The following is a 72,089-nucleotide window of genomic DNA, read 5'->3' on the forward strand; positions in this document are numbered from 1 at the left end:
TGTATTTTTCCATAAATTTATTTATTTTATCTTTGGCTGCGTTGGGTCTTTGTTGCTGCGCACTGGCTTTTCTCTACCTGCAGCGAGCGAGGGCTACTCTTTGTTGGGGTGCACGGGCTTCTCATTGCGGTGGCTTCTCTTGTTGTGGAGCACGGGCTCTAGGCGCGCGGGGTTCAGTAGCTGTGGCTCGCGGGCTCTAGAGCACAGGTTCAGTAGTTGTGGCACACGGGCTTAGCTGCTCCGTGGCATGTGGGATCTTCCCGGACCAGGGCTCGAACCTGTGTCCCCTGCATTGGCAGGCGGATTCTTAGCTATTGTGCCACCAGGGAAGCCCCGAGAGTAGCTTTCTTTGTAATGGCCAAAAACTAGAAACCATTCAAATATCTGTCACTGGATGACTGGTTAAACAAACTGTGGTACATGCATACTGTGGATTATGAGTCAGCAAAGAAAAGGAATAAACTATTGATACATGCTAGAACTTGGATTACTCTCAAGGAAATTATGCTGAGTGAAAAAAAAAACTCAAAAAGAGGGGCTTCGGAGTGGCCCCACATGCCTCGGAGTGGCTGGGCCCATGAGCCATGGCCGCTGAGCCTGCGCGTCCGGAGCCTGTGCTCCGCAACGGGAGAGGCCACAACAGTGAGAGGCCCGCGTACCTCAAAAAAGAAAGAAGAAGAAACTCAAAAAGATACATTTTTTTGAGTTTTTTGAAAAAAAACTCAAAAAGATACAAAAAGATACATGTTTCCATTTGTGAACATTCATGAAATGACATAATTGTAGAAATGGGAAACAGATTAGTGGTTTCCAGGAGTTAGAGATGGTGGGGAAAGGGGGTGGTGTGGCTATAAAGAAGTAGCACATAAGGAACTTTGTGGGGATGGTAGTTAAGTGTCTTGGTTGTGGTGGCAGTTACATGAAGCCACATGTGATAAAACTGCATGCAGCTACACACATACACACATATGAGTACGTACGAAACTGGTGAATGGTCGAATGAGCTTAGTGGCTTGCACCAATGTTAATTTTCCGGTTGTGATATCATTAGTGATACAAGACGCTAACATTGGGGGAGACTGGGTAAAGAATTCATAGAAACTCTCTGCACTTGAAGTTGAGACACAGATGTAGAGAACAAACATATGGACACCAAGGGGGGAAAGCTGCGGGTGCGTGTGTGTGTGTGTGATGAATTGGGCGATTGGGATTAACATGTATACGCTGATGTGTATAAAACTGATGACTAATAAGAACCTGCTGTATAAAAATATAAAATAAAATTTAAAAATTAAAAAATAAAGAAACTGCAAGTTTCTTTGCAACTTCCTGTGAATTTGTAATTATTTCAAAATAAAGTTGTTTTAAAAAACAAAATACCTAAATTTATCCTTATCCAAAATGTACTCTTCCTGAATTCTCTAATTTCACATCCACAGGTGTGAAAGCATCAGCCCAGACTCACCCTTCACTCTCAGTATCAAATAATAATAGTAACAGGCCACATTTATTGAATGCTTCTCTACCAGGTACTACAGTCAGCCCTCCACATCCGAGGGCTTCACATCCACAGATTCGACCAACCACAACAGAAAATACTCGGAGAAAAAAAAAAAAATTCCAGAAAGTTCTAAAAAGCAAAATTTGAATTTGCACCTCTCCAGCAACTATTTACATGGCATTTACATTGTATTAGGTATTATAAGTAATCTAGAGATGATTTAAAGTATACAGGAGGATGTGCTTAGGTTACATGCAAATACTACACCATTTTATATAAGCAACTTGAGCATCCTCAGATTTGGTATCCTTGGGGGTCCAATTCCCCCCGCAGATACTGAGGGACAACTATACACTTATGACATTCCATGGCTGGTCTAATGTATTCCTCACATCAACGCTATTATAATTCCCATTTTAAAGGTAAGGAGGGCTTCCCTGGTGGCGCAGTGGTTGAGGGTCCACCTGCCGATGCAAGGGGCACGGGTTCATGCCCCGGTCCGGGAGGATCCCACATGCCGCGGAGTGGCTGGGCCCGTGAGCCATGGCCGCTGAGCCTGCGCGTCCGGAGCCTGTGCTCTGCAACGGGAGAGGCCACGACAGTGAGAGGCCCGCATACCACAAAAAAAAAAAAAAAAAAAAAGGTAAGGAAACTGAGGATTAGAGGGGTAAATGACCTTGGCCAACGTCATACAGCAAGTTACCACAGCAGGTTTCTCATGCAGGCAGCCCAGCTCCAGAGCCCATACCCTCTAGAATCACCAGATTCAAAATCCACCCACTTATCTTAGGCCAGTGCCTTAGTTCATTATTCTCTACCTGGACCAGGGATTAGTGCAGGAACCTGCTAACTAGACTCCTACCCCAGATCTAAGCTTGAATGGTAAACCACCCCAAACAGAAGACAATCTCCCAATTTCCCCACGCAAAGATTTCTTTTTAAGTTTTTTGGCCAACCTGAATATATAAATGTTTTGTGCTATAGGTGAAATAACCAAACATCTATTTACAAGGATTCAATACAGGATGTGCGTATACAATGGCATATTATATATTATAAAATATATTAATTTAGAAATACCGCTATCCTCATTCTCCCATCTTCTGAAACAATTTCATTCAAATGCTTCTCACATACCTCTAACATCAGTATCTTTACAATTTTCATCTAACACAGGTTTCCAGAGTATATTTTCATTTCTAAGTTATTTGAAAAATAGTCCTATTGAATCCATATATAATACTGTTCCTGAAAAGCTAAAAAAATACATTTATACAGCATCAAGAAAAGTTAGGTTTTTAAAATTTGTTCTGTAGGTCAGTAGTTTTCAATGCCGGCTGCAAGTTAAAAATCATACTGTATTATAAACTTCAAAGTTGCTAAGAGGCTACATCTTAATTGTTCTCAACACAAAAAAGAAATAATTATGTGATGCAATAAAGGTGTTAGCTAACACTACTATTGCATAGTTATCATACTGCAATATATAAATGTATCATACCAACACACTGTACATCTCAAACTTATACAACGTTATATGTCAATTATATCTCAATTTTTTTAAAGTGTGATGGGGGAAAATCATCTGGGGAGCTTTCCAAAACTACCAATGCCCAGAAATAGTGATTTTACTGGCCTATAGAGTGGGCACTGAGCGTGGCTTTTTTTTTTGTGGTACGCGGGCCTCACACTGTGTGGCCTCTCCCGTTGCGGAGCACAGGCTCCGGACGCGCAGGCTCGGCGGCCATGGCTCACGGGCCCAGCTGCTCCGCGGCACGTGGGATCTTCCCGGACCGGGACACGAATCTGTGTCCCCTGCATCGGCAGGCGGACTCTCAACCACTGCGCCACCAGGGAAGCCCTGAGCGTGGCATTTTTAAATGTTCCTCCCTAAGGGCAGCCTTTGCAGAGAATCACTGCTTAAGTGTGTAATTAGCCATCTCCACAATGTAACTTAGTAGTTCTCAGTCTTGATTACGTATAAGAATCACCTGGAAAGCTTTGTAAAACTACTGATGCCCAGGCTTCAGCCACTGCTATCCCCAAGGATTCTAATTTATCTGGAGTGAGGCCTGAGGGTATTCCTATGTTTTAAAAAACATCTCAGATGAATCTCACTTGCAGCCAGAATTGAGAACCTTCAATATTACCACTTAGGAGTACTTCTTTACCACTGAGGTTTAAAAGACTGTTTTAACCACTGTCGAATACTTAGTACGGCTTAGGTCACATAGACCAATTGCTCTGTAACTATGGTAACAGATAATCACCAGAACTTGTTTAAACACATTTCATCTGTTAATAAACTTTAATCTTGATGACCATTCTCCTGAAAGTAACCACCTGAACCCCAATCCACCCCTCCAACAGAACATCCAAAACTGTGCTGAAGTTTTGCTGGCTTCTGTTCCTTTTGTATCAGGTGACCTCTAGAAGCATCCAAAGATAGCACTGATTGAGAACATTTTAACCTAATTTGGCTTCCCCAAATAGAAATTGGTTGTCCTAAATAAAGGAACTGAGAGTTCCCCGAAGGTGGGAGATTTTGTCAGGACTCAATTTTCCAGAAAGATAGCTTGGGAAGAGAATGCCACTTTATATTTGCACATATCATTAATAACAACCATTTCTTGAATGTTTACTATACCTAGGCACCGTGTTAAATGTTTACCTGACCTCATTTAATCCTAAAAATATTTAAAATTAAATAATTATTATTCCCACTTTTTAAAAATAACTTTATTTATTTATTTATTTTTAACTTTGGCTGCGTTGGGTCTTCGTTGCTGCGTGCAGGCTTTCTCTAGTTGCAGAGAGTGGGGGCTCCTCTTGTTGCAGAGCACAGGCTCTAGGCGCACGCGGGCTTTAGTTGTGGCATGTGGGCTCAGTAGCTGTGAGCTTGTGGGCTGCAGAGCACAGGCTCCATAGCTGTGGCGCCTGGGCTTAGCTGTTCCACAGCATGTGGGATCTTCCCGGACCAGGGCTTGAACCCGTCTCCCCTGCATTGGCAGGCGGATTCTTAACCACTGTGCCACCAGGGAAGTCCCATTATTCCCACTTTAAAGAGGAAGAAACCAAGACATGACGTCTATTTGCCTAAGGTTACCACCCTGCTGGCTACGGACACAGAATGTGGACCAAGGTCTTCTGCATCCAGTGCTATACCGCCCCCTTCTGGCCCAGCCATCCTCAAGATGCTTTCACCAGAGGCACCAGGACTTCCATTCCAGTGCCCCAAAGGACAGCATGGCATTGTGGACAGAGGGAAGGACCACTAGAGAGAGGATCAGCAGACATCCTCCCTCCTCCCTGCATTTACAGTCAGTCCAAACCCCTCTGCCCCCAACATTCCGTGGTTCCCAGGCCCTGTGACATCACAGATAGTTCCCTCTCTGCTCTGCCAGCCGCAGATGAGTGAGGCTCAAAAGTTAGACCTGAGAGCAGGAGGGATATTGTTTCATACTTAAAGGGACAATGTCTCCATCACTCCTGGGCACCTTTTCACGTTGCTCCAGGAAGCAGACACCATCCCTCTTACCATGACCCCACTGTTTCTCTCTCTGGGTCCCAGTCTCCCCACCTGTGCTGAATGACCCCTAAGGGCTCCTCCAGCTCCAGAAGTCTTCCTGTTTGACCTCATTGATCTTTCCTGCTCTGGTCGAAGTTCTGTGGGGTCACTGAAGACCTGAAGTTCACAGCCCACTGGGGGTAACCCAAGGGCCCTTTTCTTTGGCTCCTGCTTCCACCTAGAGGAGGGCGCTGGTAGTGCAAGAAACACCACACCCACCCTGCCCTAACCAAAATCAACTCCACATTTGCATCAGCATCAGCATTTACATTTATTGAGCCTTTACAACGTGCCAGACAGCTGTGCTAAGCACTTTCCATCATTAGTTATGTGAGGATTATTTAATCCTCACAACCACATTCTAGGGTAGATATTATTATCATTCCCATTTTACAGATAAGAAAACAGAAGTTCAGGAAAGTTAAATTCTTTTAAATTTCATAGCTAACAAATTGTAAATCCTTAGGAATTATACCCCAAAGAACGTGCTTGTAATTGCTACAGTGTTAATATCCTTTCCGTTTCTGAAGGGGCTCAAAAGTTCAAAACTCTTGGCTACCAACGCTTAGAGGAGAAAGTGGTTCTACTCCCCTCTGTTTCTCGGGAAATTGCTGGGGAGTAAAGATATGAAAAGCATCAGCGCTAGATTCAGATAAACTTATATTTGAAAATATCTGCTGAGCTGCTACTACAGAATGATCTCCAAGATGCTATGTACCTATAAGCTGCTTTAGCAGAAGAGACCTCCACTCAACGTGTGGAAAAAAACTGAATTTATTTCTCATTAAACAAGAGAGAACTATGCTCTGATGACAAAGTCTCTGAACAAAGCTAATGGCTAATATTTAAGGGGTTTGTGGAGGCACTGGGTTCATGGACAGGTGGTATTTCAGAGGCAGGAGTGCTTAGGAGTGGTAGACCATAGGCCATGAAGTACTGTCTGTGGATGTTACTTTCAGGAGAATGGTCATCAAGATAAAAGTTCATTAACAGATTAAACGGGTTTAAACAGGTTCTGGTGATTATCTGTTACCATGGTTACAAAGCAATCAGTCTTCGCTTAGGAGTGTGGGAACTCCTTTTTTATTCTTTGTCTCCCCCTTTCGGCCCTCCCTCAACCAAAGCCTCAGGAGAGACCCTCAGGGACTGTCCAGATCTTCACCACTGTTGGCCACTTCCCTTGAAGACACAGTTACAGTTTTCCACTTACAGAGATCTGATGTTCAGCTGGAGCATCAGCCAGCCTGATGTCTTCTTGTTTCTGTCTTTCAATCATCTGTGGAGCCAGAAGTTGAAACAGTTGCCGCATAAAAGTATTCCACTCTCTGGACAACAGCCAATGAATGACTGTGAGACAAACAATAATAATTAAAAGAATTTTTAAGAGAGTGTGGAAGGCAGTCTAGAATCATAACTATTTCCCAGGTATGACAGAAGAAGATAAATTTCAAATGATACCCTGTGTCTACCTCAAATAGCCAGGTTGCCTTTTCTTTGGGCTTAGATATAGATCAACCTCACCTGTGGTATTAATCAAGGTACAGCATGAAGGGAAAGCAATGGTGCATAATCCCCCGATTAGCCAAAATAAAATCCAAAGGTATTCTATTATCCATTATTCCCTGAGCTAAGAATTTTCAATTGGTCAGTTGTGCCCTAGGATGTGGGCTGTGCTGCGTACTGTCAGTCAAGGTGAAGGAAAATGAGCCCCTTGTGTTGTCCACCGCCTTTGGAGGGCTCACTGTTCTCAGAAGTCTGGGATATTGACAACCCCATGAAGGATTTTTTTCCCTTCCAACACTGTGTAAGAAACATTGTCCACTGAGTGTGCCCGGGAGTTGCACACTTGGAAAGGCACACAGTCATCACAAAGAACAGTAGGTCTTAGGCCCAGTTGGCACTGAAGAGTCTGATTTCCCAGTAAGAAATAAACCATGTCAACAATCAAGCAGTATTACTGTCCACCTTTATTTATCAATTTTCCTTGGGAGTTTAGAGGAAGAACAGGAGAGTGCTGATATATATATATATATATATATATATATACACACACACACACACACACACACACACACACACACAAGTGTCCTCATCCACAGGCTCCGTGTTCTTTAAGAACAGAGGAACTTTTGGGGGCTTCCCTGGTGGTGCAGTGGTTGAGAGTCCGCCTGCCGATGCAGGGGACACGGGTTCGTGCCCTGGTCTGGGAGTATCCCACATGCCGCGGAGCCGCTGGGCCCGTGAGCCATGGCCGCTGAGCCTGCGCGTCCGGAGCCTGTGCTCCGCAACGGGAGAGGCCACAACAGTGAGAGGCCCGCGTACGGCAAAAAAAAAAAAAAAAAAAAAGAACAGAGGAACTTTTGGTCCAAGAGGTCTTAAAGTTATTTTGATTTCTAATTAATTTTTAGGACTATTTGAAAATAATCGGGAGATCAAAGTCGACATTTCTCATTCCAATTTATTGTACCTAAGTTCACTATTTCAGGTCTGAGTCCTCTGCAAGAAAAGAAGAAAAGATTCCCTTAAGCTGTTCGTCTACCCCAGAACGTCCTGAAGTTTATTCAGTCTCCTACTGATTCATCTTGATTTAGTTTTCAATTCTGAATCTTTGCCCAATCTACCCTTAAGAAAAAGGTTTTACCTTTTGAAATAACTTTTGAAATAATTTTATGTGGTGCATTTTCTGTGTTTCTTAACTTCTCAAGCCCTTAATTTTTTGGAATTATGCATAGATGGGTCATTTAAATCTTCTGGTCTTTCCCATCCTGCTGCTTTTAAACATTTTGCTCCATTGTTGAAGGTTAACAATTAAGTTAACTAATTGATACAAATGTGGTAGTCTAGGGCAATAAGTAACAATAACAGAATCCTGAACTAGACAGCAACTTTCTGTTGTTCCAAAATTTGAGATGATTTAAAATATTTCTCCTCAATTCCGCTCTCACCCAGGTTTTAAATTCAACCTCTCTGGATCCACCTTCTGGTACAGGAGTTTTAGGGGAATATTGTGCAATGTTTTGTTCTCTTTTCTAGAGAAATGCACCATGAAGAAAGTTTATTTAGGTAGTTAGGGAAAGGAACAAGAGAAGTTTAAGTGGGTGGTAGAGATAAAGCTAGGTGGAGAGAGGGAGACATGCAAGGCAAGTAGGTTTCAAGTTTGAGTAGGGGTAAGATTTTTTTTTCTTCTTTCTGGAGCGAGAGCATATCAGTCAAAGAAGCCCTCTACTGACTGACTGGTGTTTTTGTCTTCTCTCTCTTCTACCGCCCCTCTTAAATCTATTATTTTTTTTAAAAATCTATTATTTTTGACACTGAAAGTTTGCCATAATGGCCATTGTAATTTTAAGTCATCTAGCAAAATTTTGCCATTAATTAAGATAAGCACATCAGAGTACATTCAGTGAGAGTATATATACAAAGCAAGAGTTTTTCCAGGGAAGAGGAAGCAACTTTAATGCAGCTGAGACCATGACAAACAGGAAAGAATACACTACAGTTAGTCAAAACTTTGTACTATGCATGACATCTTGAATTCCTTGGCCAAGGAGAACCTAAAAGGCTTCATATGATCAATGCCCTAGAAATCACTAACTCCAAAATATAGGCTGAGAAAAGTGACTTTTCATTGCTTTACCAAGACGGACATGTGCTCATGAAGGTTTGGAGAGACCCAAGGCAAAGTTTTAGCAATTTCCTTTATACAAACTGACCACCAATCTAACAGACGTCCAACCATTAGTTCCCAGGGCTGCCTGGTGGTGGAGGTAGGTCAGACTTATGTTTTCATTTCTTCCTTATGAAGCACTTCCTTCTACACTCAACATACATAAGGCAATCTAGAACAAAACAAAAGCCCATGAAGCAAGAGTTTATATAAGTAGATGAGGATTGAAACTATAGCAAGCAGCAGAAGAATCAGCGTATTAATGGAAAGCATATTTGCTAAACGGTGCATCTCCAAAACAAAAGATCTAATTGCCTTATATTAATTTCTATTTGCTTATAAATCCTAAGAAAATAGATCCATTAAAGAGAGCTCAGAGAAATATGTCACAGATCAAATTATGATGACAAACTCACTTGACAGCAGATCCAAAGGACTATTGGAGATTGAAGCTAAATGGGCCCAGAAAGTGCCCCTCTTGGTCCAAGGATCCCACACAATGGGGACATCGTATGTGTCTAGTCTGCTGGCTGCGTCTAGCCACAGTATATAAATTGTGCTATATTGAATAGCTTATGTGCAGGAAGTTAGAGATTTTGTATTAATTATTAAGTCAAGGGTAAAAGAAACAGTAAGATCTGTTTGAAATCTACTGCCATAATTCAGGCAAGAGCTGATGGTGGCTTGGATGGTATGAGAGTAGAGAAAATGAGAAGCAAATGCCCATGAGTGAGACAACTCACACAGTGAGCTGGGTATTGTGAGAAGAATTTCCTACGAGGGGGTTTGCCACAGAAAGGGAAGGGAGAACAGGAAGCATTCAGAGACCTGGAAAAGTTGATACACAGTGAAAGGAGTTTGGGATGAAAACAAGGCCTTGTAATTCTGGACCACCCAAACTAGGAAGATCCTTGAAGAGATCATCTAACCTAACTTCCTCTTATTACTGATGAGAAGCCTGAGACACAGAGATAAGCACGGACTTACTCAAAGCCATACAGCAAGTTGGTGGCAGAACCAGGACCTACATCTACAAGACTGTGCTTCATCACCACGTTCTCATGGGACCTGGACCAGCTAGAATAGTTTGGAGCCAATGAGCTACATGAAGGGAAGGGAAAGGAAATACAATGACCACTGACTGGGCACTTTGTGTACCCATCACCACAGGGGTCACTTTTCGTATGTTTAAACCTTTACTTTTTGCAAAGTAGGCACTGCTTTTCCCATTTTCCACGTGATAAAAGTGAGGCTCGAGAAGGTTAAGGAACCTACCCCTAGAAACGGGGTAGAATACAGATCTGGTTAAAAGCCAAGCATGTTTACGTGGATTTCCGCATGGGCTGGGATTCTGCTGTAGTGGGATCCTACCTGGAGTGTGAGCACAGGTAAAGGACTGGCACTTTTCATGCACAGTCGTATGTTTATTTAGGAAACAGCCCTGCCCAGGGAACTGGGCTCAAGTTCAAGATCGGTTGATTCAATAAGGCACCCCTGCAAGCAAAGCTGGAAGAACAGAGGCTTCAACTCCTTTCCATGGGTAAGAAAATTTTGTATAAAATAGGGATAGTGACCTTAAGAGAGAGCAACCTAGGCTGAAGGGCTTGGGCCTGCTGGCCGTGGGGAGCTACAAGAGATCTGGGAGAGGGAAATGTTATTATACCTTGGGAGAGGCTGACCCTGTAGGACCCCCATCACAGTAAATTTCCAACGGGGCATCTGGAATTCAGGCCCCAGAACCCAAGGCCCCATTCCTTTCTTTCATACAGCAGCCCACCGAAACCTGGCCTCGAAGATCTTCTGTATATGCTGCAAATGCTGTGAGGAACCCAATGCCACAGATGACTCCAAGATCCCCAGTCAAACCCAGGAGCTTCAGCCATCAAAGCATGGTAGGTACCAGGCAAAAACACCCTGCCTGGCCTCTCGAGGCCTCATTTTGCTCATCCCCCTTCCTGCTGAGATACCCTCAGATTTCTTTCAGCTTTTGATTGAATAATTCCAACCCAAAATGAGGTGAAGATTGGGTGGTTAAGTATCCAAATCAATAAACAATAGGGCCTCCCTGGTGGCGCAGTGGTTGAGAGTCCACCTGCCGATGCAGGGGACACGGGTTCGTGCCCCGGTCCGGGAAGATCCCACATGCCGCGGAGCGGCTAGGCCCGTGAGCCATGGCTGCTGAGCCTGCACGTCCGGAGCCTGTGCTCCGCAACGGGAGAGGCCACAGCAGTGAGAGGCCTGTGTACCACAAAAAAAAAAAAAAAAAAAAAAAAAAATTAATAAATAAACAAATAAACAATAGAGCTTAAAAATCTTGAAACTTAAAGTGTGATTCATGAACCAGGAACATTGGCATCACCTGGGAGCTTGTTAAAGCTGCACTTTCAGACCCTACTCCAGTCCTACCAAGTCAGAACCTACGTTTTAACATGACCCACAGGGAAACCTGAACATACATCATAGTCTGAGAATCACTTGTCTAAAGACTATAAAGGTAGCAGTTAAACTCTGCCTTTGGGGCTGGGGTTAGATCCAATCAGCTCTGCCACAGAATTGGGCAAGTCACTTACCCTTTCACTCTGAGCTTCAGTGTCCCTACCTGTAAAATGGGGATATCCATACTGTATTATTACTTTTCAGGATCACTGGGAGGATTAAATGAGGGAATATATAGAAGCACCAAGCACAGGGCTTGCACTAGGTAGGCATTCAACAAAGGTCAACAAATGGAAACTATGGTATATAGGTACTGGCCAGGATAGGATAGGCTCTGCTGCTAAAACAAATATGCCTTTAAATCTCAATCATTTAAATGAAATGAAAGTGTATTTCTTGCTCATGCAAAGTCTATTACACATCTATTTTCATCTTTAGTCAGAGCATCTGGAACACACAGTTTCCAAGGCCACCATGTATAAGAGGAGAGAGAGAGAGAGAGAGAGAGGGAGAAGGCATCCTGACCTTCAGTTTGTAATTACATCCTTCTTGATGATCCAGGAAAAAAGGTCATAGTGGAGAAGACTGGGGGTCAAAATCAGCAATTTCAGACAGAAAAAAAAAAAAAAGCATTACTGTCAAGATCAGGCAAAGCTAGGACTGACAAACACGCAGTTGGGCGGTGAGTGGTGAGGTCAGGGAGGCTGGTCAGGCAGCTGGCACGATCCTACTAGGAGACAGGACAATTCAATGGCAGGAAAAAAATTCTCATGGCATATTTTGCCAGCAATCCATAGCAGGGGCCTTTAAAATACTTCCCCTGAAAATAATTTCACGATAAAAACCAAGAAACTTAAAAATGTCAGTCCCTTTGTCCAAGATGATAATAATGATAATTACTGAGCCCCAATTACATGCAAGGCACTGTCGAGGCCCAAGGGACCCAGCTGTGATCAGATAAGTCCCCTACTGTTTCAGAGCTTACACACTAGAAAAGTGATCTTATTTAATCTCTGTAATAACTCTAAGAAGTGGACCTGATTATCCAGAATGGATATATCATTTTGCAGGTCTGAAAACACAGACAGAGAGAGGTGAAGCAATTTGTTCAAGGTATGCGGCTAGAAAAGGACAGTCGTTTATTACAGAATACAGCTTAGTCTGTTGACAAGATTGTATGTTATTCTTTTAAGAATCTAGGAGTATGTCAAAACAAAGCCTTCTATACAACAGTGGTCATCACAATGGTATTTACGGTAGTGAAATTTGAAAGCAGTCTAAACACCCAACAATAGAACATTGGTTAAATAAATCCTGAATTATCCATAAAATTCTTAAAATTTAGTGACGTGAGAAAAATGTTTATGATATGTAAAAAGTAAAATGCATGCATAATATACAGGATGTGATGGACTATGTAGAAATGTGCATATAGGCAAACACTGGAGCTGTGATCATATCTGAGGGGAGGGGTGTTTGGGGCTTTTTTTCCTACTTCATATTCTTCAATATTTCCTAGCTTTTCTATAATGGGTATGCATTATATTTATAAACAGGAAAAAAGTAAACTTTATATTTTAAAAAGAATACATATTTTGAATCCAGTGCCTGCTTATGAGGCAGAGAACTCAGAAGACTAGAGGACGCAGACTCGGGTACTCCCCACCCCACGATGATCACCACTGGTCCATGTGCCCTGCTCCAGTTGGCAAAACGCCTTCACCTCTGAGCCTCCCCACATGACCACGTGGAATTACCACTGCCAGGTCTGCAGAAGGATGAGCTTGACGGACAAAATCTCAAGCAAGATAATGAAGCGTCCCACGTGATTTGGGGAAACTCCCTGCTCCATCCAGAAAAGAGAACATCCTATTTCAGCAGCAGTGAGTTTGAGGGTGAGTTCCAAACTGGGGTCCTAACACTGACCAGGAAACTCTGGGGGAGGGGGCCTTGCCCTAATGACCAAACCCCAATTTGATATTGAGCTAAGTGGGGTGACAGGACTGCTCCCTTCAGGAAGCTGCAGTCACATTCTAGGACACACTGGACAGAGTCCAGGGGTCTAAGACCTGGCTGCAGGACCCTCTGAGCTGGGAATTACAGGAGGAGCAGGAGGTCTGGGAAGAAAGAACACATAACCATACTTTCCTTCTAAGCCCTTGTGGCACTGTCTTATATGTGTATTGCACGTGATTGTTTGCTTCATGTCTGCTTCGGCCACCAGACGATAAGTTCCAGGAGGGCAGGGCCTACATCACTTTTGTTCCTCCAAACTCAACCAGGTACATGGCAAATAAACATGCCAGAAAATGCTTGTGGATTGAGCGTAGTCCAGTGGGGGGAGAAATGCCTCTGGTTCCTGGAGTGTAGCCACATCCAGAAAGAAGGAATGCAGCCCCATTGATGGGCACCCACACTGTACCCAGGTGATCTCACATAGCTCACAACCACCCTATTAGGCTGGCTGTTAAGAGGTAAGCGTCATCCAGCCCAGTCACCTCAGAATTCTCGTAACAGCTAAACCCTCCTGGCAAACAAAATTTCAAAGTCCAATTTCTATAAAAAATCTAAGGGGTCCTGCTCTACTCGAATTGGGGGTGAGGGTCTGGGAGCCCCCCTAGCTCCCCTCCCCTCCACAGGGCTCCATGGAGCATAGTTTAAAAATCCCCCTCTCAATGGACTTGAGGACACGGGGAGGGGGAAGGGTAAGCTAGGACTAAGTGAGAGAGTGGCATGGACATACATACACTACCAAACGTAAAATAGATAGCTAGTGGGAAGCAGCCACATAGCACAGGGAGATCAGCTCGGTGCTCTGTGACCACCTAGAGGGATGGGATAGGGAGGGTGGGAGGGAGATGCAAGAGGGAGGAGATATGGGGATATATGTATAGCTGATTCACTTTGTTATACAGCAGAAACTAACACAACACTGTACAGCAATTATACTCCAATAAAGATGTTAAAAAAAAAAAACCCACCTCTCACTGTGTAGAGAAGGCTTTGGCCCACAGTGGGAAGGGACTTTCCAAAGGCCCAGCAGAGAGTAGTGTTAACGTCAGAACCATTATGGGCCCAATTCTTCTATTTTCCAGGCCACTGCACTTTGCAAGACACCCTGCTGTCATTGAATGCTCCAATGGGGTACCAATGCGTCCCAGGCCAGGATCCACGTGGCTCACACAGTATTCCAGAAACTGACAATGACCAGGGATGGAGGCGACCAGAACAGTCCCCCCAGGCCCAGAGCAAAGCCTTCACTCAGTGTGATTTTTCCCTTTCTTCTTTCAGATGTGAATTCATATGTTTCCAAAAGAGGATTTCACAAGAGAAATCTAAGCCGCTACTCCCAGGATCGCTGGCCGTAACAGCCATGCCTCATTGGGAGACCCTGAACATTCTAGACGGCAGCCCCCTCGCAGGTCTCCGAGGCTGCACGGCTGCTGGAGGGTCTCCGGCAGGAAGGGGGCGGTGAACAGGGGCCATGAAGACTGATTCGGAAACTCCCCAGAGGAGGAGAAGACGTCTGAGCCATCCCTGTGCCTCCAACAAGAGTCACTTCGGCTCCCGGAGAAGCCACTGCAGAGGAGCTGCCTCCAATTAAAGTCCTTAGTTGCATCTTAGGCCTGGGTCCCTCCCCTATTCCCCTCTCCCAGCCCTACTGCTGAGATTCCCTTGAATATAGAACAATTAGAATTAGGCATCTCTTATTAAGAAATGAGGTCTGATTCTAAAACACTTTCAGTCACTCCTTACCAACCTAATGAAGTACTTAGGAGAGGCTGGTCAGCAATGGGCAGCTATAAATAGATGCTGGAATAACTGTCTAGAGCTTGAGGGCACAATACTGCTCGCCTACTGTGGGACTCAATTTGGTGCTCAGGGTCATAGTGGACAGTGGGCCAGGTAGTGCACAACTCTGCAACAAGCAGCCCTATAGTGATGCAATGCACAGCCCATGCAGTTGTAGAAAGCTGTCTGTGCTAAAACGCAGAGCATGCAAACGTAACATGCCAGACACCCCAAGTGGCTTCAACTTTAGCCAGGGAGCCAGGCCCAGAAGCATATCACTTCACCTTACAGACAACTTGGGGATTTGGGGAAGCCTTCCTGGAAGAGATGGTGCTTGAGTTTTTTTGAAAGTTGAAAGGGAATTAGCCAAGCAAAGAGGAGAGGGGAATGGCATTCCAGAAGGAGGGAACAGAATAAGCAAAGTTGGAAAACAGAGACACAAGCTGGCAGGAGTATAAAGTAGCAAACTTCGACGCTTGGAAAGACGAAAGTGAAAACCTAAGCCAGGGTGTTGGGAGAGGTGAGGGGGACAGAGCTTTAAGACCCTCGTATCCAGAAGAAGAAAGTTGGACTCTGTCCAGAAGGTAATGGGGAGCCAGGGAAGGTAATGTTTAGGCAACAAAGTGACATAGCCATATTTCTGGTTTTTGCAATATGAACATGGTGAGTTGTTAAGACAACACAGTAGCACTCCCTGTGTCTGCCCCCAGCACTGAAGAGGAGAATAAAGGAAGATGATGTCTTATACCACAATATTATAGACTGAGATTCATACCTACAATGGAAAGCCCATCCTGGCTGCAATTTGAAGGATGTGCAATTTGAAGAAGTGTGAGCAATAACGATAACAGCAGTGTATAAATCTGGTGTATTTCTCTTCTCAATGCTTTATAAATATCAACTCACTTAGCATAATAACTCAACAAGGATAGTACTGTTACTACTCTGGTTTTACAAATTAGGAAACTGAGACACAGAGAACTTAAACACGTCTCTGAAGATTACACTAATAGTAAATGTTAGAGCTGAGACTTGAACCCAGGACACCTGATTCCAGAATTGACACTCTTAACCAGCCAGTTATGCTGCCCTTCACAATGATGGCAGAATGACATTCAGTGATTGCTTTTGGCTCCAAATTGACAGTTCATTGCCTGTTCTTCGAAACTGGAGTCGGGCCCTTTAAATCTTTTTCCCTTGGCAGCCAGTGCAATGTTAGGCTTCGTCAGTAGGGGGTGCTGGAGATACTGGAAGAGGAAGGGCCTTCCTTCTGTTCCGGGGAGCTCACTTAGCAGGGAGCAGCACATGTAGCTCCTTGGGTATCTGGCTCTGGCAGTTCACGTGGCTTCTCCAGCACCCAGATCCTGCTGTATATGGTGGTCGACAGCACTTAGCAGCCAGCAGCTTCTCCCGGTGACTTACCCCCAACAAATGGGGTAGTGCCTCCATCTCTCTGTGGTATCTTTCCCTAGCACCTTAGAGGGCAGATTTCTAGAACATTCTGTCAACATGGCATCTCAGAGACTTCTCTGCATCCAACGGGCCACAGCCATGTCCTTCCCAAGGTCCATATCTCAGCTGGAGATGGGCGCTCTTCCTTGGGGCCTCTATCTCAGCCCTGTGGTGGTGGCTACGCCTTAGACCTGTTATTTCTATATCCTTTACAGGCTCTTACTTCTTATTCACCAATCCATTATTTCAACCCCCTGTTAAAGTTAATAATTCTTTATATTAAACTTCTTATATTCAAATTACTGTGTGCTTTCTGTCTTCTGATTGGCCCCTAACTGATACAGACATCCAAAAAGAGGCTGCCTAGGCAATCAAGACAGACAGTGATACAGGTATGAACTAGGTCAGCATCCCCAAGATGGAGACGAGAGCCCCAAGTTACAAAATATATCTCGGGTAAAGCTGGCCAATTCGAACTCGGAACCACACAGGGAAGAAGATTCTGCAAAATGAAGTTCTTCCCTTCTTTTGCAACGCAGAGAACTGTGAAGGGGGTGGTAGTGAGGCCAAGTTCACCACACACAGGAGATCGTTTCATCTTGCGCTATGTCAAGCTAAATGAGTCTACGGGACATCCAGGTGGCCACATCCAGAAGGAGGTTAGAAATATGTGGCAGGTAAAGTTAAAAGAACAATGGCTGAAAGGAAACCAGGGAACCTCCAGAAAACCCTATGTTCCTTATGTCTTGGAACTGTTTCCTGTAACAGATTCAGCAGGTGCTTTGCACATAAAAGATGCTCCTTAAATGTCACCTCCTGCATTTAGAAGCCACTTCACAGAAAGATGGGGGGAGGCTCACATCCTGTGAACTTGTCAAAGGGCTCTTGGACTCAGGGTGATATCTTTCTTTAGAGGATTTTCAAATAATAACAATAAAAATAATAATGGAAGCCACAGCTGGACCTTACCTCTGACTATGGCAAACTAGCTGGTATCAGACCAATCCTCCTACTGAGAGCAGTTTAAAAGGCTGTAGTTTCTTTTTCTTAAATCTGTCCGAATATGTCAAAGAGCTACCAATGCAGTGAGGACTGGAGGGGCCAAGATCCTCAAGAGAAAGAAAGTGCAGAGAGATGAAATGGACATCAAGGTCTTCTGACCTCCTCAAGGCACTTGCCAACTCCTAAAGAGAGTCTAAAAGGCTGAAAAACTGGGCAGAGCTTTCAGTAGACTCACCGCTTAGAGGCTGAGGGCTCACCCTGGAGGAAGAGGATTGGCTGTTAAAAGTTTTTAAAAGTACGTTTCCAGTTAAAATCTCTGAAGAGCTAGAACCTGCAAATCAGTGCTAACCAGAAATATACTAAGTCTTACTAGGACTAAAACCCAGAGTCAAACTAACCCAACTCTACTTTTCTCAGAAGCAAAAGTAAATCCTTTCTGAAGGAATATCCAGAGTCTTGTACATCTCTTCAATGTTTCATTTTTTAAAAGTGTCTAGCATTCAATAAAAAATTACCAGGAATACCGGAAGATAGGACCAACTGACCGAAAAGGCAAAAGGAACATACTTACAGAAGAGCCAGATACTGGAGTCAGCAGATGTGGACTTTAAAATATTGAAGAAAACAGATGACAAGATGGATAATTTCATCTGAGAACTGTACACTATTTTTTAAAAATCAGTTAAAAATTACAGGACTGAACATTACAATAGCTTAAATTAAGAACTCAATTCAAAGGATTAACAACTGAGTAAACATAACTGAGGGTAAGAGTAATGAAGTGGAAGATAAGTCAGTAAAACATATTCAGACTGAATCATGAAGAACCAAAAGAATAGAAAACACAGAGAGTCTTAGAGATACAGTGACAAGGTCTTAACATCCATATCCTTAGAGTCCCAGAAGGAGATGAGAAAAAAGAGGAGAAGCTATGATGAAAAATACTGTATCACAGATTCAAGATGTGCTACACATCCCAAACAGGGTAAATATAAAAAAAGTTATACCTAGGCACATCAAAATACAATTACTGAAACCCAAAGCAAAGAGGAAATTTTAAGAACAGCAACAAGACTGATAACTGACTTCACAAATAATGAAAACCAATGACATCTTCCAAAGGTTGAAAAGAACCCCAGAAACCTGTAGTACTCTAGAATTCTTGACTTACCAAAAACTTCTTTCAAAAATAAAAACACAATAGAGACCTCTCAGCAAACAAAAACTCAATCTGTCACTAGAAGATCTGTACTGGAAGGAAGATACTAAAGGTACTTCCAAATATAAATACTATTCTAAAGAAAAATTCCAAAGGTAGTTTCGGGAGTAGGTGAATGATTCTAGACAAATGTGTGGAAATGCAGGAAGGGATAAAGAGTAATAACAAAGTAATAAATGAAGAATAATAAAAAGTAAACATGTGGATAAACCTAAATGAACACTGACTATACAAAGCATTAATAATAATGTCTGTTGTGGTTTAAAATATAGCAAGAATTGAAATCCATGAGAACAAGACCACCACAGACAGAAAGGTGAAAGAGTTCTAAGGTCTTTGGATTGTCCAGAAAGTGATAGAAGGATCCTCTTATAACAGAATTGAATAAGTGCAGGATGCATGTTGTAATCTAGGGTAACCACTAAGAGAAAAGAATACATACCTCACAAGCTACTAGAAGAGAAATTCTACAAATCACAAAAACTTAATGCAAAAGAAGGCAAAAATAGTACAGAAAAAAGAACACAGAAGGGGAGGACCAATAGTAAGTAAACAGTAAGATGGAACATTTAAGCCCCAAACTATCTAATATATCAGGAAACACACTGGACATAGCATAGTAAATACTCCAGTTAAAAAACGGACTGAATTTTTTTAATCCCACACGTTCACAAGAGGGGCACCCTAAATATAAGGATGCAGATAAGTTGAAGGTAAAGGGATGAACAGATATACTATGTAATCGCCAATCAAAAGAAAGCTAATGTATCAGACAAAGTAGATCTTAAGGCAAAAATCTACTAAAGAGGGATATTTCATAAAGATAAAAGGGTCAAACCATCAGGCAGTTCTAATAATTCTAAATTCGTATGCATGGAATAACAGAGCAAAACTTGTCAGAAGTGAATTAAAATACACGTTCACACAAAAACTTGTACACAGTTGTTCATAGCAGCATTATTCCTAATAGCCAAAAAGTAGATTTGATGAATAACCCAGCTGGATGAATGGATAGACAAAATCTGCTCTATCCGTGCAATGGAATATTATCCAACCGTTAAAAAGGGATACAGTATTGATACATGCTACAATATGGATGATTCTTGAAAACATTATGTTATGTGAAAAAGCCAGACATAAAAGGCCACAAACTGCATGATTCTATTTATGAAATGTCCAGAATGGGAAAATCCAGAGAGAGAAAGTAGACCAGTGATTGTCAGAGGCTGGGGACAGGGAGTAACAGGGTGACTACAAATGGGTAGGGGGATTCTGTGGGGGGAAGATGTGATGAAAATGTTCTAGAATTAAATAGTGGTGATGTTTGTGCAATCTTGTGAATATATATACTAAAACCCACTGAATTTTATACTTTAAAATGGTGGATTTTATGGTATGTTCATTACATCTCAATTTTTTAAACTGTGTAATTAAAAAAAAAAAAAAAAACTTGGTCAAAAGTAAAAGGAGAAACAGAAAATCTACAATCCTAGCTGGAGAGTTTCCTCCCTTGGTCGCTGATAGAACCAACCAACCAAAATCAGTAAGGATATAGATTTGAATACGGTAAGTAAAAACTCACACAAATAGACACAGGTAGAAAACAGTATGCAGCAGCTGAAGAAAAGTCATCATCAGATGATGGAGCCCTTACTATGGACCACACTATGAACCAGGCCTTGTGCTTTGCATGCGTCACCTCAATTCATCTCCCTATTATCACATGCCCCCTTAACAGACGAGGAAGAACAGAGAGGGTGAGCATCTGGCCCAACGTCACCAACCAGCTTGTGCCTAACTTCCCTGCTAGGGAAGCAGAATCTTCCCTAGATTAAAGAATAAAGACTAGAATCTTTATTCACATAAATACACCCCATGGTGCTGGAGTAACTGAGGTCTGACGCAGAATGAATAAACATTAACTGTTAATGAACTACATCATCCACAAAAGCGTAAGTCGGGCACCTACAGCATTTAAGACATAGTGAGAGATAAAAAAATAATAATAATAGCAACAATTTCTTGAGCGCTTACTCAAGTTTGCAACTCACAGTTGTAAGCACTTTACATTTTGTATACCATTTAATCGTCACAATCACCTGCCAGGTGGGCACACTTATCCCCATTCCACACTTGAGGACTGAGACCCGAGGATGGGAAGGACGCGGCCCCGAGGTGGCAGACCTTGGATTTGAATACGTGTGACTCTAGAATCCAAGCCCTCCGCTCCCACTTCACGACACGGCACCAACTTCACCAGCTCCACGCCCGCCATCAACACAGAGCTTTGAAACGGCGCACACGTTCCTTTGTGGAATCTCATCTTCACAGCAACCCTGTGAAGCAGGCAAGACAGAGATCACAGAATTTTCTAAAAGAGGAAACTGAGGCTCAAATGAGAAGAAATGTACCTCATGGGCACACCTGAATGCCCTACCCACTGGGTGACACCACCAGAAACTCTAAAGAGAGGAAAAGGCAGGAAACAACACATCGAGGGTCCTTTAAGGAGGCTGTCAAATGGAGAAACTGCTGTTTGGTCAAAACACACATTTTTATTCTCTGCTATTATACTTACCAGGGTTTTATGGTTGGATGATAAATATGGGCTACTATTGATCACATTCACAGCCCACACTTCCGCTGTGGCAGGTGAGAAAGACAGTGATCGCCTTCACGAATAATTCTCATTGAGCAAAGCGGGCCGCAGCATTTGTCGGCTGACGAGAAACGCCTAAAAGAGCCATTTCCAAGGGCTAGTCTATGTACATGATTTCTCTTCTCTGGCCCAGAGAAAGTGAACAGTCAGATTCATCTCTTACATGGTAAGTCACCCACATAATTACATTTCATGTTCACCAGATTCATTTATAGAGTGAACTGACATTCAGAGAGGTTAACCTAGCCAAGGTCACACTGCTAAGAAGTAGCAGATCTGAAATGAGAATACAGCTCTCCTGCTGGCTAGGCCAGTGTTCCATCCAAAGGGGTATCAGGTCTGGGACACCTCACCTGTGTGGGTCTATAGAACCTTTCTGCATTGTAGATAAAGGCATAACAGAGAGAAAGGCCAAGGGTTAAAATGGAACAGAAAAAGATGGAAATTCCCAGATCTTTGGCTTTGAAAGGGCCATTAAGAATCATCCAATCTACCCACTATACAGATGTGTAGACTGAGGACCAGCCTAAAGTTACATAGCTAAAAGTGGCAGTTCAGGACCAGAACCCCAGTCTGTGACAACTTCATCATTCAACTGAGTACAGAGAGTAATTTGCAAAAGCTACTATAGAGATGACAAAGCACTCAGTCCACAGAATTTTTTTCCTTAGCAAGTCCAGGTCATGCACAAGAAGTACAAGGTGCAGTCTTTGTCCTTGAGGAGCTTATAGTCTAGCTAGAAGAATAGGTATATGCACAGGAAAACAGAATCAATAACATAAAACATGAGTAAAAGCAGCAACTACATCAAGAATTTAAAGGCCGCAGAGTCAGGAATTCCCTGGAGGTCCAGTGGTTAGGACTCGGTGTTTTCACTGCGGTGGCCTCGGTTCAATCCAAGGTCGGGGAACTACGATCCCGCAAGCCACGTGGCGTGGGAAAAAAAAAAAAAGTGAGATGATTTGGATTCATGGATTAAGAGGTAATTTTTAAAAAATAAAAATAAAAAAATAAAGGAGGCAGAGAGTGGCAGGTCTGGCTATGTTGAAAGGCTTCCTGAAGGAGGGGTAAGGAAAGCTGAGCATTAAAGCAGGCATAGGAGGGGGAGGGGCAAGATAGGGGGAGGGGATAAGAGGTACAAATTACCATGTATAAAATAAATAAGCTACAAAGATATATTGTACAACACAGGGAATACAGTCAATATTTTATAATAACTATAAGTGGAGTATAACATGTAAAAATGGTGAATCACTATGTTGTACACCTGAACCTTGTATATATCTTACGTCAACCATACCTCAATTAAAAAAAATTTTTTTTTTACAAAAGCATGCATAGGAGTCCAGCACATACAAAGGAACAGGTATGTCAGTCCAGGAAAAGAGTTTCAACCTACGAAGGATTTTTATGGGCGATGAAGCCAAAATTGCAGATGAAGGCCAGGTCTTAGGTGCTGGGGAGCCTTTAAATGCCAGGCTAGGGCTTTTGGATTTGGGCCTAGGGAACAACGGGTCTTCAAACTTGTTCAGAAGCAGAGCACCCGGCAGCCTCTGAGCTCTTCATGGAATTCCACAAGTGACAGATTACGCTTCACTCCAGGACAGTGTTAGTGTCAAGGAACACACGGCCATTCTCTGTCTGCAGTATGAAACCATCCCACAAGCAAGCATGCTGTGAACAAAATATGTCCTCCAATCAGACAGGATCAGTCTCTTCCAAATATTCCCATTAGCAGTTACAGGCCGTCTGTTTCCTACTCCTCAAGGCCTGTGTGCTAGCATACAAGCCCAAGCGCCATCTTTTTTCAGAAAATGTAGGAAAGAAACAACTTAAAGATGGAGAACATTCTCAGAATTTACTTCTTCACTTCAGATTGGGAAGAGGCTTCTTATAATCTAAGGGGCCCAAGGCGATGCCACAAAGAGCAGTGTCCTCCCTGAGTCTCCATCTGACAAGAAGGGGGTGGGGACAGAAGCATCACCTGAGACCAAGCTTTGGACACACATTCAGTCCAGGCTGGTCATCTTCTCATTTCCTGGGCTCTCCAGACAATGAAAGGGATGTGCGGGTGGCCCTTTCATCCATGCCCACAGTTCTAAGCAGCACAGAAAGTACCTCAGAGTGGGACCATCGGCTTCTGCAAAGGCCAGGGGCCAGTGTGGGATGTTGACAAGCCATTCTCGTGCAGGGTCCTGGAGTGAGCACAATATTCGCAGTGCTGACGTGACTGACAGCCTCAGAGTGCCCCCAGATGCTGCTCTCCTCGCCTAGGGCTCACCGTCGGCCACCTTGGGCTCCTGAGGCCTCCCTGACCTCTCACCTTCAGCGTTGGAAGAAGATGAGTACCTTCGTCCCTAGGTCACCTGGCCAGGAATGGGCAGCACCCTGTGCCCAGGATGTGGGCTTCTATGAGCTGGCAGGGGCATGGAATCCTTGGAGAGTCTGTGTGTCGTGTGCCCAACGCCTGGGGGAGCTGAGAGGTCACCAGGAGCCGGATGTAGTAGCCACCAAACACTGCCAGCAGCTGCTGGGCCATTTCCTGGAAGAGGTAGGGAAGCAGAGTGAGGGCCACAGAAAAGTGTCTAAAGCATGAGGGGTACGCCAAGTGGTCCTTACACCCCTGGACCAGCAGTAATGCTCACTAGGAAGAACCCGGCAAGGCCCTCACCCAGGACAGCTGCAAGATGCCTGAATCTGGTCTGGAACTCCAGCTCTCAAGCTCTGTGGAGCTCCTGCAGCCTCAGTTTCCACATCTCTGAGGTGGTAACCTAACGGCTAATAGGTGATAATAATGTGCACAAAAAAGCTAGGGAGCCTCAAAGCATTAGAGGAATTACCACTGGTTTATACCAGCCAATTGTGCGTGCACACACACACACACACACACACACACACACACACACACACACACACACATTTTTCCAGTTTCAAGTGTCTGTGATTTTGTAAAGTACATGACATCAAGGTAATGCACTTGAAGAAAATCACCAGTAAATGGAGGCATGGTTGGGGGAATACCCCTCTGCCGGCAGGATTCTTCAAGTCATACACAGCAGTACCTGCTGAATTGCTTCAGACAGTACTCCTATATTAAAAGCGCTTATCAAAACTGGATTTAGCACAAAAAGACAAATACGGTATGATTCCACTTATATGAGGCGCAGAGAGCAATAAATTCATAGAGACAGAAAGTAGAATGGTGGTTTTCAGGGGCTGGATAAGGTAAAAGAATTTGTATTCAATGGGTATGCTGTTTCAATTTGGGAAGATGAAAAAGTTCTGGAGGAGGGTGTAGTGATGGTTGCACAACAATGTGAATGCGCTTACTGCTACTGAATCGTACACTTAAAAATAGTTAAGGCGGTGAATTTTATACTATGTATATTTTACTGCAGTGAAAAAAATTAAGAAGTGAAAAAGAGGAAAAAAATTTTTTTAATTCTATTTAATGCATGCTCTTAACACATCTGGTCTCTAAAGTTCCATCCACCTGTCTGGCAGTTGGGATTCCAGCAAAGATGCTCCAGTTTCTTTTGTGTGGCATGGAAGTCTTTCACAGTACTTGTGTCCAGTCTGAATGTAATGAAGTAAAGTGTGGGTTACACCCAGCCTGTTTACGTCAATACAGTTAGGGGTCAAGAATAGGCTTTTAAATCAAAAGGGCCAAATGGGAATGTCAGCTCAGCCACCCTGGGATGGACCCTGAGCAAAGTCACTTCTCCTCGCTTAGCCCACTTCCTCATCAGTAAGACAGAAAATCACAGCACCTTTCTGGTTGAGCTGGAGTGAGGACTAAAAGCACTAATGGATAGAAAGCCCAATACCGGATTCGCAATAAATGGCATCAATATCACTACCATTATCATTATTCAAAAAGTAGAAATTCCACCTAGCTCTGTAGGAGCCGTGTTTCCTTGGAGTTATCCTTTGTGCTAGAAAAATGTTGAAAACGTCAAACAGCCTGCCACTTACTAACTCAGATTGGTCTTCCCGCCCATTTATTCTAAAATTGATAACATAAGAAACAAAGAACTGTGACAAGAAATTGGCCTCCTGAGAATCATAGGACTGGTTTCTGCCTTGGACTTTGCCACATTCTCCCTTGTTCTGCGACCTTCGGTGAGTCAGCTGACCTCTTGGAAGCTTACTTCACCCATCAAGGAAGAAGGGAATATAATCTATACTTCAGAGGATATGCTAAAGAATTTTATGCATGATAAAAACCTGTGAAAATGAAAGAGGTCATTATAACTGTTTCTCCGCCTTTTGCACACACTGGGTTCCTCCTGAAATATGACAGTCTGGCCCACGTTGAGACTTGGGCATTGCTTGTATTTTCCTTTGCTATTTTATAAGGGCAGCTACTTTAAAAACGTGCACACACACTGAGACTTGATATTCATGACAGGAAATTGTATTACTATTTGTTTGAATGAATTTGAAAAAATAATTTAAAAGACCCATCATAGTTCATGAGCTATTTCACATAAACCCAGACATGCATGCACAAGAAAGAACGTGATCTTATCAATCTTTTCAGCTCTTTGAAGAGATTAATATATTTATCATTTTCCCTCATAATGGTCCTATTTGCAGGTCCCCCCACTCCCCATCCATGCAAAAGGGAAAGTCTGGGCTGGTTTGGACCTTTAATCCCCAAATCTATTGGCTAAAAATAAAATGCAACTGCTCTCCTGTATCACACCCTGCCGCAGGTCGCCCCTCACTGCATGTCTCCCAGACAGTGGGTCTGTCCTCATGGTGAGAAGAGGGTTGCACAAGCCGCAAACCACATTACCAGACTTCTGGTCTACTAGCTCTTGACCATACCCAACAGACAGCTTGGGTGGCAGGACCCAACAGAACTCTGGAGCAGGAGGAAATGGAATTCAACAGAGATGCATACAAGATTTAAATATCCAACTGCAATTTAAGGAGATGGATGGAGAGATGATAAATTGATTGATAGATTTAAAAATGATCCAAATATTCATCAACGTGTTTATGGTTAGGTAGGCTATGATCCATCAATATGCAACTACATATCCAATAGAACTACACAAAAGAATACCAAGATATTTTTTAAATGGGGTGAGGGGGCACCCAATAAGTATAAAATGATTCCTCTAAGCTATCTTTTAAAGTGCTGGGGTGAGGAAAAGAATATTGAAAACTGGTAGGCTAGAAGACGTGTATGGTCCCTACCAACCCAGTAAAGGCATGTCCCCAGGAATCTAGAACTTGAGAGCCCCACACGGACTCTATGCAAACACCTGGTTGGGGAGGAGGGGACCTGACTGGCCCAGGTGCCTGTTACCTCCGGCTCAGCCTCAGGAATAAGCTGGCGAAGCTCGGTCTGCATGAGTGGCCTCTCCGTGGGACGAGGACTGCTGGGCAGGAGAGGAGCTTCCTCCAGCAGGTTCTCCGGCCCCTCGGCCACCGTGGGGCTCACCCCAGTCTCCATGACAACACACAGCTGGCTCAATCTGCTTCTCAGCAAGGACTGCAAAGGAAACAGAGAGGGGCTCGGTGGTTAAGTTAGGTGGCTGGAGGATGCCGGGTGGTTCCCTGAGCCGCAGACCCACACAGGATGGATAGACCGTCTACAGACTCAGATGCTGACCTCAGGAGACTCTGGAGAGATCAGATCATTCCTGCAAAAGTATGTTCAGAAGCACTTTTCCTTCCATGCTCTCATTTGCTCCTCAAAGCAGCCTGGGACGTGGGAATCTTTACCCATATGCTGCAGATGAGCAAACTGGAGCTCAAAGGAATTGCCCAAAGCCACACAGGAACCAATGGGTCCGGATCAGGGCTAAGCCACGATCCTGACTTCAAAGCCAACTACAGCACTTGCAGGGGCCCGAAAATGGATCCCAGGGAAGAAGCACAGGGCTCGAGGACAGGCGAGCTGGGCTCCAAACTTGGCATCACCAACCAGCTATGCGGCTTCTCAGAGCCTCAGTTTCCTCCTCTGTGGAACTGGAGCAAACTCTCCCCGTTCCTTCTCAAAACATTCAGGATTTCAAACGAGTGAAAGTCATCTAAATATACGGTATTTTCCTCTGCCAGAATCTTTATTATTGTTGTTGTTATAAATGAAATATATTCTCACTGTTATTCATTATTATTATAGATAAAATTTATATTCACTGTAGAAAATGTGGAAAATGCGACTAGTTAAAAAGGAAAAGAGGACTCCCCTGGTGGCACAGTGGTTAAGAATCCGCCTGCCAATGCAGGGGACATGGGTTCGAGCCCTGGTCCAGGAAGATCCCACATGCCGCGGAGCAACTAAGCCCGTGTGCCACAACTACTGAGCCTGCGCACTAGAGCCCGCAAGCCACAACTACTGAGCCCACGCGCCACAACTACTGAAGTCCAAGCGCCTAGAGCCCATGCTCTGCAACGAGAGAAGCCACCGCAATGAGAAGCCCGCGCACCGCAACGAAGAGTAGCCCCCGCTCGCCACAACAAAGACCCAACGCAGCCAAAAATTAAATATACATAAATAAATAATTCTATTTAAAAAGAAATTCTTTAAAAAGGAAGAGAAAAACAGCCATAATTCCCTAGGCAAAAACAACCATGACTCCACAGAGGTATTCTTCCCTCCAAGTAACTTTTCCTTAGACACTTGTTCCAACGCTGAGGTAATGCAATCTATACAACCTAGCCTCCTGGTTTATTTTTTTGCTTTTCACTTAAGGTATCTCACCTCTTGGCTCGTCTTCATTTCTCGAACATGGTCGGACAAAAACTGCACACAGGTCTCCAGGTCGAAGTAGACAAACCAGAGCTGGGGAGAGAAGCAGCCGTGACTGCTGAGGCCAAAGCCCACCCGACCTTGAACTCTCCATCTCTGAGACGGGCCTCACCTCCTGCCTCCTCGCTGCAGGCTTGCCCTTCTGGGGATGACCAGATTCATCCCGGTCTCCGGCGTGAGCATGCCATTCTGCTCTCTCCCAGAGCCCCCCCGCCCCCTGCACGATGGGGTCTGGTAGACAAGTGGCTTCGTGTGCAGATTTGGAAAATGTCGAACCCTGTGCCCGCTGGGGGCCCACCCGTACCCACACCCTGAGCCCCTCAGCAGCTAAGAATGAGGACGTGGTGCTGAGGAGATTGATCAATCCTCCCAGGCAGACCCCAGCCAGGCTCAGGCGCCCTGGGCCTCAACCAGCCCAGCTGTGTCCCAGACCCACTGTGTGACCTCTCTAGTCACTTCAGATCTCCCCATTGCCTTGGGGCCAAGAAAACAACCATGCCAGGAGGACAAGGCCCTCAGGGTCTGACCTGCCTCCCCAGGGACCTTGTCTGGGTACTGAGGGCTCGAAACAGAGGAGGCCCCATCTCTTTGCTGAATAAATGTTCAATGAGGAATGTGGCTTGGATGGTCGCCGAGCTTCCCTTCCAGCCCCGCCTCGTGGAGGTTCTAGGCTGCTGGTTACCACCCAGAGAGGAGTCTCCAGAAAGAAACACTGGAGCAGAGAGGAAGGAGGGGCTGCCGACGCCATCTCCATTAGCAGACTCCGGGGGACACTGCACAGACTGGGAGAGCCCAGCCCCAAAGTGGGTCCACTGGAGAGGTCACTCCGAGACACAGTACCTGAATCACACTCTGGCAGCCTTCCACCGTGTCTGTCACCCCCAACAGCACCCGGTGTCTCAGGAGGGCTCCGTTGGCAGCCGCCAGCCTCAGATCCGTGTTGGCGTTGGCCTGTAAGACAAACGCCAGCCCCATGGCCCAACCTCCATGCTGCCGGGGAGCTCTTGGGCCTGAGCAATAACCACACACTGTCCCTCCCCGAGACACCACGGGACAATCCTGGTCTCCAAGACACATCCATTGTCTCCCCCATAAAACAGACTGTGGCATTGTTGCGACAATAAATTCAACAGTGTCAGAGAGCTTCGGGTGAAGCCCAGCTCTGCTACTTCCCGGCGGTGTGGCCCTGGACAAATGTGTCCCTTCTGAGTCTTGCTTTCTTCAGTTGTTGAAGAAGGATAAAAAGCATCTCCGGCCCTTAGGAACATGGTGAGATTGAACTGAGATTGTGTGTGTGACGCACTTAACCCGGTGCCTGGGACACAGTCGGGGGCCACACATATCTGAGGGAGGAGGGGGTTGGAGAGCTTTGAGCATCGATCGTGGAAATAAAGCACCTACTTTCCATACTACCTAACCCAGTGACTGGCCCTCGGAGGGGGGCTCTGGGAATCCATCTCCTTCTTTTCCCACCAGAACCAACTGACGCCATGGATGACAAAGTAGGTGCTAAGCAGACCGGGCAGGAGAGGAGAGGAAGGGTGACAGGACCCAAAGCTCTAAGCAGACCGGGCAGGAGAGGAGAGGAAGGGTGACAGGACCCAAAGCTCTATAAGACCCTACAAGGACTTTCAGATGCAATTAGAAGGCAACCCAATCGAGGACAATGGTCCCCAAAACAGGAAGGACCCCTGTAGGGAGCTTCTGAATGTGTGAGAAGGCCCTTACGGTTGTCACAGGCACAGGACAGGCAATGCTGGCATTTAGGGACGAGGACGAGGGATGCTAAACACATGACTTCCACTGTAGGCCACGTCCCATGACAGAGAATTTTGCACGTGGAAGAACTGTCCCCCAGCCTACCTGAACCCTAAATGTCCCACTGGGCACGAGCACATGTGAAAAACTCTCTTCATAATTCTCTGACTGGCCAACCTAATTCCATTTTACATATAAACCTAAAGTGTTTTGTGAACAGGTTTTAAAATACATTGAATTTTCCAGGAATGCCACACCTCGTTTATTGCATTTCGTTTTATTGCGCTTTACAAATACTGCCTTTTTTTTTTTTTTTTAACAAACTGAATGTTTGTGACATCCTGAGTCGAGCAAGTCTATTGACGCCATCTTTCCACTAGCGTTATTTTTTAACTAAGGTATGTGCATTGCTTTTTTTTAGACATAGGGCTTTTACACACTTAATAGACTACAGTTTAGTGTAAACATAACTTTTATATGCACTGGAAAGCCAAAAAATTCATGTGACTCTCTTTACTGTGATATCCGCTTTATAGCAGTGGTCTGGAACCAAACCCACAGTATCTCCAAAGTCTGCCTGTATTATAAAAATCAAGGGGTGATTATATTTTGTTTTGCCTAGAACTTTAGCAAGGGTGTTCACCCTTTCAGAAACCCCTATCACCAAGATTTCAGGTCCTGACTCCATCTCTTAACTACCTATATAACCCTGGGCAAATTAGTCACCATCTCTGCCTCCACACCCTCACGTCCAAATTGGAGATAACACCCCCTAACAATAAGGGTTAGAATAGGGATGAAATGAGTTAATACACGTAGGACACCTGGAAGAATGAACACTCGATATATGTCACCTAGTAATATCTTTATGATGACAATACTCAACTGAAAACACCATGTTTTCCACTGTACCATGTTGGCCACAAACGAATATTTTTAGGAATTTTCAACATACCCTAGTGATGTGTTTTACTCTCTAGGGGATAAAAGACAGAGTCTTGCCTGCCTTCATAAGCCTTCTGATCTTGAAAAAGGCTAATAATGACCCAAACAAGGGGAAAACAAGGCAATGTGTACAAATGCTGAGGCTCTCAAGGATGCTATGTGATGCGGGTAGGACACAAACAGTAAGAGTGACAATGGTCAGGAAGGGGGATCTGCATGGTCCTGAGAGATGAGGGATCCGAGGATAAAGAAGTCCTTGAGCTGAGGCTCAGAGGAAGACCTGAGCAAGGCTGTGTGACCACAGACTAGTTACTTAACCTCTCTGAGCTTTGGTTTCACCACTAGTGAAGAGTAAATAATCATAACAGTTGATACATAGTGAGCATTTATGTAACACCAAGTAAGATTATAAGCACGTTGCATGTATTATTAAGTCATTTAGTTCTCCCAACAATCCTATGAGGGAGCTAAAATTATTATCCCATTGTACAGATGAGAAAACTAAGGCCCTGAGAGGTTAAATAATAAATCACCCCAAGCTGCAGGGCTAGCAAATGGCAGAGGTACCCTGCCTCCTTGTGAGGTTGTTGTTGGGCATGGATATCAGGCCCCAAACACAGAACACATAATAAGTGCTCATTAAACGATGGTCATATGAGAAAGTAAGGATACTGGAGGGGATCAACAAACAGTGATGACAGAAGGGCTATTATGTACCTGGGGCCTCCACGCTGCCCCTACACGTAAAGATCCAGGGTCTTGTTTGTCTCTGTGCCCTGTGCCTGGCACATCTCCTAGGCACTTGCGGAGGCTTCATAAATGCCAGCTGAATAAGGAAGAAAGGGAGGAAGGAGGCAGAGAGCCACAGCAGGCATTCCCTGAACTGCCTCCCTGAAGCACCTGCCAGGTGCCAGATATTTTGCTTGCTCCTGATAAAGCAGGGCACTTTGCTTCTTCCTCCTCCCCAAGAGAAGGTTCTTGCTGCAGAAGCAGCCAGCCCCACTGATTTTTTTATAGGCCAAACACAGGGGCCACGAGAGCTTCAGCAGAGCCCAAGGGCAGCATTATTCTGTCAGCCTCATCGCAAAGCCCGACAAAGATCCTTTCAGAATGATTAAGCCATGAAGCTCCTATTTGTCCCTGTGAGCACAGGCACTAAATGGAACTCATACCCCTGAACCCTGACCACATTTCCCAACATCCCGCCCTCTCCTCCTGAGTGAGGCAAGAGTGGAGTGTTTGCTAAAGATCTCAAAGTCCAGCTCTGTGCCAGGTGCTAGGGGAGCTTCTGAAGCAGCTGGAAAGATAGCGGAGGGGTGGTTGCCAGAATAAGGGTCCCCCAAGGATGTGTAAATCCTACTTCCCAGAACCTGTGAATTTGTTACTTGGCACAGAAAAATTAAGGGTGTAGATGGAATTAATGTTGCTAATTAGTTAGCCTTAAAATGGGAAGATTGTCCCAGATTATCTAGACAGCCCAATGTAATCACAGGGGGCCTTGAAAGTAGAAGAGGGAGACAGAAGACTCAGAGTCAAGAATGCGAGAAGGACTCAACCCACCACTGCTGGCTTTGAAGATGGAGGAAGGGGCCATGAGCCAAGGAACGCAGGTGGCCTCCAGGAGCTGGAAAAGACAAGGAAAGATTCCCCCCCTAGAGGCTCCAGAAAGGAGGCAGCCCAGCCCCGTCAAACTTTTAAACTACAGAACTGTAACACAACACATTTCGGTTGTTTTAAGCCACTACATTTATGGTTATCTGTTACAGCCACAGAACACCAATAGAGTTGGGTATTGACTGAGAATGTGGCTTGGAATCTGAGCCTCCTGGCCTTGAATTCGAGCTCTGCTATTTATTAGCAGCATGACCTTGGACTACTTCTTGGGCCTTTCGGAGCCTCGGGTTCCTCACCTGCAAAATGAACGTAAAAGCCTCCACCCAGAGGTTTACTGGGGGGTTTAATGAGTTAATGGATGTAAAGCATTTAGTAGATGACCTACCACATATGAAGTGCTCAACAGTAACAAAAGACAGATGTTGAAGAAGCAGAAGACAATTAGCAAACCATACATTAAGCCAGGGGCTATCGATCTCCTTTGTGAATGAGATCAGGAATCAGAGGGTTCAGGCTTTGAACCTCCACTCTGCCACTCAGAGTGGGATTGGGACAAGTTACCTAAACTCCCTGATCACCCACCCACTCTCTGCCTCAGAGGTCGTTACTGGGGTTAAATGAGACACAACTGTCAACCAAGCACCAGGTAGAGTCCATCCACCTCTCCCCAGGTACCCCATGCTGTGAGGTGGGTCCAGGAAACACCCTCGCTCACAGGGCCGTGGCGAGCACCCAGGCAGAGGAGGTGCATGGAAGGGCTCAGTCGCCTCAAAGTGTCATCCTCCCCGCTCCCAGACTCTCTCAAAACACAGCCTGCTTCCAGAAAAACAACCCACAGGCATCAGAGAGAAAAACAGGAAGGATTTAATCACACGTGTGATTTGATTTCTTTTAGTCACTGGGCACATGGGCCAGGGTGAATTTTCATGGTTGGGGAAATTCTTTGAAGCAGGTAAAAGAAAAATCTGACTTGGGATTATCCTGTCCACACAGCCTTTCTGGAGGGAGCATGGCTGGAGTCCCCGGATGTCTTACCTTCCTCTGGTGTCTCTCGAAAATGAGCACAAGAGTCAGGGTCAGGCTCATGGCAGCCAGGGTCACGAGCAGCACACCCACCCAGTGGTTCCCCAGGGCGAACATCTGGCTGGTGGAGTAGATGTTGGCCCATACCACCACGTAGAACACCTGCAAGAAGCCATCAGCAACACCAGTCCTCAAACGAAGCCGCTCCATTCCAAGGGACACCCTCTGGCCACTTCTGACGCCCTCCATGGATGCGCGAGCTCACAAGGCCAGTCAGAGACTGATGGGGGCGGGAGATTGGGGTGGTCTGTGGGAATGGGCCCTTGTTCTTTGTTCAAAAGCAAAGGGAGAGGCAAGGGGTTAGAATAGCCACTCCAAATCCTTGCTTACTCTGAATTCAAATAAAACAGAAAAGGGAGGGGGGGCTTGGGAGTGAGATAAATTTGAATCAGAAGCCCACGTTCATCCTTCAACAGCTAGGTGGCCTTAGACAAGTTGTAACAACTCTCTGGGCCTCAGTTTCCTCATCCGTAAAATGGGGATAATAATACCTACTTCACAGTGTTGTTATAAGGGTTAATAAGATAACCTATGTAACAGCCTAGCACTTCTTAGGAAATCAGTAACTGCCAGTGGCCATCCCTTCCCCTCCCAGAAGCAGGACATGGGAGTCAAGAGTGCTTTTTGACCATTTATACATGCAGAGGAGTGGCAGGTCACAGTGGTTAAGAGCACAGATGCAGAAACCAGAGTGCCCGGGTTCCAACACTGGCTGCGCCATATTCTGTCTGCCTGTGTGTGTTTACGTACATATATAGGAGTATACATATGTTTATATGTATACACACACACATATGTGACTAGAGCCGAAATAGACCAATCTGTTGAACAGATGGGGAAACCAAGTGCCAGAGAGGAGGAAAGCCCTGACAAAGCCAGACACTGAGCCCAGAGCCTCAGTGGTGGGTCTACAGATTCCCAATCCCCCAGCTCTGGCCTTAATAAACCCTGCCTCCCATCCTCTGCATGGGGAGCTGGTTACAACTCTCCCCCATGAATCTCCTCTTACACCAAACCCAGGTCCAGGTGTACTGCTCTCTCCCAGGCAGCCCAGCCACCAGCCCCCAAACCCGTGACCCACACCAACAGGCTCCAGGGCACTGCGCCGAATTTAGCAGTGCCTCAGAGGCCTCCCTCGCTCTCACCACAGCGAAGGCCAGCCGCATAGGCCTCGAGTTGTAGATGATGTATCTTCTCACTTGGGGCTCCAAGAGGGCACTCTCAGCCAGGCTCCTGTACTGCTCAGCCGGGACCTGCTTGGCCACCCAAGGGAAAGAGACCTGTCAGCCACAGAGAACCACACCCCACTCCTTCCCACCAGCAGGGGTGTTGTGGCCAGTTCACGTGGCTATCACGTGGAAGGGGGATGAGGTGCATTCCTGGCTGCCCCCAAAGGCAGAATGGGGAGCATGGAGCACGGCGTGGCAATCACAGGGTGCAGCTTCCAGCTCAGAGAAGGACAGGCACCACTGGGGAGGTGGGACAGCTCGAGATCCAGGAGGACATCCAGGAGAGGGATCCCTGTAGCCCAAGGCTCAGCACCTCACAGCAGATCCAGGATAGCCTAATGGTTAAGGTGCAGGCCATGGAGTCAGCCAGCCATCAATAATAAAATAATAAAATTTTTAAAAATAAATAAATAAGATAAAATGAGGATAATCAAAGTACAACTTGTAGAGGTGACAGGCATATTAAATAAGATAATACATATACAATATTTACAATAAATATACGTATAGTATGTAGACACATATTATCTGGACATCTTTGGGGGCCTCTGTTCTCTTACTTAGATAGATATGTGTGTCTAAGTGTATGTGTACACAAGCCCGGTGCTGGTTCCGTAGTGAACACTTGATACACAAGTGTTATTCTCAAACTGTACCATCAATAACTATTAATACAGTCCAAGATACTGAAAATTCACATCTTCCTGCCCAAACAAAAAATGTCATAGAGCAAAGGTCCTATGAGAATGGATTGCTTAAGAACACAGAATTGAATCATTAGAGATATTTAGGAACATGGTAGAACAAGATGTAAACTGTTCATCAGTTAAGAAAACCCAATCTGAAGACAACTGTTTAAGAAAAATGTTCTTTTGTACAAAGGCTGAAAGGAAGCGTGGGAAGCAAAACCAGCTCATGTGCTGATGTGGGGCTAGTACTCTCAACTTGGAAAGTTTCCCTTTAATGGTGATAAAATGTTGTTTTAAACCATAATGCAATTCTGTTTTAAAGGAGTTAACTCTCAAGTCTTCAAGGTAAAATTAGCAATGTAGCTTCCTCAGCCATAAATAATCCTCCCTGGGCAGTGAAGATGAAGGCCTAATCATGCTGGAGGATTTGAGAAGAGCAAGAACCACACCTGTGGGAACTTAATAGCAATACCACAATTTATTGAACATTTACTATGTGCCAGGGCCAGTGCAAGTGTTCCTCGAGCACTACTTCTCTTAATCCATACAAAAACCCTGTGTAATAGGTATTAATATTGCCCTCGTTTTACAGATGATGAGACTGTGGCTCAGAGAGGTTAAGTCACCTGCCTAAAGTCACCCAGGCAGTAAGCAGCTGAGCTGGATCTGCATCCAGGTCTAGGAACCCCCGTGAAGCCTATGCCTCGAATCACTATGCTTGAAGGTACTGCATTATCATCTAATGAATTCACGCACCCTTCCCTTTGCAGAAGCAGTTCCTTCTCCTAAAATGCCCTTCCTCCTGTCCACCCAGCAAACTCCTTTTTTTCCTTCAAGAGCCCAGGTCAAGTATCTGCTCCTCTGCAAAGCTTTTGTTAGAATGAATAAAGGAAATCTCATTTATACTGGAGTTGGGAAGGCCAGAAGGAGGTGCTCTCATGCCCTACCACTCATTGTCATCCGCAGACTCCAAACGCGAAGAGAATCACCTTGCATCTCCAACAGGAAGAAGGTCGGTTTCTGCCTTTTACTACCTCAGCAGGAGGAAGATTTTCTCCTCGCCTGGCAATAGCCCAGCCAACCAGAGGCTGTCACAACTCAGCCAATGAAAAGCCACTACACTTGGAACCCCCAGTTTCCCCCACTGGCCTCCTTGTTTACAAGAGCCCCTCCCAACTTCTCTTTAACCTCTATAAAACAACAGTCCTTTCCTTCGTTTCTCCAGACTTGCCCAGTTTTTACTATAGCATGCCTGTCCCGAATTGCAACTTTCTGCTATTACCGAATAAACCCATTTTGCCAGTATAATAACGGGCTGCTTTAGTTATAAGGCGGACACTTTCATAACCACTGCTCCCTGAGCTGAGTTTATCACTTTCTCCTGTGAGTGTCTTCAATGTCTTGTGCATCCCTCTACTGCAGCACTTATACCATACTGTTCTGCTTTACCTGACGCATGTCTATCTCACCCACTGGGCTCTGTGAGCAGTGTGACACCAGGCACGGGGACCTAGTCACCTCTGTAGTACTCAGTGACCGCCTAAGTGGCCAGCACAGGGTGGACACCCCAAAACACACATCTGTTAAGTTAATTAATTGGAAGGAGAGGACATCTTCCTTATATTCCCTACCATGTTGAGCACAGGGTAGGTGTTTAATAAAAATGTTGTGAATAATTGGATGATAGAATAGATAGACGGACAGACAGGTGGATGGATGGATGGACGGATGGAAGAAAAAGCACTAAGGACTCCATAAAGTCAGCGCTCACCTGAATGCCCCAGGTCTGCAGTTGTTCTTCGGCGGCTCCCAGATCGAAGGAGATGGGTGCACAGGTATTGTCAATCCGGAGAACTGTGAGGACCTGGCCGTTGTGGAGCTCTGAAAGCAGACCAGGAGCTTCATCGGGCTGAGCAATAAGGACTTTGGGTGAGCCCAGACCTTGACGGCATCACCTCCTCTGGCCTTGAGAACATTCTCATGGCGAGGAGGGACTTGCCATCCTCCAACTCCTACGGGAGAAGGACTGGACTTGACTGGAAAGCTCCCAGGAGACAGAACTGAGGCCGGAGGCTTTTAGGACATTATTTGAGACCATCAAAGGAAGAACTTCTCAAGAATGTGAGCTCTGTCCACACAAAGTCTGGGAGGTAGTGGGCTCCCCCTCACAAGGGATATTTAAACAGAGATTGAACAACTAATTACACTGAGGAGATGATCCAGCAGACATTTATTCGAGGATGGCAAAGGAAGTGCAACCAAACAACTTACATCCCTGGTGGGCTCGGAGTCTAAGTAAGAGGTAACAATGTGGTAGGCACAACAGTGAACCCCCAAGGATGTCCCCACCCTAACCCCCAGAACCTGTGAGTACGTTATCTTACACGGCAAAGGAGAATGGGGGTTGCAGGTGAACTTAATGGTATTAATCAGCTGGCCTGAAATAGGGAGATTATCCTAGATTATCTGGGTGGGCCCACTGTAATCACAAGGATCCTCAAAAGTGGAAGAGAGGGAATTCCCTGGCGGTCCAGTGGTTAGGACTCCACACTTTCACTGCTGAGGGCACAGGTTCGATCCCTGGTTAGGGAACTAAGATCCCGCATGCCACTCAGCGCAGCAAAAAAAAAAAAAAAAAAGTGGAAGAGGGAGGCAGCAGAAGAGCCAGGAGGGATGTGACTACGGAAGAAAGGTACAGAGAGATGGAACATTACTGGCTTTAAAATGGCGGAAGGCGACTTCCCTGGTGGTCCAATAGTTAAGAATCCGCCTTCCAATGCAGGGGACGCAGGTTCGATCCCTGGTCGGGGAACTAAGATCCCACATGCCACGGGGCAACTAAGCCCAAGTGCTCTAGAGCCCGCGCGCCACGACTAGAGAGAAGCCCGTGTGCCGCCCGCACGCTGCAACTAAAACCCGACGCAGCCAAGTAAATAAATAAATATAAAATTTAAAAAAACAAATGGCGGAAGGCTTCAGCAGCCAAGGACTGTGGGTGGCCTTTAGATGCTGGAAAAGAAAAGGAAACAGATTCTCCGCTGGAGCTTCCTAAAGGAATGCAGCCTTGCTGACCAGGGCTGTCAGGCTGTGAGCCGACAGTCTGGCCAGTGTCAGACTTCTAACCTACAGAACTGTAAGAGAAGAACTGCATTTGCTAAGCCACTGTTAGTGGCACCTGTTACAACAGTCACAGAAAACTAATCTGCTGACTTACAGGCAAGCCCTCCCCCGTGTCTCTGCACTCGCTCAACATTTTAAAAGCATATATCGAGTGAAGTCATACCTCAAAAACACACATCATCTCAGGCTTGTCACAATGGCTATCAAATTTATTCGAGGATGCCCTGCAGGGCTGCAATGAAGCCAGACCAGGAGACCCGAGGGAGGCCAGCTACAGTGAAATCCCCTCGGGTCCAGGGAGGAAGGGCAGCAGAAAGAAGCCAAACCAACTTCCCTTCTGAGTAGAGAAACTCTGAACAGAAGGACCGAGATCTCCTTCCATCACGTATGAGGCCCAGGGAGACACCAGAGAGCAGCCAGGGCAGCTGCTGCAGGGTAGTCCAGCCCTGAGATTCTAGGATCCCAGCGTTCAGCCACGCAGGGCTGGGAGCTGAATATTTCAGCACGTTTTCTGTAGCTGTTGCTCAGAAAAGGAGGCAGGACTGAAGGGATTAAACCATGAACGTGTTACCTGCTGGCTCAGGGCCCAGCTCGGGGTTAATCCCTGAGTCTTAAAGCAAAATGACTAGCTCTACCTTCCTGGGAATCCCTGGCCCACCCAAACGCTCCTCTAACCCCTCACCCCGTCCATCCCTGGGCGCTGCCACCTGGGCCAACAAAATCTCTCCCAGCTCCGTGCACCCCTTGGTATCTTCACCACAACCCTAGGCCAGGCTCCCTTCACCTCTCCCTGTACCTGCCGTAGTCTCCTAACTGGTTTCTCCAACCTGCTCTTCCTCTTACGATGCATTCACACAGCAGCCAGAGCACAGATCAGATTAATACAAATTCTCTGAGTAAAACTTTCAAGAGCCTCCCAGTCCTCTGGCAAAAACCAACCTCCTTACCAAGCTCCCCCGGCCCTTCGAAGAACTAGCCTCCTGCCAAGCTCACCTTGAAGCCTCAGCCTCACTCTGTGTCTTGCCACCCCAGCCTCCTTAGCCCCTTGGACATGTAGTGTTCTCTCCCACCCCAGGGCCTTTGTGCATGCTCTTCCGGCTCTCTCCACACATCCACCTAGCCTCACTCCGTTATATCCAAGTCATCATTTGTGTTCCAGCTTATTAATCCCTTGCCCAGGAAGTCTTCCCTGACATTCTAAACTCGTAGCAGATCAAATCTGTCTGATAAACCTGCCCATAACTACATGCTCTCCTCCTTTATGCTTATTGAAGATGAGCACATGTGTATGCAATTACTTGATTAAAGTCCACTGTCTCCATCAGACTATATACTCCCACATTGGTTTTGCACATCACTGAATCCCCTGAGCTGGGTTCAGTGCCAGGTGTACAGTAGGCACTAAATAAATGCTTCCTGTGTAAATGAGGTGGGGAAAGCACAAGCTAGATGCTTTGGGGTTCAAATGGTAACTCAGCCTCTCACTAACAGAGCACCTTGAAGAAACAATTTAATCCCTGGCCATCCCCTTAGAGGATGATTATATCCACTGTGGAGGATTTTGCAAATAATTAAGATGATGAAAATTAAGCGCTTGGTGCAAAATGGGTACTGAATGACTGGCTGCTACTGTTGTCATAATTTAAAAGCCAGCTTGTCAAAGCTCCTAAGTTACCATAAAGGCACACCAGTTTAGCTGTGTTGGTTTTTACCTTCCCACACCTTGTTCCAGAAAGGATTTAAAGTGGCTTCATAAAATAAAATATGAAAAGATAAAATTAGATTTAAAAATAAGCAAATGAGGGAAAACAGACAAAAAGAAGATCAAGACCAAAATAAAACGGAACAATAAAATGCGATAAGAATAGCTTCCAGGGACTGATCCCATCCTATGCACCAGGCACGGGCTTAGGCTCACAGTCGTGATTCCATTTAATCCTCCAAGACTCCTAGAAGGTGGAAAACCATTACAATGGAAAAGGAAACTGAACCTCGGAAAGGAGAACCAGCTTGCCTGGTGGTACCAGGGGAAATGAAAGTAAGAAGAGAAGAAGTGAAGAGAAAGGGTAGCATACAAAATGCAGGCAGTCATGCTGTGCGGAGCCTCAGACTAGCCCTCCACTGCACAGCACAGAGCAGAAAACACACACTGAGCTGGATCCCAGGCATGGAGGTTGTGAACCACTCCCCTAGCCTGGCTCTTTGCACTATGAGGACAGTGTTTGCCTGAGCAATGTGAGGACTTTTCATAGTGTCTCTGTTTCCCTTTCAAACCATGAGTTCCTGGATTCTTGGTAATAATCTCTCTCATCTGCTCCTCAACGTGAGAACTGCAAGTCCTCCACTTAGAAATACTTGTTTTTACACCTAGGCTAAGAAAAAGGATCTAAAAAGCTACCAAAGAAGCGCGCGCGCGCGTGTGTGTGTGTGTGTGTGTGTGTGTGTGTGTGTGTGTGTGTGTGTGTCTACAGGGAGCTATTTCCTATAAAGGGGCAAGAACTGGCTTGCCAAAAACCAGTAGAGCTATATCTTCAAAGAGCTGAAGGTAAATTATTCCATTCCATTTCATTCTACTGGTATGTGTGTATGTGAACTGCTTTCCTAATAACAGTAGTCATAAAAGGAACCCTTGTTTTTAAGTTTTAAATCATCTAAGAAACAAGCCACAATGCAAAATGCCATCTCCCCTTGCCTATGCCCAGCCACTCATTCATTCATTCATTCATTCATTCAACAAAATACTTATTGAGCATCTACTATGAGCAAAGGGCTTCCCTGGTGGTGCAGTGGTTAAAAATCCGCCTGCCAATGCAGGGGACACGGGTTCGAGCCCTGGTCTGGGAAGATCCCACATGCCGCGGAGCAACTAAGCCCGTGCGCCGCAACTACTGAGCCAGCGCTCCAGAACCCGTGAGCCACAACTCCTGAAGCCCGGGTGCCGAAAACCCGTGCTCTGCAACAAGAGAAGCCACTGCAATGAGAAGGCCGCACACTGCAACAAAGAGTAGCCTCCGCTCACCGCAACTAGAGAAAGCCTGCACACAGCAACAAAGGCCCAATGCCGTGAAAAATAAATAAATAAAATAAATAATAATAAAATTTTAAAAATAATAATACTATGGGCCAAGCCATGTGCTAAGTACTATAGACACAGTGATGAACAAAGCAAAACAGGGACCCTGCACTCGTGGAGCTTACATTCTAGTGAGGAAACTGGACATTCAACACTTTATTACACAGGTAATTATTTAATTACAGACTGGTAATTGCTATAGGGAGAAACAGGAATATATCAGAGGGTCCCGGCTTAGGCTGGGCCATCAGGAGAGGATTCCCCATTGAAGGGATATCTGAACTTAGCTCTGAAGGATGGATGGAAATTAAGCAGGGAAAAGGAGGCAGGGAAAGGGCATAACACACAGCAGGGACAGCAGGTGCAAAGGTCCTGGGGCAGGGCAGCATGGCAGGAACAGAGAACAGGGGCAGCAAGAGCCATTTAGGCAGGCCTGGCAAGCTGGAGAATGATAGATCTTCATGCTGAGCCTAATGGGAAACACTGAAACAGAAAGCGATTTGGTTGGCTGTGCATTTTAAAAAATCTCTCTGAGACACCATGCAGAGAACAGAAGAGGCAAGGAGGAAAGGTGCTAGAAAGCTACAGCAGGGATCCTGGCAGAGGGCAATCTAAGGAGTTGGTGACAGAGAGAAGAAGTAGAAATGACAGAAAGTGGCCTGGAAACACATCCCCAAATGCCCACCCTTATCTAAAGACACTTTTGTGCCCCTCCGCTCCCCTCTCCTCAATCATACTATGTGAGTCCAGTTCAGCATCCTGGGGGGATAGGGGAGGAAGGAATTAAGGGTCATGATCCTACCTTGCTCCCAGCCAGGAGGGCTCCCGCCAGGCAGGGCGCTCCACCCAGGGGAGGAGGTGGGCAAGGGGCCAGCCGCCCCGCCGGGGTCCATCTGCGGTTCACACGCCATAGCAGAGCCAGCAGGATTTCTGCTTCCCCTTCTCAGAGCTGTGGTGCATCCTGGAGCAGCCAGCTCAGCTTCGCCTGCCTTCAGAAAACAACATCACAAGAAAGAACTTCAGGCCTGATCCTGCTCCTCAGGCTCTCAAGGCCAAAGCCATCACCAAACCAGTGAGAGCCACCCAGAGTCTTCCCTTGGACTGTGAACTTGCTGATCGTGCTGAGGAACGTTCTCAGAGGGAGTGAGGGGCAAGGGCTAAAACCCTTCAAGGCCTTGGCTGAGACCTCCTCTGCTCTGGGATCTTCTCCAGCTCAGACACATCGAGGGACCCACAGAGAACTCACGAGCTGACCAGGCCGCACTCCCAGGCATCTGGGATTTCCCTTCCTGACTGAGTACAGGATAGGTATATTCATCATGGGGAGCCGTGTTTATACAAAGCAGCAAAACGTTATGAAAAGAAAAGAGCAAGGATTTTAGCACCAAAAGACCTAGATTTGAACCTTCACTCAGCCCTCACATGCTCTGGGACATTCACTGTCAGGTACTTAACTCCCTGAGCCGTTCTGACCTCATCTGTAAAATGGGTTCAGGGAGGCCTATCTGGCATATCTGCTGTGGGGGTAACATAAGGAAACATAAGTATGGCATCCAGTACCCTGCTCATCATAAGGCCCATTTCCTCACAGGTTTTTCCCATTTAACAGGGCCAAAGATGTGACATGACCTGCCCAAGGTGGGATGGCTGGGAGCTGTGGAGACAGGAGATGGACCAGGCTATCCCGCTGCAGAATACAAGCCCCTCATGCCCATGCCCCTGAACCTCAGCACCCAGGTCTGGCTATCGCTGAGCCTCCTCCTTAAACCGCCTTAAAAAAGACTGCGTCGGGCTTCCCTGGTGGCGCAGTGGTTGAGAGTCTGCCTGCCGATGCAGGGGACACGGGTTTGTGCCCCAGTCTGGGAAGATCCCACATGACGCGGAGCGGCTGGGCCCGTGAGCCATGGCCACTGGACCTGCGCGTCCGGAGCCTGTGCTCCGCAACGGGAGAGGCCACAAAAGTGAGAGGCTCGCATACCACAAAAAAAAAAAAAAAAAAAAGACTGGGTAGAGGGAGACTGCATTTCCCAGGTGTGATCTAGTAACAAGCTCCAGTTGGCATCTGAACTGCCAAGCTGTGGGATGGCAGGGACCACCTCCCCTTACCTAGCCCAAGCCTGGCGCACAGCAGGCACTCCCAAATATCACTGAGTACCGGTCAGTCATATCACCCCTTAATTCCTCCCTCTTATCTTGTACCCCCCAAGAGGCATGAAAGCAACAACAGCCCAAGGATGTCTGCCCTGCACCTGGCAATAACTGAGGCCCTTTGCTGCCTCACCTGATTATATCCTAGGCCCAGGAGACAAACAGAATCCTTGGATCCATTTTCCAGACCAGGAACCCAGGGACATCATAGCTAGGAACCTGCTGCCCGGAGAAGCTGTACTGGAATCTCAGAAAGGTCCTTGAGCCCACCCTCCCTCCTCCAGGCAGGAGGGACCACCCACAAGCTGGGGCTGCACAGACATCCTTCCAGACTGCATGGAGGTTCATTAGCTGCAAAATCCCACAACTAGACATTGTCTTTGGGAAGAAGAAATCCCAGCACCCCAGTTGGCCCAATTAGCCTCCACAAAGTCCCAACCAGGAGAATTCATTCACCTGAAGGACATTTAGCATAATGGATAAAAGCAACCTGCACAGTCCTGCCACTTCCCACGTGTACGACCTGGAGCAAGTGACTTGTATCTGCCTCAGTTTCTACACATGTAAATGGGAATAATGTAACGAGGCTGTTGTGAGGTTTAAAGAATTCATACCTGAATCACTCGAGAGCAGCACGGGGCAAAAAGGAATATAGCAATCATTATTTTTACTCCACAGACACTCCCTAAGAACCTTCTAGTGCCAGGCCCTGTGCTTTCTAAACTATAAAACCAGAAATAAAATCTTAAGTCCCTGTTCAGCCCTCCCTGCTGGGTACCACCACCTGGTGGGAAAGAGAAACTCAGAGAAAGAGAAATAACAAACAGACAATAACCAAAGAAGGCAGTCAGAGGGAGCCGGCAGCGCCTTGGAATGAGGGAAGAGTGTTTCAGGAGGCTTCTTGGAGCAGGGAAAGAGGCTCCTGGCTTGGCAAAGGTAGAGCAAGAGAAGGGGCTACCAAGTAGGGAGAGGTACAAACCAGAGGCCAGGATGGGCCCAATCAGGGCAGCCTCTGCACTCACCCTGCAGCTCCTCATCCAACCTGGAGGCTGCAGAGGGCACGAGGGCTGTTGGCAAGACTGGCCAAGGGCAGGTGCTGACCCATCACCCATCAGTGTGTCCTGACCTGCCACCCCACTCAGCCCTGCACTAGCCCTAGGGGACAAGGGAGGGAGGGAGAGGCACCAGGGGTGGAGTCAGAGCCAGGGAGTGAGCACAGCCCTGAGGTTCCTGTAACTAACGGGTCATCCACTCCCCAGCTTCCTTAACTCCCACTGCTGATTCCACTTAACCAGACCTTCCAGTTATCCATCTTTTTGAGCTGAGTGGCAAGCCTCTGCAAAGGAAGATATCCTAAAAGTCCCGCTGAGCAAAGGTCTCCATTTCTGCAGACACTGAGTGCCCAGCTTCCCCAGGAGGCCCTGTGCCTCACTGAGGGGTGTGCATGTGTGCCTTCGTGTGTGTTGGGGGAGAAGGGGACTCCTACAGTTTTCACAAGTCAGGTTTCATTTTGTTAAACTGGAAAGTCCCAACAAGGGACCACAGAGGGTCTGTCACAGTAGTTTTGCGGTGGAAAAGCCTTGAGAGACAATGGCTCCAAGCTCTCCACTTTCCACATGAGAAAATTAAGACCCAGAAACGAAAGTGAACTCTCCAAGGTCAAGGAGCCAGGTGGGGGATGGAGCCACAACGGAACCGAGCTCATTCGGGCAAGGGATGCTCCGCCGCATCTGGCCTTGGCCTTGGGCAGCTGAGTCTAGCTTCAGGTTCTGCCCTCAAGTCTCCTCCCGGGTCTGCTGCCTCTGGGCCTCCTTCACCCTGAAATCACTCCCACTGTCCCAAGCCCACCGGCTCCCAGGAGCCGCCCGAGAGCAGCTCCCACGCACGACAGAGGGAAATGGGGCCCAAAGGCGCAGGAAGAACGCGGACGCGGCCCGCGGCGCCCACCCCAGACCAAGACACGGGAGCCCAGCGGCAGCACGGGACCCGCGCGGCTCAAATCAGGGCTCGCGGCCGCCCGCGCCCGGGCCCGCGCGCAAACACAGGGGGCGCGCCCCGGGCCCGTGCACACTCACCCGTCCGCGCCGCCGTCGCCGCCCTCACCGCCGCCTGGGGGGCCCGGGGACGCCGAAGGTCGGGCGGCGCCGCCGCCCCACAACGCCGCAGCCTCGGGGCACCTCTGCCCACGCTCCGCTCGCCGCCCGCGCCGCGCGCCGCCCTCCCGGGTCCCGCCCCCGGGCCGGGGCGGCCCCGCGCGGTCACCCCACCGGGAGGAGCCGCCCGCCGGGCTCGTCTCGGGGCCCAGAGGGAAGCCGGCTCCCAGACCCGCTTCGGAACCGAGCTGGGAGCTGCCTTTCATAAGCCGGGCTCCCTCCCGGGACGCCGGGAGGCGCCTCGGCGCTCGCCGACCAAGCGCGTCGCTTCTGGGGCGTGGGGGCGGGGGGGGGGGGGTGGTCTCCGCGCCCCGGACGGAAAGAGTTCCAACCCCCCTCGGAGCCTCGGTCTCCCCGTCTTGAGAGCAGCGGCTTGCCTCTGAGGTCCAGCCCATGTCTGACAGTCACGGGACCCGGTGGATGAAGAAATATTTGGACCAGAAATTTCTTAGGGACTTGTTTTTTAATGAAAAGTTATATGTGCACTGTGTTAACAGCATCGGTTTGGGGATCAGGCTCCCTGAGCTCTAAGCCAGGTGTCTCCGATTTTTTAGGTCATCTTCGCTATAGTGTTTAACCTCTCTGTGCCTTAGTTTTCTGTAAACAACAGATGATACTGTTTCATGGGATTGTGTAAAGCTCTAATCAGGTAATTGGTGTGAAGTGTACACAACTGCAGGACACATGATGGCCGCTCACTAGACGTTGGCTGCCACCCCCAGCACCATCACTCGAGACTTCAGGGGTGTCTACAGTGACAACTAACCCCTTCCCTGAGAAAAGCACTAACCTTGCGTACATTTCCATAGAAAGGTATAGACAGATGTGTACACTGTGCATTTCCACAAAAGGGAGCCTGTTCTATTCTGTTGGACACCCTGCTTTTTCATTCAGCAAAGTTCCTTGGCATTCACCTCATGCCAGAACACTCCTCTCTGTCTGGTTTCTTTTTAAGGGGTGCGCACACACCTCCATGTGTTGTAATAGGAAGGCTTTCTTTCCTTTGCCTCTCTCCACTCGTGGACATGTAAGGGGAATTCCCACTCTTGCTCACAGGCCTTGCTGGGATGGTCATAGCCACAGTGCCGGGTACATGCCACAGGCTGCCTATCTACAAGTGGACTTGCCGAGTCAGAATATGGGTGCAATTTTAATTTAGGCAGATATAGCTGTCTTCATGCTCTGCCAGAGGCAGAGGTGGAGTGCTTGGGGACACGAGCAGAGCAGTGATTGAGGAATAAGCAGCTGATGCTGCCCAGGCAGGATCCTCATTCATCAGACAAGTGAGCATCCAGGAAGCAGGCTACTAAAAATTAGTTTATTCATTTATTCATCAAAAGATCGACACCGAGTGCCTGCCGAGTGCCAGCCATTGTTCTGGGTACCACTGAGCAAGACACACAAGATCTCTATTTAGTTTGCCTAATTTCCCAAAACACAATCTGGGGGCATGGGAGCAAGATTCATGGGCTGTTGGAGGTCTCCTACCTGCTGACTGGATGTTGAAAGGGATCCTGGGACAGGTGTGTGAACTGGTCACCATCTAAATTCTGCCTCCCTGGCTTCCCTGGTGGCGCAGTGGTTGAGAGTCTGCCTGCTAGTGCAGGGGACACGGGTTCAAGCCCTGGTCTGGGAGGATCCCACATGCCGCGGAGCAACTAGGCCCGTGAGCCACAGCTGCTGAGCCTGCGTGTCTGGAGCCTGTGCTCCGCAACGAGAGAGGCCGTGAAAGTGAGAGGCCCGTGCACCGCAATGAGGAGTGGCCCCCGCTTGCCGCAACTGGAGAGGGCCCTGGCACAGAAACGAAGACCCAACACAGCAAAAATAAATAAAATAGGTTTAAATTTTTTTTAAATAATAAATAAATAAATAAATCCTGCCTCCCCAGCAAGGCCTACCTCCTACATGAAGCCAGATGTCATACTCCTGCCCTTTCAGCTGAGCTACCTTCACTCTGCATTCTCACTGCCTGTCTCTCTAGCTTGAATGTTGAACATCAGCTTCCTTTGCTAAGGAGGCAAAAGATGTGGACCTTTGGAACTGGCTGACCAGGCTCCACCACTCACTGGTATGTGAACTTGCACAGGCCAGTTCCCCTCTCTGAGTTTCAATTCCCTCATTTATAAAAGGATATCTGCTAAACTGAGATTTTAAGAATTAAATGAGATGATGAAGTGCTTAGCAGAAAGTGCTGAGTAAAAGTGAACTGCAGGCTTCTCGTTGTGGTGGGTTCTCTTGTTGCGGAGCATGGGCTCTAGGCGCACGGGCTTCAGTAGTTGTGGCACGAGGGCTCAGTAGTTGTGGCTCGCAAGAAGCCCGCGCACCGCAGTGAAGGGTAGCCCCCGCTCGCCACAACTAGAGAAAGCCCTTGTGCAGCAACGAAGACCCAATGCAGCCATATATAAATTTTAAAAAAAGAAAAAAGTGAACTGCATTTCTGGGCAATTCTTTTGCATCTCCGAAAATACAGTAAATGGCAAGGCCTAGCACTATGGCGTGAGGGAATGGGGGCTCCATGGAGAATGGAGAAAGATGAATGAAATCTGACAAAAGGTGAGTAATACCTAGTAAAGTCCACTGGAAAGCAGTCTTCAGTGACGTTATCTTGATGGATTCACAAGGCTCTCTGTGGTAGGCCCTAGCCCCTCCCCACCCCCCAGCCTATCCTGTACTCATCTTTACCCGCTGTCCCCCAACCTCTGAAAACCCTAAGCTCCAAGAGCACAGACCATCTCTCGTTCCTCCTACACCTGTGCTCTCTCTCACTTCCAGTTCTCAGTGGTTGCCATCCTTCTCCCTCTGGAAGGTAACCCTCAAACCTCATCCTCACCTCGTTGCCCAGATAACTGACACATTCTCAGGTCTCAGCTGAAAGGGCCCTTCTTCTAGGAGCCCTCTCCTGTCCTGAGCCCAAGCCAGTCCCCCATCCTTATAGTTACTCTTCCTTAACCTATGGCCACACCTAGCACTCGCTATGGTCAATGTTCAGTGTCCCCTTTCCCAAGAGGAGAATAAACCTTTGGGGCACAGGGCTGTTTCTGCCCATGCTCAGAGCTGGCCCCCAGCTATTGTTACACACATCTGAGTTAGTGAATGAATGGCTATGAATGAAATTATCAGGGCCTCAACTACAGACAAATCCAAATAACCACAAACCCCAGCCAAAGCCACCCTTACTCAGCATTTAGCCCCTTCGTCCTGTCATGTTTGCAAGGGTTACAGGCCCATGTCTGAGGGTTAGCTGCCAACTAGCTGGCAACCTTGGTGAAGCAAGAGGGAAAGAACTTCTTCCTGGCCTGGAAGAATCTTCAAGTGTGGCAGCAGACAGGACAGGAGAGAGCCTCAGAACCATGGGATGAGTAAGTGAAAAGGCAAAGATCAAAAATTAGATCTTGTTTTTTGGAACCTGTCTGCCAGTTGTAGAGTCATTGACTTTCTCTTTTAGAAACACACTGCTTGAAACACTGCCATAGAACACACTGAACTAAATCATACAGCAACCCAGGCTGGAAAGTCAGGCAGACCTGGGTTCAAATCTAGGCTTGGCCACTAATTAGAGCTATCTTAAAGGGTATTTCCAAAAGCACGCCCCACAGTACATTCCATTGCTCCTGGCTCCATTACATTGATTCGAAATCCTGGGAGTCACATCACACGGTGAGTACTCCCCTGTAAGATATGCACGCGAGAGCTTGGGCCTAGACACACCACTGTCCTTGGCAGGGATGTGCAGGGAGTTAGACAAGTCACATGCTATTTGTCAGGAAACTGGGTCAAAACCAGAAGAAATACTTTGGTTTTTTAAAATTTTTATTTATTTTTGGCTGCACTGTGCAGCTTGCGGAATCTTAGCTCCCCAACCTGGGATCAATCCCGGGGCCCCTACAGTGGAAGCTCGGAGTCCTAACCACTAGACCGCCAGGGAAGTCCCTGGTGAAAGTTTTTAGCGGTCAAAAAGAAGATCAAACAAGCCACAATATTCCCTAAAACCAAAGCCTAATCCAGGGCAAGGCCTTAACTCTGTATAATTGTGAAGGCTGAGAGAGGTGAGGAAGCTGCAGAGAAAAGTCTGAAGCTAGTGGAGATTGGTTCGTGAGGTTTAAGGAAGGAAGCCATCTCCATGATTCAGTAATTGTTGATGTAGAAGCTGCAGCAAGTTACTCAGAAGATCCAGCTAAGATAATGAACGAAGGTGGCTACACTAAACAACAGGTTTTCAATGTAGACAAAACAGCCTTATGTTGGAAGAAGATGCCATCTAGGACTTTCATAGCTAGAGAGGAGTCAGTGCCTGGCTTCAAAGGACAGTCTCTTTTATTCGGGGCTAATGCAGCTGGTGACTTGAAGTTGAAGCCAATGTTCACTGACCACTCTGAAAATCCTAGGGCCCTGAAGAACTGTGCTACATCTACTCTGCCTGTGCTCTAGAAATAGAACAAAGCCTAGATGACAGCACAGTTGTTTACAACATGGTTTACCGAACATTTGAAACCCACTGTTGAGACCCACTACTTGGGGAAAAAAGATGCCTTTCAAAATATTCTTGCTCGTGAACAATGCACGTGGTCACTAGCTGGCGTGGAGAAAGCTACTGTTTGCAATTAAAACAGAGATTTTTTACTCACCAAATAACCACAGGACCTGCCTCATCTCTTAGCCTCCCTTGCAGTTAGGTTGGCTCACGTGATGCACGAGGGTCAATGAGCTGAGAACAAATGTCATTCATTTCAGGACGTAAGCACAGACGAGCTGGTGCACGTTTGCCAACTTTTTCTTCCCTTGCCTCTGGAATCATGGGAACCATGTGCTAAAATGGTAGAACCACAAAGTGGAGGTGATCTGAATCACTGCCTCACCACATGGAGAACAGCTGCCTTGGTCACCCAACATGTATCAAACATTGTAAGGAATCTTTGTTGTATTAAGCCACTGAGACTTCAGAGTATATCCTATACCAACAAATAAGAGCTATTATTAGACATATAATCAAGGATGATTAGGGTGAGAAAAGGAGAACCAAATTTTGGAAAATTAGGACACAATTTTTGAGTACCTAGAATGTTCCAGGGATCGTGTGGTATTTCAATAATTTTGTTGTTGCTTTAACAGTAGTTGTCAACTGGGTGGTTTTGATCCCCAGGGGACATTTGACCACGTCTGGGGACATTTTTGGTTGTCACAACTGACAGGGTACTACTGGCATCCAGTGGGTAGAAGTCAAGGACACTGCTGACCGTGGTCTGGATACACTTAGCAGTACCAGGAGTAAAGTCCTAACAAAACCAGGTATAGTTTGGGACATATTAGGATCGAGATGCTTACCAGATAACTGAATGAAAATATCAAATAAACAATCTGACAATTCTAGAGTTCAGGACAGTTGGAGATACAAATTTGGGTCTTCAATATAGATGGTATCAAAGCCATGAAATGTAGATGGTCTCAAATGGGGACGTAGAGACACACAAGAACAAAACCACAGGAAAAGATGCAGAGGAACCAGCAAGAGACTGGAGAGGCAAGGCAGCACACGGCTGCAGAAGGGAGGCTAAGAAAGTGGCTCAAAAAGGAATAGCCAACCCTGTCCAATGATACTGAAGGTCAAGCAGAGGATTGGACCCCAACTAGGTCATCATTGCTGACCCTGACGAGCAAGCAGTTTCAATGGCATGGCAAGCCTGACTGGAGTGTCTGAACAGTAAAAAATGGAGAAGCTCGTATAGAAGATTCTTATGAGGAATTCTGCGAGAGGGAACAGCAACTAGAGACGGAAGTGGCCTGAGATCCACCCATCCTCAGTCACATAAAAGATATAATTTTTTAAAAGGCCCTCTAACTCCCCCATAGTTTCGGCACAATGTTCTTTCAGTTGTTTCTACGTACCAGAAATTACCTTGCAGCGGAAGACTTTCAGCTTCTAGTGGGTCAGAGGGCATTTTTTTTTTAATATAAATTTATTTTTGGCTGCGTTGGGTCCTCGTTGCTGCGCGGGCTTTCTCTAGTTGTGGCGAGTGGGGGCTACTCTACTTTGCGGTGCGTGGGCTTCTCGTTGTGGTGGCTTCGCTTGCTGCACAGCATGGGCTCCAGGAGCGTGGGCTTCAGTAGTTGTAGCAGGCAGGCTCTAGAGCGCAGGCTCAGTAGCTCCGTGGCACATGGGATCTTCCCAGAGCAGGGCTCGAACCTGTCCCCTGCATTGGCAAGCGGATTCTTAACCACTGTGCCACCAGGGAAGTCCAGAGGGCATTTAATTCTTAAGTGCTAGAGTGAAGTTACTATAGGTACTGCACTCAGCATTTAGCCTACCAGGAAGGAAACGCGCTTGATAACCTGTCCAAGGCTGCCCCAGGACAGGGTGCTCTAGAGAAAAGGCAAACTTCAGATCTACTAGTTGCTTGCTGTTTTGTGTGTGTGTGTGTGGTTTTTTTTTTTTAATTTTTTGGCTGCGATGAGTCTTCATTAGGGCGAGCAGGCTCCAGAGCACACAGGCTCAGTAGCTGCGGAGCAATGGCTGAGTTGCTCCGCGGCATGTGGGATCTTAGTTCCCTGACCAGGGATCGAACCCTTGTCCCTTGCATTGGAAGGTGGATTCTTTTTTTTTTTTTGCGGTATGCGGGCCTCTCACTGTTGTGGCTTCTCCCGTTGCGGAGCACAGGCTCTGGACGCGCAGGCCCAGAGGCCATGGCTCACAGGCCCCGCGGCTCTGCAGCATGTGGGATCCTCCCGGACCAGGGCATGAACCCGTGTCCCCTGCATTAGCAGGCGGACTCTCAACCACTGCGCCACCAAGGAAGCCCTGGAAAGTGGATTCTTAACCACTGGACCACCAGGGAAGTCCCCTGCTTGCTGTTTTTCAAAACAGTTGTTGGGTGAAATCACCCAAGGAAGTGATTTCCTTCCTGCTAAGATATGCACCATGAATATTTTCTAAGTATGTATGTGAATGTGTGTGATATATGTGCTAATTTAATTTCCTTAGTGAAATTCTGCAGAACATCTGGGTCAAAGTGCATTTTGCATTATCAAAGAGGATGAAGCAGAGGGGAAAAATATGCATGACAGAGTCTTGACTTTTAAATGATTATTCGTACAGTATCAGTACACCAAGTAGTGACATGCAACAAGTTCTTGAATTCTATCATCTAGTAATTTTAAATAAGAGAAACCAAAAGCAGCCCAATACTAGTCCCCACTGTTCTAACTCTTAGCCGGAAAGGACTATTTTAAGGCTGGCTGTTCACATAGGTTACAAGTAACTATTTACTACTTTTTCATAGATAAAGCCCCTGACCTTCAAGAAAGAGTTAGGGAAAAAAAAAATTTAATCCCCTTCTTTCTTAAGAAAATTGTTTTTTTTTAAACTATATCTAAGGTCATAGGAAGGAACCTTCATGATCTAACTTTTGAACAAGTAGAGTTGCAACATAAAGCTATGACATAAAATTAAAAGAAAAAACAAAACTATATCTAAGAAAGAAAAAGTCAGTGTTCATAATATGCCACTCGAGCGAAAAGGCACAGGAAAACAGACAACATATACCCATTAAGTTTCTAAGAAATGTGAGGTAAAAAGATAAAATCTTTGGATAGGCCATAAGTTTGTACAAAGAAGCTATGATTGCTATTCTGCAAAAAGTGAAGGGACCTATTATATAATATACAGAAATAATTTAATGCCTTTTCACAAGAATATAACCCAAGCCTTGTTGAAGCCTCATATTCTATGAAGGCATCTAAAATGCCAATCCACAGCACAGCGCTTTTGCTCTTCCCCTATCCGTTTATGCGGTAATTCTCATGGATTTCTGGCCGGATGTCACAGACAAAGGCCAAGAGGTTATCCAGGACTTCATCCCTGTTCTGCCGGAAGTAGGTCTGAAGGATGGTCATCTTCTCCTGGGTGTCCTTCTCCACTTCAGTGCTGCAACTTCCGTGGGATCCCAGAGCCTGGAGTCGGGGAGCAATGACAGAGGGAACGTCAGGACGATGCTCTGGCTGGGCAGGAACAACATTTAATAAGCAACGTTCTGACTTTTGAAGAAACCCAGTCTCATAATGAATATAAGTAATCAGCAGCATGACTGAAGAGCGTGAGAGAAGTCAGGGTTCCACAGTCACATCCCTCTACAGCCTCACGTGCAGCCTTAACCAGAGACTGGAATGAACCTAAAGACCTAACAACTGAGGCCTGGTGGTTAGTAATATGTCTCCTTGTGTGGTTTTAAAGGGGGTAGATACATGGTGTTTTTTTTTTTTTTAAAAAAAAAGCTCTTAAAAAATAACAAATACAAGGGCAATATAATTTAGAAGGAATATACAGTTTCACCATTACTGGTTAATGTTTTAGCCCTTAAGTTCAACAGTGGTTTCACCAGTATTAAGAATACGTGACATCTGTTCTTTCAAGTAGAAATATTCTACAAGAATACACAAGAAACTGTTAACAGTGGTTATCTCTAAAGAGGACTGTGGGTCTGGGTGAGAGGGAAACTATCCCTTCATTGTTGCCCTGTTTTATTGCTTGAAATTTTTAGTGCATGGATGTCTCACCTCTTCAGTTTCCATTTACAACTTAACACACACACTGATGGACAGATTTTCTTTTACTGTCCACTGTCTTCTCATTGTTAACTGTTATGCCTACTTTATTAGAATGTGATCTATCAGGTTCTTAAGGTATCACTTTTTTGTGCCTGAATCTTTTCATCACCTAAACTGCTGTCGCCTCATTATGAAGGTTTACAACTATATCTCTTCACATTTGTGTAACACATCAGTTTACACAGCATTCTCTCATATGACCTGTTACCTATTCCTCTATAACCTATGAGGAGGCTATCACTCCTCTTTCTACAGTTGAGGAAAACAGGGCTCAAAGAGGTCCAAGTGGGGCTTCCCTGGTGGCGCAGTGGTTGAGAGTCCGCCTGCCGATGCAGGGGACATAGGTTCGTGCCCCCGTCCGGGAAGATCCCACATGCCGCGGAGCGGCTGGGCCCGTGAGCCATGGCCGCTGAGCCTGCGCATCCGGAGCCTGTGCTCCGCAACGGGAGAGGCCACAACAGTGAGAGGCCTGCATACCACAAAAAAAAACCAAAAAACCTTAGCCTTTACCTGGGCTTCCAAGCATATAGGTCAATAAATTCCATTTTGCTTAAACCAGTTTGAACTGTTTTCTGCTGCCTGTATCCAAGAGTCCTGATAGAGGTTCTTTTCTCTACGAAGCCTCCTCCATCCTTTCCCTTTTCCAGAATTTTCCCTACTTTCTCTGTACTTTCTGTATCTGTTTTTGTACTATTATTATATGCATCTTACACATTGTGGTCTAGCCTATACTACTGATAAGTGACTATACTAAAGGGGGCTCCATGTGATTTATGTTTATGACCATTACAGCCCTCTTCAGTTGTTGGTTTGCATGACTTACATTTTATTACTAAGTGTCCCTGAACACCAGACACTTTATTACTAAGTGTCCCTGACCACCAGGCTGTATGCTAAACTCCATGAGGGCCATGTCTATTTCTGTTCACAGCTGATCCTCTAGCATCTGGCACACATTAACTGTTCAAAAGATATTTAATAATATCTATATTCAATATATATTAAATAACTTATCTCTATAAATTATCTATATTTAATATCTAATTATATCTACTAATAATTCAATAATTTAACTGAATAAATGAAGACTAGGATTCAAATGTTAGTTAAAAATTAATCACCTTAAGAGATTCAGCCTAAGCATCCAGTAACCAAATTTTCAAATTTCTACCAGAATCAGAATCTCTGAGCTACGCTGGATACTTTGAGAGCCTAAGGGGAAGAGGAGGAGAAGGAAGCCTCAGGAAACTAAGGCAGTAATGAAAATAAACTGAGCCCACCGCAGCTTCCTTGGCCTTGAATTCCTTCTCCCTCTGCAGGCGGTACTGTTCAATTTCAGCCTGGGCTTCTTCTTTGGCCTGCTTCAGCCTCCGGTTCTTTCCTGTTTTCAAAGGAAGTGGTTAAGAGATAAGCAGAAGAGGAAGCAGAGACTGAGATGGTAAATTCTAATAAACAAGCACAAAAGTTTAAAGATACAGTCTCAAGAGACATGCATGGGGAAGAGGGAGAGAGAGAATTCAGAGCTAACTAATAGTACAAGCTCCTGCCTCCTGTACTTAACTAGACTGTACTTCATAAGGAGTGACTAGATAAAAAGGACCGCCTTCTATACCTACAGTAGACCGTAAAAATGATGCAAAAAATTTTGGAATGTGTCAGAATATTCTCTCAATCTCAACTACTAAGAACCAACATAAAACGGGTGACATTAGCCATCTGGGGAATTCTCTCTCTTCCTGAGAAGTAAACACCTAAGTATGCTGCTGATTACAACTGGAGCTCGGCTTAGAAGCTTAGCAGGGAGGCTAACACACTCCCAAGGGACATCAACCTAAACTGTAACTAATGAAACAGATGATGTAATATTGAAAACTAAAACCCATGCCTGTGCACAAGGAAATAAGTAAAAGTGGTTCTGGGAAGGAATTCTGAATGGGGAGCACTGGACATAAGACTGCACAAGCATCTAAGAAGTGAGGAGACACAGGGGCTCTGGTTTTTAGAAGAGCATACTTTAACATAAAGCTGGAAAAATTCTCTAGGTTCTATCAGAGGCTTTATGAAAACAGACCACAAGATCAACCAACAAGTTTCCCTGTTCACCAAACTTCTAAGACACCCAAATGGGATGGTGGGGGAGGGGGGCAGGTCCTAGACGATCAATTGAGGATTTATTTAATTCAGAGTAAAAGACATCCTGCATCTAAAAGCAAGCTGTTATAATTCATTGTATAGCAACTGCTGAAATCCCAGTCAGCCCATGTAGGTGAATGAAAGTGAATTTAACCTTCCACCTCCTGATTAACAACAGGATTTTGAACTGGTGATGACCCCATGACATCAATCCTCCATGAGGCTAGTCTAAAACAATCAATAGGTGTCTAAGCCCCACAAGGACTATTTCTCCAAGTATATATTTCCTCCAGTACTATTTAGTGCCTACTATTTAAGGTCTGCTGGAGCCAACTTCTATCCCAATGCCCCACATGCTGTCTTCCTCATCTGCTATATATTCAAAGCCATATTCCGAAGTCAAGGTTCTTTTCCAAACCAACAAATTTTAACATAGCCTGACATTATGCAGTAGCTCCACATAATTTCACAATACCACTGTCCTGATCACTCCCAACAACTATGGCTCCCTGAATTAATTACTTAGTAAACCATTCTCCGCCTGTCAGCAAACATCTTCAAAGTTCAATTTTCATTGGCTTCTCTGAAAACCTAAAAATATCTGAGGAGGAAATCATTTCTTTTAAATCTTGTTTTTTTGTGGGCCTTACAATGTGGAGGCCAGCGTTCTGTTTCACTCCCAATGACAAACCACATACAAAATTTTTAAAAAGTTTATGGTCCAAGCAATGATTTCATGAAAAACTGGGGTTGGACCATTTTACCACATCATGCGCTGCCTCTTCCCAATTCCTAACTGGGTGTGTCAACCACAATTACAGATCAAGAAAGAGAGTAACTTCTTCATATTATATGTCTTCTCAATACTTCTGTTCCTAACCACTGCAAATTCTGAGATGTGTATTAGCCATAAACTCACTCCTTTAAAACAAGTTCTTTCAGTCACTATGTAATAGCTACCTGAGATATCCAAGTCCCTGCACCAGGCCTGATGGGATAAAGGAAGATGTATAATATGACCCCTACCTCCAAGGCACTCAGAATCACTCTTACCATGTGCCCAATACCTGTTCTTGCACTTCCCCCAAATATTCTCACATGCTTCCCAACAGATACAACTTCCGCTGCTGATGAGCCATCACAGGACAAACTCTGAGAAGTCATTCTGGAAATACTGCATCAAGGTCATGATCAGAAATACTCCATGAGGAACACAGAACTTCCCAGTCACCAGAGCAAGAATAGAAGACTTGTTCCCATCTCCAGCTCCCTCAAAGAAAGCTTTTCCAATGAAATACAGAGTACCACACAACCCCTAATTGAAAAAGTAAAAGAGCCATGCTTGAAATCTACTTGGGTATGGGATAAGAGTATAAATCCTATTCTGGGGGAAAGAACACCAAGAAATTACTAAGATTAATAGTTTTTGGTATTTTACCCCAGCTATGTTGTTTCCCAGGGTATGGTCATACCATTTTTCTCTGAGCCTCATTTTTCCCATCTGTCAAATAGGAATAGAAACATCTATCTCACCAGATAGGAAACTGAGGATATAAAAGTTAAATCAGACATAGTCCCTATTCTCCAGGAGCTTAGTCTAGTGACTGAGCCATATAAAGAAACAGCTTACTGCACAGTGATGACGGGAATAGGTACTTGGGGAGGACTCCTAGCCTAGTCTGAGGGGAAAAGATGAAGTCAGGGAAGGCTTCCTGGAAGAACTACTGCCTAAATTTTGATATCTGAAGAAGCCTAAGTGTTAGAGGATGAAGAGTAACCTAGGAAAAGGCTCTTCCAATCAGAAACCAGCTGTGCAAAGGCTTGCAGGGGAAATCAACCAAGGCGCTTTTGAGGAATCACTGTGTCTGGAGCGAGTACCTAAAAGGGAGATTAGAGAAGAAAGCCACAGCCTGATGCAAAAGCACCTCCTACACGCTCTTAAGGAATTTAGGCTTTATTCTGCAAGCACTAAACGTTTGTTGACTATAGGGGCGGTGGGGAAGTCATATTCGCAATTGAGAGGTATGACTGACTGCAGTGAGGAGAACCAAACGGAAGAGAGGAGGAAGCCTTCCACTCACCAATCTAGATTCGATCTACCTGTTAAGTTCTTGAGCAACCTCACACTTCTCAACTCTAGCCCTCCTCTCACCTGCAATTAATCTACCCCAAATTTACTTCCTTCACTGGGACTTTGAATACCGCAATAACGGCCACAGATGTCCCAGTTACTGTGTTTGGCACGTATTAACAGCAGTGAAAAAACAAATGTAAGGAATTAACGAATTAGGCTACTACGGGAGCCTCAGAGAACTTGATGCCCTGGACTGAGATGCTGGCTGCAGGGATGGAGAGAAAGTGAACAAATAAACCTTGGCAACTGACTAAACATGGCGAACGAGGGAGGGTCTGAGACGTGGCAAAAAGGTCTGTTTCCAGACTGAGCAAAAGTGTAGATGGTGGCTCCCTACAGTGAGACGGAGGACCCCAAAGGAGTAAGTGCGAAGGGGGAGAACAACGCGTTCCGTTTGGATAATCCACTTTTCACACCCCCGAGACCCTAAGAAGGACGTCCACTTTGTCTCCACGCCCTATCTACTAGCCTACATCGCAGCTCTCAGGCGACCTACAAGACTTCCAAAGCCTCGGATCCAGAGCTGCGAGTGCGATTGTAACCAATCCCCCACCCCGCCCCGGCCCCGTCAGCAGTTTTTCGGGCCTCACCCACCTACCACCTCCCGCGGCCTGCCCGCAACTCTTGGACTCGCGCCACGCCTGGCCGTCCCAACCCCAAACTCACGCTTGCGGGCCTCGGACACCTTCTCGGCGGCCCGCTTCTCGGCCTGGAGCAGCTGCTGGATTCCCTGCGACTGACTAGCCATAGCTGCGGCGGCGTTTCCGACACGCCACAGACAGGCCTAAATTGGCTCTATCGCCCCCTCGGGTCAGCTGACCCAGCTGTCCAAGATCTGCGCCTGCGCCCGCCGCCCCGCGCACCGTCACGTGACCTCCGCAACGCCGCCTCAGCTGACTTCACTTGGCGTCTTGTGACTCGGAGGGGAAGAGGCGGGGCGAGGCGGGGCGAGGCGGGGCGAGGCGGGGCGAGGCGGGGCGAGGCGGGGCGAGGCGGGGCGAGGCGGGGCGAGGCGGGGCGGGACGCAGGCGGGAGACCAGAGCGCTTTGACTGCGCCTGCGCACGATCTGCTGTTGCTGTCTTCCTTGCTCACACGCAGCTCAAGGCCCTTTCAAGGTCTGTCTTTTCTCTGGTTCCATCTTTGTGGCCGCTCTGCGACGTCGTTACTGCAGTAATCCCTCCCTTTACAGTAAGCTCACACCGAGATCCAGAGAGAAGGGGCCAAGTCAAATCACTTTACCCTATTTTGCCCACTGCTGTACTCCCGCCCCTTTTTGGAGTTTTCTTTGGCACTCGGAATATATTTGGGGACAGGCTAAAATTCTTGTCAGGCTCTTGGGTTGGAATCTGAATTGGGAATAGGGAGACTTGGGGTGAAGTCTGCCACTAATCTGTGTGATTTGAGGAAGGGTGTTTTCCCTTTCTTAACCGAAGCTCAGGAAAGGATTAGTGTTTTCCATAAATATTTGATGAATGCCTGCTGCGACCCTAGACCGCTCTTGGTACTGAGGATACAGCAGAGAGCGAGACCAACAAGGTCCCTGGTGGAGCACGCAGTTTATGGGCAAAACCAGATTAAACTAAAGGGAAAATTACAAACTGTGGTAAAGTAATGAAGGAAAAACGCAGGTTGCTCTACGAAGGAATAAGGAAGAGGGGGTGTAGGTGACTGTGAAAACTCTCCCAAAGAAGTGGTATTTAAAATGATATCAGAATAATGAGAAGTTAGCCAGGAAAGGATAGTGGGAGACAGTGGGGGTGGAGCGTGATTAGGGAAAAAGGACATGCATATGTGGATTTGGGGGGAGCGACATGGCACAGAGAAGTCTCCCACCACAAATAGGGAGGTAGGAAGCCAGTGGTTGAGTTTACAATATGACAAGCAGTGTCCTAAACGCTTGACAACTCCTTATGGTAACTTAGAAGTAGTGTTATTAACCCCATTTTGTAGCTGACGCTTGACAACTCCTTATGGTAACTTAGAAGTAGTGTTATTAACCCCATTTTGTAGCTGACCAAACTGCATCTCACAGAGGTTAAGTAACTTGCCCGAAGTCAAATCCCTGTTAACTGTGAGATAAGGTGTATGAATCTAGCCAGGGCTGCAGAGTGGAATATCTGACCCATTGTGCTCTTCTCTGAGAATATTGTGGGCTGTGGAAAGGACCAGGTGATCTAGAATTCACCAAGCACGACGAGCATCGAATGATGCCAGAACTCTTAGATAGAAGTATCTCTGTACTTCAGAAGGAGCTGGATTCCTGCCTCAGGACATTTTCATTTGATGAGGTTAGGAGTGGGGTTGAAAGGAGGCTAAAATCAGAAACTCCTTTCCCGATTCAAGAACTGTTACTTGACTGATCTCTGGAACTTTTAATTCCAGTCGATGATTTCCTGGGAAAATTTGTCATTTTTGGCATTTCAAGAAAACATAATTCATTCAGTCAGTCAACGGAGGACAGTACACACTTCTAAGGGTGTGATGAGGATCAAAAGAGCTGGGTATCACCTCCTAGAGAAATGGAAATAAAAACAAAAACAAGAATAAACAAATGGGACCTAATGAAACTTAAAAGCTTTTGCATAGCAAAGGAAAACATAAACAAGATGAAAAGACAACCCTCAGAATGGGAGAAAATATTTGCAAATGAAGCAACTGACAAAGGATTACTCTCCAAAATATACAAGCAGCTCATGCAGCTCAATATCAAAAAACAAACAACCCAATCCAAAAGTGGGCAGAAGACCTGAATAGACATTTCTCCAAAGAAGATATACAGATTGCCAACAAACACATGAAAAGATGCTCAACATCACTAATCATTAGAGAAATGCAAATCATAACTACAATGAGGTATCACCTCACACCAGTCAGAATGGCCACCATCAAAAAATCTACAAACAGTAAATGCTAGAGAGGGTGTGGAGAAAAGGGAACCCTCTTGCACTGTTGGTGGGAATGTAAATTGATACAGCCACTATGGAGAACAGTATGGAGGTTCCTTAAAAAACTAAAAATAGAACTACCATACGATCCAGCAATCCCACACCTGGGCATATACCCTGAGAAAACCGTAATTCAAAAAGAGTCATGTATCACAATGTTCATTGCAGCTCTATTTACAATAGCCAAGACATGGAAGCAACCTAAGTGTCCATTGACAGATGAATGGATAAAGAAGATGTGGCACATATATACAATGGAACATTACTCAGCCATAAAAAGAAAACGAAACTGAGTTATTTGTAGTGAGGTGGATGGACCTAGAGTCTGTCATATAGAGTGAAGTAAGTCAGAAAGAAAAACAATTACCGTATGCTAACACATATATGTGGAATCTAAAAAAAAAAAAAGGGTTACGAAGAACCTAGGGGCAGGACAGGAATAAAGACACATGTAGAGAATGGACTTGAGGACACGGGGAGGGGGAAGGGTAAGCTGGGGCGAAGTGAGACAGTGGCATGGACATATATACACTACCAAATGTAAAATAGATAGCTAGTGGGAAGCAGCCGCATAGCACAGGGAGATCAGCTCTGTGCTTTGTGTCCGCCTAGAGGGGTGGGATAGGGAGGGTGGGAGGCAGATGCAAGAGGGAGGAGATATGGGGATATATGTATATGTATAGCTGATTCACTGTTATACAGCAGAAACTAACACACCGTTGTAAAGCAATTATACTCCAATAAAGATGTTTTAAAAAAAAGAGCTGGGTATATATCCAAAAAACCCAAAAACACTAATGCAGAAAGATAAACGCACCCCCATGTTTATAGCAACATTATTTACTATTGCCAAGATATGGAAGCAGCCTAAATGCCCATCAACAGATGAATGGATAAAGAAGATGTGGTACATATATATACAATGGAATACTTCTCAACCATAAGAAGGAATGAAATTTTGCCACTGGCAAGAGCATGGATGGATTTGGAGAGTACTGTGCTTAATGAAATAAGTCAGACGGAAAAAGACAAATACTCTATGGTATTACTTGTATGTGGAATTTAAAAAATAGAACGAATTAGTGAATATAACAAAAAAGAAACAGACTCACAGATATAGAGAACAAACTAGTGGTTACCATTGGGGGGGAGGGGCAAGGTGGGGTAGGGGATTAAGAGCCACAAACTACTATGTATAAAATAAGTTACAAAGATATATTGTACAACATAATAGGGAACATAGCTAATATTTTATAATAACTGTAAATTGAGTATAACCTTTAAAAATTGTGACTCACTGTGTTGTATACCTGAAACATATAATATTGTACATCAACTCTACCTCCATTAAAAAATTAAAATTAAATATAAATATGGGACTTCCCTGGTGGTCTAGTGGTTAAGACTCCATGCTCCCAATGCAGGAGGCAGGGGTAACATCCCTGATGGGGGAACTAAGATCCCCACATGCCACATAGCAGGGCCAAAAAAAAAAATTAAATAAAATTAAATAGGAGATAATAGTAACCCCAAAGTGGTAACAACTCAAATGCGTATCATCTGATGAGTGGATAAACAGAATGTGTCTTATCTTTACAATGAATACTAGATGTTCATAAAAAGGAATGAAGTACTGGTACATGCTGCAGGATGATTGGACCTTGATAACACGATGTGAAAGAATCCAGGCACGAAAGACCACGTACTGTACAGTTCCATTTATGTGAAATGTTCACAATAGACAAATCTATAGAGACAGAAAGTAGGTTGTGGTGTCGGGAAGGAAGAAAATGTCCCCAACCCTTCTAGGTTCTTCTGGCTGGTCTAAGAAATTGACATGAGACAGATTTACAGGAGAAAGTCAAACAAAGCTTGATACATGTACGCATGGAGGGACCCAGGAAAACAGTAACTCACCAAAATGGCTGAAATCTTCACCTTAAATACTATCTTCAGCTGAAGACAAAAGAGGATATTTGGGGTAGGGGTTTGGGATTTCCAAGGGGAGGAAGGCAATTGACATAAGATGGAAAAGCAAATGCTTGGTGAATAAGTGTCTGCTGGGCCATGTAGGGTCAATGGGACTCACAGTGGACTGTGGTCTCTAAGAGTTTCCCCCAACACACTTAGCCCACATTCTTTGCAGACAACTCTGGTGATAGCTCTACTCCTGTAACAGGTCCTCTATCTAAATTCTTCAGGCAGTTAAGGAGAAGGTCAAAGTTTCTTCCTGAGTCTTTATTGGGCCTTGATTATTTTCAGTTCAAAATAATCTGCAAGCTAAAGAGACATTTTGGGGCGGCAAATTTTGCTCTCCTACATTCCCATTCTTGACCCTTCTTTTAAGAAGTTTCACGGTCCAGAAACTGAGTTGGTAGATTGTTCCATCTCATTAAGCCAGTTCCTTTAGTCCTAACACTAGGTCAGTCCAGTTAAATTCATTTCATGAAGCAGTGATGCAAGTGGGCTCTCAAAGTTAGGTCTGTAAAGTGTAAGCAATCAGGTATTTAATAAGCATTTCTATGGAGACAAAAGAAAAACAAAGGTTAACGATTGGAGCAAATTGTAAACCCAGTGTCTAAGTCCTGAGAGCTGCCAGTCAAGAAGATTTCTAAATGTCAGCATCTAAGCATCTTTTGCAGTTTAAAATGTCTCTGATGATATCATCAGGTATTCAGGTAAACTTTCTGAGTGGACCACAGAGCAACAGGCACAAAGATTGTCTAAACATGAACTGATGGATATGAATATAATTTTATGACTTTTTGTCTGAAATATTACTGGTTTTTTTCCAGACATAAGGGAACTTTTCCTCGTATGCCAACTATGCCTTACAGCAATTTGGTCAATTATACCTTTGTAAGCAGAATTTAAACATTTATCTTTTTCTCCCTACCTAATCCCTCTAGAATCTGGAAACTCTTAGGGAATATTCTTATTTTCAGGCAATATCATTATTTGCATAAGTTCCCTAAGAATCTGTTCTCCTTATAACAGGGCACAATTGGAAACATTGGTTATATTACCCGGGCTTTGACTGGAATGTCATGTTTGAGAGAGATATGCACAGACTCAGATATGACCAGATAGCTTATTGGCAAGAGTCACTTGACTTTCCTCTCAGCTTCTTTTCATTCTCTTGCTAATAAATCGAATGTTTTTACTAGCATCTGTAAGACTCATGAGAGGAAGCTGAGACACCAATCAGACTCCATAAGGCTTCCCAAACTGTTGGTGTTGTTAGAATGCTTAAGGTTAGCTGTTATATTGTGTCCACCTTTTAATTTGCTCTTTTCACAGGTACCAATAAAACAGCTGTTTATGATGAGAGCTCTCTAAAAAGTTTACCAATTTAGAAGTTTTTTCAATTTAAAGGATCCATCTTCTGGCCATTGACAAGTAGGGTCTTAATAGCGACTCAAACCAATAAGACGCAAGAGGCGTCTGCACAAGAGACTGCAAAGGATGTGGCCCTTGCAAGGTCCAGAAAGGTCCAAAAACAGTCTTAAAAAGTGAAGACCTTGCGGACTTCCCTGGTGGCGCAGTGGATAAGACTCCACGCTCCCAATACAGGGGGCCCGGGTTCCATCCCTGGTCAGGGAAGTAGATCCCCCATGCATGCTGCACCTAAGAGTTCGCCTGCCACAACTGAGGAGGCCACATGCTGCAACTGAGACCTGGTGCAACCAAATAAATAAATAAATTTTTTAAGTGAAGAACTTTATTGCATCAATAATAAAGCAACAAAGGTTGACATGACGAAGGCCTCTTATGGACTGGGACCCCTTATGACAAACTCCCCTGAGAGGTGGCACAGCTGGACAAAGGGACCGCTAGGAATCCCAGTCTATTTGACTGGCTGCCAAATGCACACCAGTGTGTGCACCTTCCAGATGGCAGAGACCAGAGAGACTATTCCGATGGGTTCATAAGCCAAGTTCTCAAGACATAGAGCAAGACGAAAGGAAAACCTAATCAGACCAATGGTTTTCCTCCTTATAGCAAAGGACACAAAAGACAGAAACAAAGAGAAACAGAGATCATCTCTGGGAAGAAAAGGATCAACAAACCAAGAGTATTCAATCGAATTGCAAACCAAGAGTTGCTGAGTCCAAGGAGCTAGCCCTACACATGTTTCTTCCTGCTAATCCAATTTTAGAAAAGAGGAAAACTCTTACCATTCTCATTTCCAACAAATCCTGCAGGCAGAGATCCAGGAGACTGACTGACACGGTAAGGATTCTCACCTTCCGTCAGGTTTTGTCAGCTGTCCCAGGGTCTCTTAACTGCAGCAGCTTTGGGGTGAATTGTGTCCAGTTGTTAACGCAAGTTCATGTGCCCAATGCACAAACTGAAACGTTGGAGTTTGGAGCAGAGAAAGGTTTATTGAAAGCCCACAAAAGGAGCCGTGGTGGCTCATGCCCTGAGAAGCCTCCAGCTCCCCGAAGGGTTTTAGCAAAGCATTTTTAAAGGCCAGGAGGCAGGGTGGGGGGATTCACAGGGTACGTGATCAGCTTGTGCACAGTTCTCTGACTGGCTGATGGTGAGGCAGCAGGGTGGTGTCACAGGGGTTAATATTGTCAATCCTTAGGCTCCAGGAGGCCTGGGGCTTCCATTTGGTGGTGGTGGGGAGGGGTTCACCACTGCCAAACAACTCAGGAAATGTGCATCAAATACTGTTATCTAGGTACTTCAGAGAGGAGCTAAAGCAGAGGACATGGGGGACTGCCTGTCCCAGGAAGGCCCCATAGGGTCCTGCTCGGTTACACAGTCACTAAAGCTACATCCTATCCTCATCGCGAGCTGTTACGGAGGAAGAAAATTTCCTCTACCCTTCTACGTTCTTCTGGCTCGTCTAAGAATTAAATTTGACACGAAACAAATTAACAGGAGAAGATCAAGCAAAACCTAAGAACGTGTATATATGGAGAGACCCAGGAAAACTGAGTAACTCACCAAAATGGCTGAAACCTTCACCTTAAATACCATCTTCAGCTGAAGCAAAAGAGGATAGTGGGGGTAGGGGTTTGGGACTTCAGAGAGGGAGGAAGGCAACTGACACGGAGATGGAAAAGCAAATGCTTGGTGAATAAATGTTTGCTGGGCCACGCTGAGTCAGTGGGACACAGAGTGGACTCTGGTCTCTGAAGAGTTTCCCCCAACACACTTAGCCCATATTCTTTGCAGACAACTCTGGTGATAGCTCTACTCCTGTAACAGGTCCTCTATCTAAATTCTTCAGGCGGTTAGGCGGAAGGTCAAAGTTTTTCCTGAGTCTTTTGGGCCTTGATTATTTTCAGTTCAAAATAATCTGCATGCTAAGGAGACACTTTGGGGCGGCAGGTTTTGCTGCCCTACAGTTGCTAATGGGGCTGGGGGAAGAGGGAATGAAGAGTGACTGCGGACTGGTCCGGGGGTTTGGGGGATGATGGAAATGTTCTGGAATGAGATGGGGTGATGGTTGCACACTCTTGTCAATATACTTAAAACGCCACATTGTGCATTTTAAAAGGGCGCATGGTACAGTATGTGAATTATGTCACAATAAAGCTGTCGCGAAAAGAGAGATGGTGGATGTGGAGATTTGCACAGTTTCTAGTCCACAGTAAGTGCCACGAAATGGAAGCTGTTGTCTTTTGCTGGCTAGGGAGTAATTGTTTGATTTACAAATCCAGCTCTCCACTTAACAAAAGCCTTCACATCAGGGTTTCTCTAACAGCCAGCTTCCTTGAAGCATATAAATATCTACAAATTCCAGAATTTTTTTTCCTTGCAGCATTTCAAAAGTTTGTTGTGTAAAGAGGGAAACTCTAGACAATCTGTCCTCTGAAATATTCAGGCTGGTTTGGGTTTTCTGATTATCTGAGTGGGTGTTTGTTGTCAGAACTTGGGTACCCTGGGGAGATGTCCCTCAATAACTAGGAAATGAGGGTGAAGCAAATGCCTCCAAGGGAAGCCTTCAAGTCTTGAGCCAACAGATCAGAACAAAGATTAGCAAAGTCATCTGAAGGGTACAGAATTGATTCCAGGCCTTGTTTCCCTGATGAGGGAATGTATTAGCAAGTCTAGGAAAAGAATGTGCCCATTCTGAGGTGGGGCTGTTCAGACACAAGCCTGAAAGAAGGTGAAGGAGCATCAACAATCTTTCCTGGCCCCAGGTCAACAAGGACTAAGGGAAGCGGGGTCTCTCATTGCTTGGGCTAAGGAAACTGAACAAGGTTCGAATCCCAACCCTGTCATTTACTTGCTGGGTGACCTTCAGCAAAATTCTTAAACCTCTGTGAGCCTCAGGTTTTCATATGAAGTTAATAATAGTATAATAGGGTTATAATGATTAAATTAGTTAATACATGTAATTAGTTTAGAATGTATTCAGTACTCATAAGAACAGAGCTATCTGTTCTGATTGTACCTGGAAGCATGGAAGGTAGAGTTAATTTTTACTTTTTACATATTCTAGAAGACATTCAAATGAAGATAAGTAGTTTCAAATGGTTGCTAACCTTCTGTTGGTTGAGGGGTCTTCAGGGATTTTTAACAAAGGACCTGATCTGACTGTCAAGGAGTGGGTAACCAGCCAAGCTTCAGGCGTTTATACTGCATGGGGCTGAGGGCAGGGGGCGTGGAGAGCTTTTGAGGCGGAGAACACAACTTGAGCAAGAAGAGCTCTGAGGCAAGAGAGAACATGGAATATTCCAGAAAGAGCAGTGAGGCTGGAGTGCACAGAGGGAGGGGTAGAGGGTCTGAGACGAGGCCAGATCAGGTGGGCCCTGGAGGCCTTGCTAAGGACTTGGACCTTTATCTTAAAAGCAATGGGATGCCCGCAGAGTAGAGGCAGGGATGCATTTGTCTTCTGAAAAGATTGCTCTTGCTGCATCTGTATGTATGTGTATGAGTAGTTTTTGTTTTTGAATTAAATGAGGCTTAATATGTAATCAAATATAATTAATTTTTATCCATTTTTCATGATATCGACAAGAAATAATCAATAGCCGATCTTGGAAAGAAATAGATGTAAGGTCGGATCTTAACAAACGGCACCGTGAAACAGAGGAAAGCTTCAAGTGAGCTTTATTAGGGAGCACTCCCGGGCGAGGTTCACTGGTCCGAGAGAAAGGGGCCAGAGAAGTCGCACCCAGGCGAGGGTTGGGCAAGATTTTATAGGGGAAGAAGGGAAAGGGGTGTGGTGAATATGGGAGGGCGCAGGGTATTCCTTATTTGGTGGTCTTTTCGGATATCCTGGGGGACCGTTGGTCCCGCCCCTCGAAAGGCGGGAAGGCTGGGCAGTTTCTGGAACTGGGTGGTCCGGAGAGTTTCGGTCTGACGCAACCTGTGAATCTGATTGTGTTCCCCTGCCTCGGGCCAGTTGGCCTTACAATAGAAAATTTTATTCAAGCCAACCTGAGAATTATAACCTAGGAGACAGTCTTGCAGAAAGCCCTGAGGACTGTTCCACCAGTTAGAGGTAAAAGCACAGTTATAGGACTTCCCTGTGGTCCAGTGGTTAAGACTCTGCGCTTCCATTGCAGGGGGCACGGGTTCGATCCCTGATCGGGTAACTAAGATTCCATGTGCCGAGTGATGCAGCCAAAAATTTTTTAAATAATAATAAATTAAAAAAAAAACACAGTTATATACGTTTTTGAGAAAAGGGGTAATATATTAAATGACGTTTACACAATCCACATCTGCACGTACAAAGCGAGTAGTGGGTCATTGTGACCCTTTACAAGATTAAGAAGTAAGATTATCTCCTGAGAAGTTATGGAGTAGTGGGTCATTATGACCCTTTATAAGATCAAGAAGGAAGGTATCTTCGAAGAAGGTCTGGTTAATGCACATGCACAGTATACACTGAAGGGGAGGGAGGAGGCCAAGCAGGCAAAGAAATATTTTATGCTTAAATTTTTCTTGTCTTGCCATAAAATATGACTTTTGTTTCATCAGTGAGATTGACAATGTTCAATTTTATCTGAGTCCTGTGCTCCCGGAAAACAGCAACAAACCCCCTTAACCTTTGTTTTCCAAAATCCCCCATGCTTTTGTGTTTCTGGAAATAACTTACCTGAAAGAACCACTCTTCCCCAAATAATTTAGAAAAGACTCCCTGTCACCAGTTGTCACTACTCTTACAAATTCACATATGACTCCCTTGTTTATCTGTGGCAAGACCAGACACAGATGACCCTTCTTTGTCTCCTGAGTGATTAAGATTAGAATGGTTTATCCCTCTGAAACTAGCCAGACACAAAGGTAAACACTTCCTAATCGGCTGATTGAGACTTCTGATTGCAGAACAATTCCAACTCTACATCCCCCCACTTGTAACTTATCTACTCCTTCCTATAAAAGTCTAAGATGAAGCCACTCTGACAAGACCCTTCGATCTTCACATTTCGATGGCTCTCCCTGTTGCAACAGCCTGAATAAAATCACCCCCTTAATTCTCCTGTGCGTTTTGTCTTTGACGATCTCTTTCAGACAAATACATTCACAAGCCAGAACTCCTTGGTGTGGAAACTATGATCTTGGCACTTATGTGCCATGTAGCAGGATGGATTCAATCCAGTTGAACACATCATTCATTGAGCATCTCCTATGTGCAAAGCACTTTGTGAGACACCAGACTGTGGGATGAATAAACCTGCCAGGAGCAAAATACTATTACCTTCTAGGTAAATTATCATCATCACAACTTTCATCGAGCCTGTACAACAACCTTTTGAAAAAGATATCCCCATGTAGATATTATTGTCTCTGTTATCTTAGCCTTGCTTTTCTCTTCTGTAAAATGAAAATAGTAGTGCCTACGCTGCAGGGATTTGAGAGGAATTAGTGAGTTAATGCATGAAATGTTAGCCTGTTATTATTACAGACTATGTTGGAAAAGCAGTTTGGTCTTCTCAATGCAGTGAGAGGCCGTTGTCCACGAAAAGAATCTAGATCACACTCAGTGTCTCCCACTCTCTTAGGTCACTCATGAATCAAGTGGCCAGAGGCAGATCCCTGCAAAAAGGTCACCTTGCTTTTGCTTCTGTGACCCCTGCCACCTTGGTGTAGCAGAAGCTGTCACTGTCACACCCAATTCCCTGCGGCCTTTTAATGGGCTCCAGCCCATTGCCAGCTGCCAGTATCTGCTTCTCTCAGCCTGAAGGCTCTTTTTGTTTTTTTTTCTCCCCAGAATCAAGGAAGGTTGTTCTTCCCAGGTACAGATCCAGCTGAAAGTGACCAGGGGCACTCTCCAAGGAGCAGTCCTCAACCAGTGACACTAGGGAGTTGGTGTTAAATATCTCTGTTCCCTCAACTTTTGGGTGGGAAAATTCTGAGACATATGTTTTGTGCTAGGTTTTCCCCAGGGAATTAACTCTACTCTCTACTGGCTTAATAACGCACTGCCCCTTTCTTGGGTCACTTCTGCATTTCCTGCACCTTCCACATAAACACTTGTGCTCAAGTCCATGATTCAGGGTCTGCTTCCCAGAGAAGCCACACGTACCACCAGGCTCAACTGATTAGACAAAGATTGAGCCTTAATCCAAGACAGCCCCCCATGGTGGGCCAGAACTGCACTCTGGGCATGATTCTGATTAAACAAAGCAACCTGATTCTTTTTCTCAGGGAGCAGAGAAGAAAGAAACTAAAGTGAGAAAAAGGAAAAAGCAACAGATGAGTTGGACGCTGGCACCCCCATTGATGTGCTTCCCTGGGCGTGTGTACGTCTCTGTGCAGTTTTGTTTTGTTTTGGCCCCACCGCATGGCTTGCAGGATCTCAGTTCCCTGACCAGGGATTGAACCTGGACCATGGTAGTGAAAGCCCAAAATCCTAACCGCAAGGCAACCAAGGAACTCCTTCCGTGCAGTTTTATAACAGCTTCCACCTCTGAGTCAACCTAAGCACAGTCTTAAAAAGTCCAACTCACGGAGGCTTCAGGATCAGACTTGAGTTCAGATCAGTTCTGTGTGGTCTTCAGCAAATACAGCTGAGCGCTTCTGAGCCTCAGTTTCCCCAGTTCTAAGCGGGAAAAGACTAACCACCTCATAGGAATTTGTAAGGATTAAATGAAGGAATATGTGCTAGACAACCTGGGACATAGTGTGTGATCAGCAAATGTAGCTCGGTCCCTTACCTGAGATCATCTACAGGTACCAGCATCTACAAAAAGTTCCTGTCTTTTGGTCACCATGGCGAGCCTGAGCAACCTCATAAATTTCCTCTAATGAAGCTGAGATATTTTCGTTTTTCCCTGCTGTGCTTGTCTGTGTCTTGCATAGATTAAAAACTCCCCGAGGAGTCATTTTAGAGTATGTGGTCTGACCATTTACAACCCACATCATCTACTGTGATACGGGCAAAAATCATCAAACAGGAAAAATCGAAAAGGTTCAATTCAGTCTTCCCTGAGC

General features: G+C 45.6%; 2 protein-coding genes across 2 annotated transcripts; both read right to left on the reverse strand.

Moving 5' to 3' along the window:
• Positions 1 to 22,485: 22,485 nt before the first annotated feature.
• On the reverse strand, positions 22,486 to 42,484 carry TMEM268 (transmembrane protein 268; the record flags this gene model as incomplete). The annotated part of the gene is made up of 8 exons (XM_082657048.1): positions 22,486 to 23,835; positions 26,614 to 26,799; positions 28,015 to 28,095; positions 28,903 to 29,013; positions 33,415 to 33,564; positions 34,608 to 34,715; positions 37,152 to 37,261; positions 42,376 to 42,484. 8 exons carry the CDS (start codon positions 42,482 to 42,484, stop codon positions 23,656 to 23,658), a joined length of 1,035 nt encoding a protein of 344 aa, XP_082513174.1. The 3' UTR covers positions 22,486 to 23,655.
• A 10,453-nt stretch (positions 42,485 to 52,937) lies between these two features.
• Positions 52,938 to 59,584, reverse strand: ATP6V1G1 (ATPase H+ transporting V1 subunit G1). The gene is made up of 3 exons (XM_082656954.1): positions 59,406 to 59,584; positions 55,753 to 55,853; positions 52,938 to 53,818 (listed from the first exon to the last, which is right to left on the reverse strand). The coding sequence occupies exons 1-3, from the start codon at positions 59,485 to 59,487 to the stop codon at positions 53,645 to 53,647; spliced, it is 357 nt and encodes a 118-aa protein (XP_082513080.1). The 5' UTR covers positions 59,488 to 59,584; the 3' UTR covers positions 52,938 to 53,644.
• Positions 59,585 to 72,089: the final 12,505 nt, after the last annotated feature.

The sequence above is a fragment of the Grampus griseus genome (assembly GCF_964374135.1).
Source record: "Grampus griseus genome assembly, chromosome: 6".
NCBI classification, from domain to species: Eukaryota; Metazoa; Chordata; class Mammalia; order Artiodactyla; family Delphinidae; genus Grampus; species Grampus griseus.

Excerpts from the sequence above, each read along its gene's own strand:
- ATP6V1G1 (XM_082656954.1), bottom strand. The coding sequence starts at position 59,487 with ATGGCTAGTCAGTCGCAGGGAATCCAGCAGCTGCTCCAGGCCGAGAAG. Across the intron at positions 55,854-59,405 it reads GGTGTCCGAGGCCCGCAAGC|GAAAGAACCGGAGGCTGAAG; the intron begins GTGAGTTTGGGG and ends CTTTGAAAACAG. Across the intron at positions 53,819-55,752 it reads TCAAGGCCAAGGAAGCTGCG|GCTCTGGGATCCCACGGAAG; the intron begins GTGGGCTCAGTT and ends CCCCGACTCCAG.